The sequence below is a fragment of the Polypterus senegalus genome, chromosome 3 (genome assembly GCF_016835505.1).
Source record: "Polypterus senegalus isolate Bchr_013 chromosome 3, ASM1683550v1, whole genome shotgun sequence".
Lineage (NCBI taxonomy): Eukaryota > Metazoa > Chordata > Cladistia > Polypteriformes > Polypteridae > Polypterus > Polypterus senegalus.
The window spans coordinates 270,861,701-270,933,789 of record NC_053156.1 but is presented as its reverse complement, the minus strand read 5'-3'; the positions used below and the strand labels follow the sequence as shown (position 1 = coordinate 270,933,789).

Below are 72,089 nucleotides of genomic sequence, written 5' to 3'. Positions count from 1 at the left end.
ACCCCTCGCAAACCGTTTTACTCACTGCATATGGCGATTCACCATACGTGGCTCAGAGGTGCCAGGAGTTGGTGGGCGTGGCTCCTTCCTGCATGCACCATAGGTGTCTTACTTGTCCAATTGTATCCGGCTGCTCAGTGAAACTACGCCCCTTCCGGCATGCTTTCCATGGTTGTCTTGCCTTAGTGAATTATATATATAGATGCTGCCTCTTTTACTTATTATCTATCTGCTACTTATTATTTATATTTATCTTTATACATTGGTTTTGTCATTTGGTATGGACAGCAAAGAAACAATTTCATTGTACAGGGAAACGTGTTTCCTTTCTGTGCACATGACAAAAAACTTTGAACTGAACTGAACTGAAACTAGTCCTGTGAGAATCGGCATGTCAATAAAATTGTATTGCCTGAGTAATTTAAATGGGTCTAAAATAATGGCAGTCCTGCAGTAATAATTACTTGAAATATATGTAAGGACTCCTTGGAAGTTGTGTGCTGCCATTTTAGAGAGGCATGTTGTCACTATCAATGACATGGCAGGCAGCGGGTGTACTGCTTAAGTCTTTGGACTTCAGACACTGAGGTTGTAGGATGTGAGATCCTACTACTGGCACAGTGTGACCACAAGCAAGTCATTCCTGTGCTACATCTGGGGGAAAAAAAGGAAATATAACCTATTATATTCCAAATGTTGTGAATTACCTTGGATAAAGACATCACCCAAATTAATAAAAATGTAAAAAACAATAGGAAGAGGCGTTTTCAGTAAAAGGGTGTCTTAAAATATATATTTTAAGAAACACAATACAGAGGCATAATAAACCAAAGAACTAAAATCAGGATTCATGACAAACAGTAACAATAAGAAATAAATAATAAAACAAAAAAGGAACATTATTGGTGTAATCCTGACACTTTGTCCTCCATCACAACAGCCATATCTGCAGTTCTTGAAATTGCTGGCCGAATGTAAGCCAAGACAAAATGTTGTGAAGTCAGGAGCAGTTGAAAACTGAACAGTTCAGATGACTTGAGTTTGCCAAAACTTCCTACAACTGCACTCTTCTCTTTTTATCTCCGCTATTTGTCATGACAGAAATGACAAGGACAGGCCATTCACTAGGACATTAGAACAATCTAGATGAGAACAGGCCATTCAGCCCAACAAAGCTTGCCAGTCCTATCCACTTAATTCTTCTAGAAAGTCCCTAAAGTCCTACTGTCTACCACACTTCTTGGTAGCTTATTCCCGGTGTCTATGGCTCAGTGTGTGAAGAAAAACCTAATGTTTGTGTGAAATTTGCCCTTAACAAGTTTCCAACTTTGACCCCATTTTCTTGATGAACTCATTTTAAAGTAACACTCTTGATCCACAGGACTAATTCCCTTCATAATTTTAAAACACTTCAGTCATGTCACCTGACCCACCTGAAAGGTGTTTCATCATCTTTAATCTTTCCTCATAACTCATCCCCTGTAGCCCTGGAATCAGCCAAGTCACTGTTCTCTGGAATTTTTCCAATGCTGTAACATAATTTTTGCAGCCTGGAGACCAAACTCCAGACGAGGAGTCTGACCAGTGCCTTATAAAGCTTGAGCATAATCTCCACACAGCAGGGTGTTAAATAACCTGACATTCTGTTAGCCTACTTAATGGATTCTGAACAGTGTCTGGCAGTTGAATTCAGCCCAACATCTCCCTCAATTGATCAACCTTATTCCAAGATACTGTCCCATTCGAAGCTGGAGAACCCCAGAATAGTACTGTCATCTACACATTCGCATGGTTTTCTGTGTTGTACAAAATGTACCTTTAACCATCTGTGATCACCTGGGCTTGCTGAAAAAGTTCACTTTGAAATGTTCTCCAGAATGAGAGGTTGTCTTCTGGAAAGTCTATAAAAAGCAGCAGTTGCGTAATGAAGTGGCAAAGGATTTGAAACCTCAATTTCAATTTCAATTCTTACCAACCTGTACACCGAGAGAGCCTGACTAAAAATCTTGTTCTTGAACTTAATCTCTTTAACCTCTACATCCACAAAATGCTTTGTGATAGTGTTTCACTATAGAAAGGTGCTATATAACATATAGATTATTTGTATCCTGCGGTGGGCTGGCGCCCTGCCCGAGGTTTGTTTCCTGCCTTGCACCCTGTGTTGGCTGGGATTGGCTCCAGCAGACCCCTGTGACCCTGTAGTTAGGATATAGTGGGTTGGATAATGGATGGCTGGATTATTTGTCTCATAAAATGAACTGGAATTTCTTACTTCATCGTGTTCGCTAGTTAAATAGTTAGGTACAACTGCCAGCGCGTGACGACCACTGCAGGCTAATGACGATGAAGTCATTTTATTAATGTTGCCAAAGAAATCTAACACAGTCTGTAATCTGTAGGAGCAGCTTTGGGCTGCCTGAGATTGGATGATTATGACACTAACGCTGAAAGGAAGCATCTCTTCTACCTTGAGCTCATCATTCTGGCCTGCTGTTCCTCTCTCAGCTCAGTCAAGCAAAGAGATGAAGAAGCTCCACAAGGCCATTCCTCACAGCTAACGTGAAGGTATTACAAAACTGACATCACCTTTTGGGCACCAGCATGGGAAAAATGAACTTGAATGAGTGTACCAGATTCTCTCTTGACAATTTTTTAGTTTAAGTGCAAATGTTATAAGTTATTTACTTGAGAGTTCATTCATCATCAATTCATTTTCTGTAACATTTAATTCGGTGTAAAATGACCTTGACACCAAAAGGAGGTTTGGGGCAGCCACCAGTATACTTGAATAAGGCTACAATAACAAAGATTTAGTAACAGAGATGTGTACAGGTTGAGTCCAACAACAGAACTGAGTACAAGTGGAGGATGACTAGCTTTTAAAACAGGTTGGAGGAAGTGACATCATCTAGGGGCGGAAATGGAAGTGACGTCATTGGAATCAGGCAGAATTTCCCATCTCTGGCCTGCAGAGATAAAAGAGAAAGGTTTACTGTACCCCGTTTCCCCTTGGCCTGGCATGGAATTACCTTCTTTTGTTCCTTCTAGCTGCCCGTGTGTGACACCAGTTATAGAATTGCAGGGAGGAAACATTGGGTGTACGGCGAACCAACCCTAAACAGAATGGCTGTCCATTGCAAAGCACATTCTCAGCAAGACATGTGGGATGTAAGATGAAAGCTGGAACACCTGTAAATAAATGTGAAGAACATGGAGATTTGAACCCTGTCTCCTGCAACTGAGAAGTAGCAGCATTAACCACTGTGCTGTGTCATGCACGTGCGAATAGGAGGGCGTTGTATGGACCAAGCAAAGGTAATTCCACACCAGGCCAGGGTGCACTAAACCTTCTCCTGTTATCTCTACAGAACAGCTGTGGGAAATCCTGTCTAACTCATCATTTGAAACGTCACTTTCGCTCCCGGCTCCTAGACTGACGTCACTTCTGGATCAGGTGCCTAGACTGACATTATTTGTGGTTTCCACGTCTAGGCTGATGTCAGAAGAAGGTCACTTCCGGTTTAGTCACTTAAAATCGCCATCATTCCAAACCTTCAACAGTTCATGTTTGGACTCTCGAACAAGACACCTGTGTTGTGAAAAACCTAACACATTACAGCCAGGGATAATTTGTGGGTGGCTGCCCCAAACCTTTTTAAGTATGTCGAGTTTGATCCTTTCACAGCTGTCATTGCACATCAGTAGCAGAGCATTAAATTACAAAATTGCAAATAAGGCCACCAAGGAGTTGATGGGAAAAGTGCAGACATCTGCAGGCTATCAGTCATCATTTGTTTCTTTCCAGGGAAAAGTTGCAGGCAAATCATATTATTGAATAAAATCCTTGTTTTTCCTACAAACATCTGCCACAGGTATCTCCACACCTCACAAATACAATCCATGTTTATACTCCTGGCACACCATTGCTCTGGCTCATCCCTAATGGACAACATATCTTTGACATGGCACATTAAGTGGGAATTACACTGCCATGTCTGTATTGTCACAGACTTCATACTATTAAACATCTCAGTTCACAGATGTGCTTTATGGTGAACTGCCTTTGGTTAGTCATGAACTCGCAACGTCTGGCTCAGAAGTGGTTTCCTTGCAGCCTGAGCTAATAGGAGAACTCCTTTAGTCAGCCACTCAGAGACCATCTCTGAACATTATGAGCAGAGCACTTCCTGGTGATGTGTCAGCTAACCTCTCTCTGTCCATGAATCAAGTTCAGCTATTTACTGTAGATGATCACATCAATAGCTGAGCACTGTAGGACTGTCTGCTTTCATTGCACAGGGCAAACCTTGAAGATGATAAGAATACATCCAATTTCAAGCCAGCCTGTTCCTACTAAAGATAACAAGAGTGAAGGTGGTGCCCAAGCTCTTAACTAGAGGGTCAACGTGTCTGTCAGTCAAACTTCACATCCTGGCCTGTAACATGATGGCAAGGTATATTTTTTTATCTCTTTTTCATTCATAGTTTGTCCAATTCAAAAGGAGCAAAGAATTCCTGGGTGGTATACTGGTTAATCTCAGGACCCTCTAATTCACACTCTTAAAGAAGCCAATTTTCCTAAATGGTATGTCTTTGAGAAGAAGACACAGATGCTATAAAAAAGACCACACAGATACAAAGAGAAGGTAAAAGCTGTAGACTGTCAGGGGCCAGAATAGGCAATGAACCCAGTATCCTTGGTCCTAAGTTATAAAACATTTATAAAACTATGCAAATATTCACATGCCAAAAAAACAGGTAAACGTGTACACCAAAAAAACAGATTCCTAAAATGTGGGATACAAACATTTCAATGCAATTTACCCCATATACTGTAAATCACAATCACCTTATAAATATGTACGTGAATGTGTGACGAACACCACAATGAAACATCCATATAAGGAACATGCTAATTAGCCTCATACATATGCAATCATGATGCTGCAGAACCTCACTGGTAGAGCAGCTCAGTCCTGACCCTGAAAGAGTATCTTACCGTGCTCTTCACCTGAGAGTGCAGAGTCATCTGTGTCTCTTCTAAGGTCTGGTGGTCCAGGAAAGCGGGTAGCCACTATCACCTGGCACATGTTATGATATGATTGATGTTACAATGAGTAGTACAGGGGATATGAAACACTGAGGGTTCAGCCAGTTACCTTTGCAACAAGTCTTTCACCACATTTAGCACCATCACATCTGTCAAAGCTTGCCACAAAATAAGTGAATCATGGGTTGACCCAGGTAATCGAAACACAATATCTGCCACAAAATAAATGAATCACGGATTAATCTTGGCCATTGAGACACAATGTTTGGTACTCACATCTTGGATGACTTGTACATTAATGTACTTACGGTTAACAAAAGCAGCTTCATTCTCGCTAGGTTCCCTTATTGCAAAGTGAGTGTAGTAAACTCCTTTGATTACATTACGAGAACTGGACACTACTGCAAATTGCCTTTTTATATTGACAAAAGCATGTTATTTTTTAAGTGTGTACACCCACACAGGGCTCTTCAAAGGCCAGTTGCAGCTCTTTTAAATCCTACTTTAAAAAAATGTTTAGAAAATAAAAAAACAAAACGCTGTCAGCAGAATTCATTTCATTCTCATTCATGCACATCAATCTATTACACCCCTACCCCTCAACCACCTGAAAAACACAATCTCAATGTACCCCAGGTCTTGTGCTAGGAAAACTAGCATGAACACTGGGAAACTAGCATTTCTAGCAGCCTTTGGTTTTCTTAAATCAAAGCGCAGAGAGTCCCAGACTGAAGCTTTATCCTTATTTACTTTCAAAATGTTATATCCATTAATTAAATTAACACTGTCATGAAACACTATGAAAACTATTAACAAAAGAAAATATAAACAAACGTTTTTAACATTTTACACACACGTTTTACAGAGGAACAGAGTAAATGAAACAGCATGTAATCAAATTTATGCCAGTGTTTGTGTAGCAATTACTTAATATGTTTTCCTTAATTTTTCGCTTAAGCTGGCACTTAAGTCTTCAATCTGCTTCATGAATGATTTAAGATATGAAGAGGTAGGGGAAGTGACGGCGAAGGTGGTAGGGATGAGAATGGCGCCCATACACATGCTCCGCACGGCCACCCTGCTGGCCGCTAACGAGAGTTGTTTCTACAATAAAATAAAATGAAAATAAAAAGAGGAATAACCATGGAGGTCAATCATCTCCCCGAAAGCGGATAGTAGACATCACGTAGTATATGTGTACCAAATTTCAGGTCAATAAGTCAAATGGTTTCAGAGCTACAGGTGATGTAAAATTCCGGACAGACAAATGAACAGCCACGGTAGCGTATTATATAAGAAGATAGGTAAATGTCGCACAAACATTAGAAAGTTTTTCTTTGCACAGAGAACCATTGACACATGGAATAAGCTATGAAGTAGTGTGGTGGATAGTAGGACCTTAGGGATTTTTAAAACTAGATTTGATGTTTTTGTAGAAGAATTAAGTTTGAGAGCTGATTTGAGGTGATTTAAAATCCTGGACAGACAGACGGACAGCCATGGTAGCATTTTATATAAGAAGATTATTCAATGGTAATGAATTCCCTTTAGAAATATTAAACAATTCCTTGTACTGAATATGTATTTTTATGTTTTAACGATACACATTAATGGAGAGTGGGACATTTTTTAGTGCCACTTCCTCAAGGTTCTCTCATCCTAGGTTTGAATATCGTGCCCATTTGCTGTCTGTGTAAAGTTTGCATGTTCTCCTTGTTTTTGCACAAGTGTTTCTCCAGGTCCTCCACTTTTCTTCCCACATTCCCAAAAGACATGCTAGTTAAGTTAACTGGAAACTCTAAACTGGCCCCAGTTGAAGATTGTGTGTGTGTGTGGTGTGAACGCTGGCCCCGGCACAGACAGACGGACAGCATATTTTTGCCCAACACCCTGTTTATTTACAGACTATTTACAATATAAAAGTCCAGTGGACACTCACACGACCCCAGTGCCTCTGCACCGATTTCCCCAAAGTCCAGGCCCACAGTCTCTGTGCCTTTGTCCTGGCCGCCTCCTGTCCTCTCTCCAGCTCTGTCCACTTCCACCCGACATCCACCAATGACTGGAGGGAGGCGGCCCCTTAAATAATGCCCCGGATGAGCCCCAGGTGCTTCCTCCATCCTTGGCCACGCCCCAGCGTGGCGGAAGTGTCGGCTGCCTTCCTGGCCGCTCTCCGGGCGCCACACAATGTCTTCCCCCCGGCACTTCCTGGTGTGGCGGAAGTGTCGGGTTCCCGGGATAATCAGGCACCGGGCGCCGCCTGGCGGTGGCCACGGGTCCCTACAGGGCTGGGCTTCAAAGCCCTGTACCTGAGGCCCGTGCCTAACCAGGACGGACGCCCCCACTCTGTCTGGAGGAGGCACTCGCCCTCCTCCGGTCCTCCAAGGCGTCCCGGCCGGGCTCCTGCCCCGACCGGCAACCGCACGGGATAAACCGGCATCGGGGCGCCGCCTGGCGGTGACCACGGGCCCCTACAGGGAAGGGCTTCCGTGCCCTCAACCCGTGGCCCCAACAGAACCAGGACGGACGCCCCCTCGCGGTCTGGAGGAGGCACAAGCCGAACGGGCAGCACGCCCCCAGCGAGGGTCCTACTATGTCCCCAGGGTCCAACACGGCACCCTGGGACATCTGTCTTCGGCACCCTCGCCGGCGCAAACGTCCCCCTGTGGTCTGCGCGCGCCGCCCGCTGTTCCCCAGCGGGTCACTGTAGGCCTCCCGGCGTGGAGCACTCCAGCGGAGCGGCCCGTTCCAGGCGGGCAGGTCCCCGCCGACGCCGGCCTCAGCGCTCGTCGGGGCTTCGGGCCTGTAAAATAAAGAAAAAGAGGGCCAGAAGCACAGCCAGGACACTCATCCCGAAGCGCTCCGTCGGTCTCCGTATCGACCGTGCTTCTGCCCCCTCCGACAGCCCCAACTTGCCTGCTGAAGTCCTCCGCCGCAGGTTCCATGCCCGCCCGCCGTCCGCGGCACCGCTCGCAGGCGGCTCGCCCAGCCGCCCAGGGATCTCCTCTGCCCGCACAGCGGCCCTTCTCGGGCGCGCGCGCCCAGCGCCGCGTCCTCTCCTATCGGAGGAACCGGCATTCACCCTTCGGTTCCTCCTTCTTTCTTGACGCGCTGACGGTCTGGGTCTGAGCACAGCGAAAGCTCAAATCCAGCCCCGTCTGCGTCCAGGCAGAGCGACGGGAGACAGTTGCAGGCTTGGAGCGCAGGGCGCTAGGACCCAGGGCACTCAGCAGCCCCGATCCTACCCGCCCCTGCATATTCGAGCTCCTCGCCTCGCTAGCTGTCTGCACCCTGGCGCCTGTTGTCGGAGGTTGCTTACTTGGAGCTGATCGCCCCGTGAACGGTCACAGCCATGTTCGCAAACCTCCCGCTTGCTTTACGGGACGGTACTACTCACCACCCCGCCGTGTTCTGCCGGCCTCCGGTTCCAGCGCCGCGCCGATCCTCCGTCTCACTCGGTGTCAGTCCCGATGCGACCGCCTTCTCCATCAGCTGCTCACACTGCGCGGCGAGAACACGTAGCAGCTCCTCTAAAGACGGCTTGGCGGGCCGAAGGGACTCCTCCCACGCACGCCGAGCCGCTGGTGGAAAGAGAGACAGACGTCGGTGGGCTTACCTGTCCATCAGCTCCACGCGACGCCTGCCTCCTCTGGGCCACTCCCTCTGGCCCAATCGGGTCTCGGTTTGGCACGAGACTGGCGTTCCTTGGGCCCGCCTCTATCCAATCATCGGCGGCACGCAAGACACACCGCCAATCCCGTGCCTGTCAGCGGCGGGACTTCCAGCCCGCGGCCATCTTGTCTCCCCTGTTTTGGCTGCGGAGACGTGCCTCTTCGCCGCACCGCAGCTGCGGAGAACAAGGTACATCCAACCCCGCAGGGCAGGGTACTCACCTCCCGAATCCCGCCGTGCTGAGGCCCCTGCCTCGGTGTGGCCTTCATCGGCCACGCCGCCTGGCTGTCCGTCTCAACAACGCTGCTCGGAGCCCGCTGCGCCCAGCGAGGTCCGTTCCTCCTCCGCACCGGGATGGCCTTTCTTCGGTCCGGCGGCGGTTTCCGGGGTAAAACGCTCCCGCGGGGCCGTGCACGGGCCGCTCCTGCGGCCAGTGTGTGGGGTCCGCTGCTGCGCCGGGCCGTTCACAGAAATATTTGATTTTGAAGCAGGTCCCCGTCTTGTACCAGACGGATCATCCGCACGACTACGCCACTGTGAACGCTGGCCCCGGCACAGACAGACGGACAGCATATTTTTGCCCAACACCCTGTTTATTTACAGACTATTTACAATATAAAAGTCCAGTGGACACTCACACGACCCCAGTGCCTCTGCACCGATTTCCCCAAAGTCCAGGCCCACAGTCTCTGTGCCTTTGTCCTGGCCGCCTCCTGTCCTCTCCAGCTCTGTCCACTTCCACCCGACATCCACCAATGACTGGAGGGAGGCGTATAAATAATGCCCGGATGAGCCCCAGGTGCTTCCTCCATCCTTGGCCACGCCCAGCGTGGCGGAAGTGTCGGCTGCCTTCCTGGCCGCTCTCCGGGCGCCACACAATGTCTTCCCCCCGGCACTTCCTGGTGTGGCGGAAGTGTCGGGTTCCCGGGATAATCAGGCACCGGGGCGCCGCCTGGCGGTGGCCACGGGTCCCTACAGGGCTGGGCTTCAAAGCCCTGTACCTGAGGCCCCGTGCCTAACCAGGACGGACGCCCCCACTCTGTCTGGAGGAGGCACTAGCCCTCCTCCGGTCCTCCAAGCGCCCCGCCGGGCTCCTGCCCGACCGGCAACCGCACGGGATAAACCGGCATCGGGGCGCCGCCTGGCGGTGACCACGGGCCCCTACAGGGAAGGGCTTCCGTGCCCTCAACCCGTGGCCCCCAACAGAACCAGGACGGACGCCCCCTCGCGGTCTGGAGGAGGCACAAGCCCTCCTCACGTCCTCCTGGGCGTCCCGGCCGGGCTCCCGCCCCGGCCGGGGGCCACAGTGGCCAGGCAGTAAGATGGACTAGCAACCTCTCCTATGCCAGTTTCCTGCCTTGTGCCCAATTCTTCCAGGATAGACTCCCGCTATGCGACCGATAATTAGAATATGCAATATCGGAATATGCAATTTACAGGGTGTAATGTCATGTTGTGGTGTTTTACTTACAAACCACTGGTGCTAGAAAGAAAATGTAACAATACTATGCAAACATTAGACAGAAGGTAAGGAAAAATATTATTCCACAGGATAAGTGTAAGATAATGATAATGAGTCAAATGATTATAATATATATGGACAACTTCTGATATATTAATAGAATATAAAATTATTTTTTGGTATTTGGTACACTGTATTAGTTTGTTTGAGGGAACTGTCCTATTGCATGACCTTTGGGGTCGGAGCACAGGGTCAGCCCTTGCACAGCTCCCCAGAGCAATTTTCAGGTTAAGGGCCTTGCGGAGTAGGATCCCTTCTGGCAGTAATGGGATTTGAACTGGCAACCATCTAGACTACCAGCACAGATCATTTTAAAAGAATTACTTGAAAGTGACCTAGACTCTGAACACTGAGCACCAATTAAATGGCTCACCCAGGGTCACACGAAGAGCGGTGTGATTGGAACCCATATCCTTCCCACCCAATGCTTCAGTGTCTCGACCACACAGCATACAGAAAGGAAAACTTTTATGATTTTATTTTATGAACAAAATGCTTCTAAAACACTTGGCACAGACATCAAACCTCTGTGCCCGACTTGGGTCTGCTCTTTAGAGCCTTGTTAACTTTTTGCACCACCTGAACAGCAGGCCACCCTGCCTTTGTGTTCAGACTTTAGTGGCTGATTTATTAAGTCAGCATATGGTTCTGTTTTCACAATACGTTTCCTTGTGGGTCCCTAGGTGCCACTCTATACATTAAATTTTATAAGCGAGAGGCGTCACTTTCAGTTCTTGATTAACTAATAACTGGGCTGTGTGAGTAGCCACTCTGAGCAGATTTTAAAGTGTGGCAAGGTATCAGCATATTAGTCTTTCCACAGAACCTCTCCATGATGAGGTGTCTCCACGTCTTTCCAGTGGTGTCCCCAGAGGTGTCTTTAAAGCACATGTGGCCCTGGCTCTTTGAGGCTCCATTTGTATAACCCTACACTGGCGTCCAGGCGGGCTTCAGGCTGTAAACTTTAGTATGTTTAAGAATTTCAGAGCTCACCATGCATAGCTCACATCGTCTTTGGAACATCAAGAGAAAAGTTCCTTTTCATATCATAACCCAGTAATGACAAGGTGTAGAAAAAAGTGTTCAGAAGTCAGAGAAAGAGAATTAAACAAGCCACTTAATAAACCCAAAATAAATGACAGGCAAGCTTAGAGGACAAGTAGGGTCAACCATAGAAAGGAAACCAACTGAGTGACAGTGGTTCAAAGTTCCAGATGTGACTTGAACTGTGCAAAGGAATATAATAATGCCTCCAGGAAATGTCCAGGCGCAATTAGCAGAGCAATTATGGAAACAATTTTGACCTCAAAAAAATAAATAAGCTCTACAACTCCCAGATCAACTCATCCTGGGAACTAAATGTGGAGGCTGCAGCTTGTTTTAATGTTCCTCTCATTGTGTCACATGTCCTTTAGGGTTCCTGTGCTGTACATATGCTATGGCAACTTCCAAAATATTTTTCCATGTTATTTTATTTTTGGACAAAATGCTTTTCTTTCAGTTTGATTTTGCTGTTTGCTTGAAAGTGATGGATTGGTGTCATATCCAGAATTTGTATTTCCTTCCAAGATAAAGCCTGACCCAAACAAATGGAATAAACAGGTTGAGTTAATGGAAGGATGAATGGATGGATGGGTGTTAGAATGAAGTGAGCAGCACATCTTACCTTTTCAAATATCCATCCATTCTATGAACCTGCTTTTCAATTTTAGTGTTGTATCTCAGCAGCAACAGGCATAAACCAGAACCGTGTCCATGATGGAACACAAATCCACCATAGGACCAATGTATGCACACACAGGCTTACTCAAACAAGGCCAATGTAAAGTCGCCTACGAGTCTATCTTTGGATTGTAGGAAGAAGCCCTGAGAGCCTAGAAAACATGGACAGAAAGCAATAACCAAATACTGTCATTGATGATTAGAACATCTGAACATCAGAACAATTGTGTCGAGAACAGGCCATCCACCCAGCTAGGTTGGCAATCACAATCATCTAGAATATCCAAAATAACAACAAGCCGATCTTTGAAGGTCCCTAAAGTCCTACTCTCCACCACACTATTTGGTAGTTTATTCCATGTGTCTATGGTTCTTTGGGTGAAGACAAATGTTTTAACATATGTGCAAAATCTTCCTTTAACAAGTATGCAACTGTATTTTGCTTATTTTAACGTAACAGCCCCAATCCACTGCAATCATAATTTTAAACACTTCAATCACGTCACATCTTTATCTTGATTTACTTTGTGGTAGATAGGGGGCGCTCTCGCTCCCTTGAACCCCTGTCCACGACTCCAGACACCAGGTAAAAGTCCAATTGTTGACTTTATTTTGTTGCCACAGTGTACAAAGCACACTCTCCACCACAATACTCATATAATAACAAATACTACAATAATAAACCAATCCTCCAGCTCCCAGATGCATTACCACCCTTCCACCCAGCTCAGCTCGCCGTCTGGGAGCTCCCGCAGTCCTTTTATATTCCCTGACCCGGAAGTGTTCTCAATCCCCAGTCCATGGGATCCTCAATCACTTCCGGGTCAGGTAAAAGTTCTTTTCTTCACCCCGGAAGCCCATCGCTCTTCCTATGACGAACTTCCGGGTCATAGGGCACAAATGAGTCCTCAGTCCTCCCTGCAGCACCCTCTTGCGGCCCCTGAGGTATCCAGCAGGGCTGAGGATAAAAACTACAGCGTCCATGATTCCCTGCTGGTCTTCGGGGCACCTCCATACTGCAGGGAGGGCTCCATCAGTCGGCCTGGGGGTATTGGCCGGGATGACAAGCCGGCCACATCTCACAACTTATAATGAGAGGTTAAACAAAAGGACACATTTTATTGGCTAACTAAAAAGATTACTAGAGTGTCGTACCGTGTTAGCCATGTGAATGTAATGAGAAGTCAAGCAAAATGACACCTTTTATTTGCTAACTAGAAAGATTACAATATGCTGGCTTTCGAGGCAACTCAGGCCCCTTCTTCAGGCAGGATGTATTCAAAATTCTAACTGATTTGTCTGCCTGTTTAGGATCCCTGTTTTCACTCTCTGTCGGAAGCAGACTATATCATTGTTCAAAGTGGAGTTTCTGCCAGCTTCTGGTGTCCATGTAGATTTATTAGTGGGGTTGTTGTAACTTTTTTGTTGATTGCAGTGAGTCACAATTTTCTTTCTTGTGGAAAAATTCTTTCAGCCTGAGTTTTCTGAAGAATTCTTCCATATCACTGCAGAGTCTGATTTTGTCACTGGGCTTTGCAGGACAATTTGAGAGTCCCTTTGTGAATACTGAAATCTCTGCTTCATTTGGTGTGTATGAGGAGATTTTAATAATGCAGGTCTCTTGCTCTTTGTTTTCTGCCATTAAGTGTCCAGCTTTCTCTTGCAGTCTAGGCAGCTTTTTCTTTTTGTTGACAATACGGGGTTTCTGGAGTCTGTCGTAATATAGATATAGCTCCTTAACCAAATCCTGTCTGTCAATTCCAAGGAGCAGGATGAGGTCTTGGATCTCTCCTTGTGTGTTCTTCTTAATGTTATAGAAAATTTGGAGTAAGTGGCTTCTTATCCTCGCAGATGTCCTAGAACAAAGTTGCTCTGCAGACTGAATATTATAAGTTTGTATGGTTGGATTCCTTATCATGATGCTTTTTGGGATAAGATTTTTCTTTTTGCATTTCATTAAGAAGATGTCGCTGTCCAGGTGTGCCAGTTTCTTGCACCGGGTCTTCAATTCCATGTAGTAGCGGTATATTCTGGTGTCTTGTATGTTTGTAGTACTAGGGTGTTATACCGTGTTAGCCATCTTGCCTGAAGAAGGGGCCTGAGTTGCCTTGAAAGCTTGCATATTGTAATCTTTTTAGTTAGCCAATAAAAGGTGTCATTTTGCTTAACTTCTCACTACATTCATAATGGCTAACATAGTAGAATTCTCTATTTACTTTGTGATGGATGGCCGGCCATTTATCCCGGCCAATACCTCCAAGCCGCCAGGTGGAGCCCTCCTTGCAGCGTGGAGGTCCCCTGAAGACCAGCAGGGCATCATGGACATTGGAGTTTTTATGCAAAGCCCTGCTGGATGCCGTGGGGACCACAGGAGGGAGCTGCAGGGAGGACCGAGGGCTTCTTCGTGCCCTGTGGCCCGGAGGTTCGTCACAGGAAGAGCGACGGACTTCCGGGTTGAAGAAAGGGACTATTTACCCTGACCCGGAAGGAATAAGGACTTGTGGACTATTGGGCAGAAACACTTCCGGGTCAGGAGATATAAAAGGACTGTGGGAGCTCCCAGACGGCGAGCTGAGCTGGGTGGAAGGGTGGCAACGCGTCTGGGAGCTGGAGGATTGTGTTTATTGATTGTATTGGTGATTTATGAGTATTGTGGTGGAGAGTATGCTTTATGCACTGTGGTGACAAAATAAAGTCAACTTGAGGACTTTTACCTGGTGTCTGGAGTCGTGGACAGGGGTTCAAGGGAGCGAGAGCGCCCCCTATCGTTCACAACTTATAATAATAGGGTGTTGTACTGTATTAGTCGTTATGGATGCAATGAGAAGTCAAGCAAAATGACACCTTTTATTGGCTAACTGAACCAATTACAATATGAAGCTTTCGAGAGAATGGAGGCCCCGTCTTCAGACAACTTGTAATCAATCAACATTATCAACCTGCTTGAAGAAGGGGCCTCAGTTACCTTGAAAGTTTTCATATTGTAATTGGTTAAGTTAGCCAATAAAAGGTGTCATTTTGCTTGATGTCTTATTGCATATCTATTTACTTAAACTGAAAAGGTTTCAAGGTTTCTTTATTTTGTCCCATTTACAAAAGTAAACATGAAATTTGTCTTCTCAGTTGCATCTAACAACAGACAGAATGAAATAAAACAAACTAAAAGAGACAAGACAGGTTAAGGTAAGGCAGCTTGATAGTGCATCTTATATATAAACGTCCGAGGAAACAGAAAACTCGCTTAGCCACTAATAACACAAGCGGGGCTAACACGTCAGCAAAACGAAACCTCAGAAGAAAGACAAAGTCGCTTAGCCACTAACATCAGCAAAATGGTATCCCTTTTACTTTTCCTCCCGCTGATAATACACAAGTGATGCGAGTATGTCGGCAAAACGAATCCTCCTAGGAGAGAGATGCCTGGAGTAGTTCCTTTCAATTACCTGACTTCTCTACATTTCATTTTATTTTCTGATAATTTCAATAGTTTCTAGGACCCCGGGGGTTTTACAGTACAGGCTTACACAGCTAGTATTTATATAAAAATTACTACAGGACACATATCGAACCTCTACTATTTTCTTTGATTTTCTTTATTAAAAAGTCACATGGCACTAGGAAGAAAGGAATTTCGGGAGCGATTTCTATGGGTTTTCAAAGCGACTATCCTTCCTGATTTACTGAAGTTAAGTTCTACATGTAATGGATGCATGTCATCAGTAGAGATGATTTCCAGCTTATTTACCATTGTCCACGGACACACACTTGTGAAATCATCTACATCAGCACCAATTATTTTAACTATGTGCTTAGTGATCTGCTGGAGCATTTTTAGATTTTGGTTTGTCAGACTACTAAATCAGTCAATAAAACTGAAAGTGATAACAGACTGAATCATACTATGATTAAAAGGACAACATGAGGTCCTTGTCTACTTTAAATAGTTTGAGTTTACGGAGGAGAAATAAGCGCTGATTACATTTAGACAATTTTTTTTTTTTGTGTTTGTATTCCCCTTAAGATTGTTATCTAGGTTTGTTCCTTCAGTCACCATTTTTGCCTCCTCATCCTAAATAGCAATGGGTGAACATACAGATTTCTGTCTCTTAAAATCAAATATAATTTCTTTGGTCTTTTTTACATTTAGAATGAGAAAGTTTTTATTGCACCAGTATACCATACAGTCCACTTGATTTAGACAGTGGCTTTCACCCTTCCCAGATATGCGTCCTATGAGCATGGTGTCACCAGCATACTTGGTAATGGAACAGTGGTCATTGTTCTGTCTCAAGAGTAAATAGTAATGTTGATGAGACACACACCCCTGCGGGCTTCCTGGGATTGAATGAATGACTTTTGAAAAAGTGTCCTGTACTTTGAGTGTCTGTGAACAATTTAAAAGAAATTCCTGAATCCATAATTTGATAAATAGGTTAACATTCATACTGTTCAGTTTCCCAATCAGTATGTGAGGTGGGATGGTACCGAACACTGAAGAAAAATCCCAAACTAGTGTTCTGACATATGAGAAGGTTCAGCTCCTTTAATTTCTCCTCTCAGATCATACATCTTAGTCCCAGAATCAGTCATGATGCCTTCCTAAACTGAGCAAGGAACCCCAGGTGAGACCTCACTAGTGTGTTATACAATTTAAGCATGACCGTCCTTGACTTGTACTCCACACATCGTGATGTATAACCAAACATCCCATTAGCCTTCTTGATCATTTCTGTACCCTGTCTGGAGGTAGAGAGTGATGAACGACTAGGCTTATTCCAGGACTGAGAAGAATGAGCTACTGAGGAGATGCTCAAGGAGTTGGGCCCTTTAAGTTCAAGGGAATGGTGATAAAGAGGTGAAGCACATGATCAAAGTCTTTGCAAGTATGAAGAGGATTAGTGTAATGGATACCAGCTGCTACTTTCAAGTAAATTCTTCAACAAAAACACAGTGTCATGGTTGGAAACTTCTTAAAGATAAATATCACACAAACCTTAGAAAGTTTTTTCACGCAGAGATTTACAGACACATGGAATAAGTTACCAAGTAGTATGGTAGACAGTTGGACTTTAGGAACCTTCAAACCTTGACTTGATGTTATTTTGATGAATAGGACTGGCGAGCTTACTGAGCTGATTGGACTATTCTTATCAAAATTATTCTTATATTCCGCTCTTTTAATAGCAGTATGGGTAATGATGTATGGGTTCAACTAAAAGCGTCCCATCTCTTATGTTGATCAGAAGGGCCTGGGCAATACAAGATTAAGGAGACCAAAGCAATTTTGACTGGGCAATTCCCCTTCTAGTGTGGCACTGTTACCTCACAGCTATAAGGATGTCATGGTCATTTGCAGCTCAGGTCAAATCTGTATGGAGTCTGCTGAAATGCTGAGCAGCTCCCAAATCCCAAAGACACACATGGTTAGATGAACTGGTGAATCTCGCTAGCCAGATGTTAGGTGTGTGTGAGTGTAGCCTGTGACGAATGGATGTCTAGTTCAGCCTTTATTTCTGTTATGTGGCCAATGTTGTCAAGAATAACGTATGATTGTAACGGAAAAAGCAGTATGGATGGAAATCCATCTTGACATTTGTTTGTGTTTCCTAGCCTTGGCACAGTTTTCTACTACACTAGCAGCAGCCTTTACATACATTTGGAACAGAAACGTGACAGATGGAGTCACCTCACATAATCTTTATTTCCTTTAATTTACCATGATTATCTAACCTTACTGAAATAACCCATAACCAATGTTACATAACATGTTCAAACTTTCCTAATCCATTTGGGGAACCCAGGGTGCTGGAATCTAAGCTGGCGGCATCTAGTGTGTGGCAGGAACCAACCGTGGACTGGGTGCAAGTTCATCAGTGGGCCTATGACCAAAGTTCCCTGTCAAAAATTGTGATATGTATGGTTTAAAACCTGCTATTCCTTACAGTAGGAAAAAAAATGTCAAGTTTCCATTCATTAAATGTTATTTTTACAGGCACTAAAATGTCTTAAACAAAACCTTTTACCCAAATGCCAGAAGTGTCTAACATAAATTTCATATTATCTGCAGCAGGATGGTCGCATCAGGGCCCTCAGACCAAAGGAAAAATGTTGCCATTGATTACAGAGCTACATCAGAGTCCATCTTATCCTGAAAGGATTATTTCTGTCTTTCTGCCACTGATTTTGTGTGATTAGCTGGATGTCTACCAGTTATGCTTCAGTTCCTCTCTAACATGTCTCCTCCTAAAGAAAATGAAATAAAAATAAATAAATAAATCTGCTGTATAAATTAGATGTTTCCCCGCAGCTTGGTATGGTCTCATGCTGGAAGGAAAACAGCATCTGAAATAAAAATAAAAAAGACGGATGCCTCCAGAGACTTTGTGAAAATGCAGTGTGGGTGAGTGGTTTAAAAATTAGCCAAGGAGTTTAGTTTCCTGAGGCAGATTTATCAGAAAGGATATTCACAGAGATTTCACCACCAGATAATTTCAGTTTTAATAACATGCAAGCAGAGCACAGATGGATGAGACAGCTTAACCGTTTTAAAGTCACATGATGACTTGCTGGTGGGACAGCAGTTAACATGGCTGCCTGGGTCTGAATCCCACGCCTGGTCACTGTCTGTGTGGAGTTTGCATGTTCTTTCCCTGTCTGTGTTCGTTTTGCTATGGCTATTCCTCCAACACTCCTAGACACGTGTACAGGGCTAATCGGAATTTCTTTAATTGGCTCAGTGTTTGGAAGAAAATCTCAGGCCCTGAAGAAAAAGACAGGAGGAGAATATGTGAACTCCCTCCATATGGACAAAGGATTCAAACCCAAGCCACTGCAGTGCCACCACAATTCACCTATTCTGGCACTGTTTATTAAACTATGAGCAATAGGTCGCATTGTCTTATTTTCAGATGGGCTGCCCCTTACATATCTTTTTCACCCTCTGGGATGGATTGAGCAGACACTCTGGCAGAGTTCTTTCTCTTTGTATAAAGATGGTGTCACACACGTGTGCATGGGAGGCAGCTAGAAAGAGCAAAAGAAGGTAATCCCATGCCAGGCCAGAGGGTGGCAGGGTGCAGTAAACCTTTCTCTTTTATCTCTGCGGACCAGACACGAGAAATTCTGCCTGATTCCAACGACGTCACTTCTGGTTCTGGCCCAATGACGTCACTTCTGGCCCCGAGGACGTCACTTCCACTGACCTGCTTTAAAAGCCAGACAACCTCCACTTCTATTCAATTCTGCTGTTGGACTCAACCTGTACACTTCTGTGTTGCTAAATCTCCATTATTGCAGCCTTATTCAAGTATACGAGTGGCTGCCCGAAACCTCTTTTTGGTGTCAAAGTCTATTCATTTTTAAACAGACAACTGCCACTGATTTTGGCTTATTGCCTGTGTAATAAATACAGACAACAATGTCAAAGGTTTGGGGTTGTTAGCCCCGTATACTGTAAAGTAAGGTCAAAATAATTGAAATAAATAATTAGACACAGAAGGACGGGTAGACGGACAATTTATGGAGCTGGACTGGAAATCAAACAGTGGGGTGCTGGGGAAACCGTGGTGATGGATGGGTAGTTGATGTCATTAAACAGGGACCAGAGGGTAGAAAGGGACCTGGAAGTGCTGCATTTCTTTGAGTTGTCCAGGCACGATTATGGTGGCGGTGCTTCATCTTTTCTGAGGAAAGAGAGAAAGAAAGCTTAGTACCCCGCCATTGTCCCCTGGCATGACTTGTCGCATTGAATGTCGGGTCCTTAAGCTGCTCTCCACGCGCTCGTGCGTGACACCTGTTATATCTGTGGCAATGGACCTAATCTGGAAAGAGTGGTACCGCCATCACCTCAGTGACCTCAATCCTGGATTGCTCTGATTTCTAATTTCTCGTCCTGGTCATCTGGGGTTACAGATTTTCAGGACCTTCCTAGGATAAGACCCAGAGCAGGCAACTTGAGCTCAAAAGATACACAATGTCAGCACAAATTTATCAGGAAACGCCACTCAAGCATAGGGCTAACCCTGGACACACTGGAAGCTGTTGTGGAAAAGAGGGTGGTTGCAAAACTGAACTAAATCCTGAAAAATCGTCTCCATTGCCTCCAGGAGGCACTTTCTTAGAGTATTTTAGCCAAAGGCTCATACCTCCACCACGGTGTGCTAAGAAACGCATCTGGGGGGGTCTTTTCTGCCCACTGCTTTTAAACAATATACTGTAATTCCTTCCCCCTAACACCCCAAACTAAATGCTTATACTCCTTAAGTTTATTCTGCATTTTCTGCACAACATACATTTATTATTGATTGATTGATTGATTGATTGATTGATCGATCGATCGATTGATTCATTCATTCATTCATCGTTTCTCTGCATTATTTGTTCTGTGAGACTGTATCTGTTTTTTTACGTTTCTGCCACTGCATTCATTCAAATTCCCTTCGCTTGGGATTATTAAAGTTTATCTTACCTAATCTTATCTAATCTAATATTAAATACCTAATTGATTTTTAATTAACACTTTTGTTGGTCCATCTCCGTACAACCAAGTTAAATAATCAATTCATGTGCCACTTGTAACAGCAAAAATGTGCCAATGAATACCTGGAGTGCACAACCCAAACGTTTATGCAGGGCATACACAATATATTATTTCTCAAAGTGTCCAATCAGATCATGAAAAATACTGTAGAACCATTTGTATGGGACAGCAACCTGTTTGAGTTGAAGGGAGGGAGAAACATAAGGAGATACACACCACTCAACTGGAAGAGGTTGCCATCCTATTTCTATTCTCCACAAGCATCCAGAGTACACGCTTCTCTAACAGAATCATACCATTCAGGACCAAATAAAACAAAAGGCAGTGAAATCTAATGTTACAAGAGTAACGCCATGGTGTGTAAGTATGTCTCAGTGCCAAAACCAAATGGAAAAAATGTGGTGTTTCATAAAACTAACAGACTGCACAAGAAATCAGTTTGCAGACAAGGCTATGAGTCAGGTATTGACTGAACACTTACACGGAATGTTTTTTGCATGTGACACCACCTCATAGCTCTCATTCATTCCTTCTTTCATTCATTCATTCCTTTTACAGGTCTGATCATTTCAACATTAGGTTGTGCAGAGCAGCAACATTACATGCAAGGAATAAGCCTGCCGAAGATGGGGTGCCAGTCAATTGCTGAGCACAGTCGCTCACACATCCTCGCACTTTAAGTCATCAATCATCCTGTCCTCTGGGATATGGCAGGAAACCAAAGTACCTGAAACAGAACAATGCAGACACGGGAAAATGTGCAAACTCTAGACTCTGGCTAGGCCTGAATTGGAAAATAATTGACTAGAGCTCTAGGGCAACAATACTAACCACTTTTCCACCATACTGGACTCATTGTTATTTTGGAAGAATTACAGTAAGTGGATGGGATTAATGAGCTTTGTGGGCAGAATGGCCTGTTCTTATCAAAATAGCCAAGTTTCCATCCAGTTTTTTGCGACGTTTTGTTATCGACAAACAGAATATACGTAAAAAAAATGTGTGATATTTGCTGTCTCCAGCCTGTTTCCATCCAACTGGCTTTTTATCGATAAAATGGTGTGTGTGATGACGTCATCCCCCCCAAAATGAACTGTCGCATAAGTTTTGTTTTATCGCGAAAAAAATCTGCCCGTGAGCCGTTTCCATACATAATTTTGTGTATGTCGCAAATTATCTACCTTTTGTTTTCCACGTTACACCCCCTCCACTAAACAAAGAAAAAAAGAAATGGAGAGATTATTTAGACAGTTTTTTGAAATTTGCCAGCTTTCTGTTATTTCAGTTTCACAAATAATTGGAATTGTACATAATATCCGAAGATGACAGCAGATAGCCCTAGAGCTCGAAGAAAGTACCCCAGTGCGACGAAACCCACGGGTATGGGAGAGATGACGAAATAAGACCTTCTGGGAGGAGGTGGTGGAGAGACACTTTACAGGAAATCTCTGGCTGCAACATTTTAGAATGACACAGCCAACGTTTGAGATGTTGTGTGGATTCATCAGTCCTGATGTTGCATCAATCACAGGTTGCCATCGACCACCGGTTGCAACCCAAAAGCGGATTGCCATCGCCCTTTACAAGCTGGCAACCTGCGCCGAGTATAGAGAAGTTGGAGAAACTTTCGGGGTTGGTAAAACTACCGTCCATCGATGTGTATATGCTGTGTGCACCGCTATTAAAGAAAAATGAATGCGGCGTTATATCAGACTTCCGACTGTAGCGGAGGCCAATGAAATTGCATACCGCAATTCCTTGGTGCATCTTGTGCCAAAGATTTACGGTGCGCTGGATGGCACGCATGTGCCTATTCTTCCCCCGACGGAAGGCTACCGCAATTACATTAATCGCAAAGGGTGGCCATCTATTGTTCTCCAGGCCCTTGTTGATGACAGGTGCATGAAATGAGACATTTGTGTTGACACTCCTGGAAGTGCCCATGATGCAGCTGTGTTTGCAGCATCGGATCTGTTCAGGTGAGCCAACCTTTCAACATCCCTTCTCAGTGCGATAACAACTGAATTAGTACTGTAACCTGCCTCCCTTAAGGTTTTTAATTAAAACTGAAATTTGAATTAATACAAAACGATGTATAATAAAATATTATAATATAATAACGATGTTTAATAAAAAAAAACTAAAGTTAACATTAATGAGAGAATTTCTCATATATGCTAAAACATCTGCCATTTAATAATAAGAAAAAAATTGTTTAGATAATGAAACACACGGTTTATTAAATATTTTGACTGGTACAGTAAACTACCTTTGCGGTTTTTGTATTATTTAGACATCCTGAGAGACACCCCAGGCTACAGTTGATGTGGAGGGAGTTCAGGTACCCCTTTTAGTAACAGGAGACCCAGCCTATCCGCTACTGCATTGGCTCATCACGAGAAATAACGAGGCTCTTCATCAGACCATGCGAACCGCTCCGCCTTCTCGCTTTTGATTGCACGTGATGAAAATGTATCATGTGATACATTTATTTGCGTTAAAGCCCTTTTTTTCCGACAAAAAATATTTCCAATGTAGTTTTTGCGACATCTGAAGTATCGATATGGAATTTATGCGCTAAAGTTAAACGGAAAAATATTATGTCGACATGTACAACATTTTATCGATAATTAGCATTTCCATCAGCTAAAATTTGAAGCGCTAAATATTTTTTCGCAAAAACTCCTTGGATGGAAACCTGGCTACTGATTGTAATATTCTTCTCTTTTAATAACAATAGGGGTATTAATGTATGGGTTCAATTGAGAGTGTCTCATCTCTTATGTTGATTTAAAGTGACTTTTAACAGTGAGGGCAGCATCTTACTAATGTTCTACTACACCCCTATTTTTATTTATTTATTAGGTAGGTTTTATTGTTTGGGGACAACCGTTTCCAGTTTAGTCACTTTTGGACCTAAAAAATCAACAAATCAAGACTGATGGCAGTTTACTTATTTTTATAAAGCAAGGAAGACCTTTTCCCTTTACTTTAATTCTTTTCTTTTACATTGTAACACCATAAAGAAGAGGAATATCACTTGTCACACACGTGTGCATAGGAGACGGTTTACACACTCAAATAGTGTTTTTTCTCAGCCGGACCAGGGGATGGCACTGTCACCTAATATTTTCTCCTTTTCCCTCTGCAAACGAGCTGAAGACCCTGCCTCTCAACAACATCACCACCCCTCCGGCCCTTGTTGACGTCACTTCCGGCACCATCTGATAACTCCATATCTGGTACCCATGACCCCATCTTCCCACCAATTCAGTTCCTGCCTTATTTATAGAGCAGCTTTCAACATGTTAGTCAGTTCTGTTTTGGACTCCTGTCTGTAAAGACATGTTTATTTTTTCTCTACCTTTTTTCAGGTATACGGGGAGACTATCCACAAACCTTTTGTAACTTTTTTCATCCTTATTACATGGTGGATGAAAGTTGGCAAGAAATAAACACAGTGTTGTGAACTAGGAGCCCAAGGCCTGTAGTTTCAAACACTTCCAATAATGGCCACCAGAGAGGGATATCACCATCAAACCCTGGCTAGTAACAAGGACAAGCACTGGACCTTTATAAAATAAAAGACTTATTCTTTACAAAAAAAGTATTCCAAGCACAATGAAGCTTCCTAGAGCACAACGATAAATTGGAATTGCCTGTAACAAAGGCAATCCAAGACAAATGTCCCAATATTCAAATATCAAAGTCCCAATACTGACGTTCAAAGAATAGTCAAAAAAACCCCAGCTCTTGTGGGACCACTAACAAAACACATTGTTAAGTGCCCAAGAAGAAGGACAGGCATCCTGGCCATGATGGAGAATGATTTCTTGCCCGGATGGGAAGCTTTAGTGGAATGACGGACAAGAGTTGAGACTCGACCTTGCCAGAATACCTTTTATTCATCATACTGGCATAGAGGGAAAGGTGATAAGTGGACTGGGTGAACGTAAGTGCTGGGAGCAGTTCATTCTCCCACACGGCAGGTTACAGTGTTCCTCCAGGCTAAACCCACAGGGTGACATGGGAATTGGAATCCAGAAGTACCACCCTTTTGGGATCTTTGGGTGCCATAAGTGGGTACTACTGGGGAAAGAATTCCCCTGTTTCCATCTGACCTGGAAGTCCTCTGAGTGACCAATCCCGGGATACCAGAAGCAATCCTGGGTCCAGATAAAAAAGCCTCATGCCAAAGAGTCAGAGTCAGGAGACGGTGGGTGACACTCAGCTGGAGGCAGGAGGAAGATGAGAACCTGTTTATTTGGAAGTATTTTGGCAGGCTGTTGTTTGAAAAATGTTGGTGGCAAATAAAAATATTTTATTTGAACGCAGAATCGTGTTGGATAATATTGTGTCTGGAGTTTGGGGCATTGTGGCATCCGCTTTTGGTCACAACATACATCCTTAATCAAAATTACAAACAAAGAATAATGCACATGATCAACAAAAGTGACATTAACATAAATAAAAGAATCAAGAATGAACAAAACAGGCTTCACACAAGAATGGGAACCCCAGCAGGTGGAGCATTCCTGGCTGAGACAAGACACACAGGCTCTCTGCAGCTTCTACTTTTTCGTAATATGCAAAACATACAGTGCATCCAGAAAGTATTCACAGCGCATCACTTTTTCCACATTTTGTTATGTTACAGCCTTATTCCAAAATGGATTAAATTAATTTGTTTTCCTCAGAATTCTACACACAACAACCCATAATAACAACGTGAAAAAAGTTTACTTGAGGTTTTTGTAAATTTATTAAAAATAAAAAAACTGAGAAAGCACATGTACATAAGTATTCATAGCCTTTGCTCAATACTTTGTCGATGCACCTTTGGCAGCAATTACAGCCTCAAGTCTTTTTGAATATGATGCCACAAGCTTGGCACACCTATCCTTGGCCAGTTTCGCCCATTCCTCTTTGCAACACCTCTCAAGCTCCATCAGGTTGGATGGGAAGCGTCGGTGCACAGCAATTTTAAGATCTCTCCAGAGATGTTCAATCGGATTCAAGTCTGGGCTCTGGCTTGGCCACTCAAGGACATTCACAGAGTTGTCCTGAAGCCATCCTTTGATATCTTGGCTGTGTGCTTAGGGTTGTTGTCCTGCTGAAAGATGAACTGTCGCCCGAGTCTGAGGTCAAGAGCGCTCTGGAGCAGGTTTTCATCCAGGATGTCAGGTGCCTTTTGACAAACTCCAGGCGGGCTGCCATGTGCCTTTTACAAAGGAGTGGCTTTCGTCTGGCCACTCTACCATACTGGCCTGATTGGTGGATTCCGGCAGAGATGGTTGACCTTCTGGAAGGTTCTCCTCTCTCCACAGAGGACCTCTGGAGCTCTGACAGAGTGACCATCGGGTTCTTGGTCACCTCCCTGACTAAGGCCCTTCTCCCCCGATCACTCAGTTTAGACGGCCGAACAGCTCTAGAAGAGTCCTGGTGGTTTTGAACTTCTACCACTTACGGATGATGGAGGCCACTGTTGTCATTGGGACCTTCAAAGCAGCAGAACTTTTTCTGTAACCTTCCCCAAATTTGTGCCTCGAGACAATCCTGTCTCGAAGGTCTACAGACAATTTCTTTGACTTCATGCTTGGTTTGTGCTCTGATATGAACTGTCAACTGTGGGACCTTCGATAGACAGGTGTGTGCCTTTCCAAATCATGTCCAATCAACTGAATTTACTACAGGTGGACTCCAATGAAGCTGCAGAAACATCTCAAGGATGATCATTGAAAACAGGATGCACCTGAGCTCAATTTTGAGCTTCATGGCAAAGGCTGTGAATACTTAAGTACATGTGCTTTGTCAATTTTTTTTATTTTTAATAAATTTGCAAAAATCTCAAGTAAACTTTTCTCATCTCATTCTCTCGTTGTCATTATGGGGTGTTGTGTGTAGAAATGAATTTAATCCATTTTGGAATAAGGCTGTAACATAACAAAATGTGGAAAAAGTGATGCGCTGTGAATACTTTCCGGATGCATTGTAACTTATATTGGTGCTTGGAGGTTCACCCAGAGGCATTGTTCATTTCCACTTGATGTCGGTAGATGTTACTCTATGAATGCTGACTTTGCTAAATTCCTGTAAGATGCAGGGCATCAGGGGAACTTTATGGATGATTCAAAAAGGTGACATGCTGTGAGAGTAAAGGAACCATTGAAAACAAAGCATTGAGCACTTCAGCACCTCCGTATTAGGTTTTTTGTTTTTTATATACACACAGTGTTTTTATTTTCTGAGACATTTGGCTTTATTCATGCTGGCATGTGATTTCAATAAAGGTTTACTGTTTATTTAGTATTATGCAAATCCAAACACATTAAGTTACATTAGCCTTTCATTATGCAGTCTTTTGTTCTGTCTGCATTTCTAATTTGATTCCTACAAAGCGGGGAGAGGGCACATTTTGATCCCAGTAAAAATAGAACACTCAACATCAACTACATGGCACTGTATTTTAATAAGTAATATTTTGGTTAATGCCAAAAATGTACACAAAATATTCTCAAACCCTCATACTCTAATACTAGGTAACGGGTGCAAGAGCCTATCCCAGCAGCAAAGCTCCAACAAAAACTTGGATGGGATGCCACTATGGCACAAGGCCTACTTACTCACACACTGAGCCAGTTTTAGACTGACGAGTTAACCTAACACAGGTGTTTTTGAAATGTAGGAGATGACCAGAAGTTCAAACCCAGAACACTAGTTCCACACGGAAGCGGTACTAACCATTTTTCCAACACACCACTCTACCAAAAACATGTCATCTACCTTAATAAAATGATAAGTGCCTGTGTGTTTGCTTGTGTGCCCATCTGGTTGCTGTGTCACCATCATTCCAAAAGATGACACGTCTCTAGCATTAACACTGTTTTTACAAATCCCATACCAAATGGCACATAACAGAGACATAAACTTTGCATGGTGCACTGCAGACATTAACTCTGAGGTTTATGTTGATTACTTAGATTTTAACACGTCTTATACGGGTAACACAGCTAGTAGTGGCAGCACAGAATTGATGTTATGGCAGATTTGTGTCTGCTTTGAAATTGAAAGCCACATCATATCTTTCACCAGCCCATAACTACTTTATCATTACCTTCAATGCAAAAATATTTGGGACCAATGCAAAGAATTTGCCTTTTGTGACATAAAAATGTACTATTATTTGATCAGTCCTTTATTAAAAATATAAATTAAACATCATTACAGTCAAATCTATTATTTTTAAATACAGTCTAGATGCCATAATGAATATACAGGCATCTCTCCTGAGATCTCTCCAGGGAGCCATAATGAATGGACTGCATAAATGGAGGTTCAACTGGGCCAGGTTGGTTCAAGGTTCCTATCCCAGTTGGGGTGATCATTTAATGGATAGGCTCGGGAAGACTGGTTATTGTGTATAGTTTATCCCCCAGGGTTAAAGGTGGCAGTGCTACTCTGGTAAAGTTTGGATTTGTACTCCCACAGGGTTCCAAGGGACCTGTAGTTCCGAAGGAAAACCCTGTTGGTATACTAGTGTGCCACCAGAGGGTGCTACCAGGAGAAGATCTCCCTGTTTTTGGGAGCTTTTGCATGACTTGCAAATGCTTCGGCCATTCTATGTCATGATGTTGAAAGTACTCCTTGGTCCAACATAAAAGGAGCCATCTTGATCACTTAGGTTAGTCAGAGTTGGGTAGAAGAGGACAACATTTACAGTGGAGGTGAAAGGAGACAGAAAGACACTTGATTTGCTAGGTTATACTGTGTGGACTCCTCCTTGAACCGTCACCTTATCGTGGTGGAGGGGTTTGCGTGTCCCAATGATCCTAGGAGCTATGTTGTCCGGGGCTTTATGCCCCTGGTAGGGCCACCCAAGGCAAACTGGTCCTGGGTGAGGGATGAGACAAAGAGCGGTTCAATAAACCTCCAATGAAAATAAAACTTGGACAACGTTTTCCCTTGCCGGACGCTGGTCACCGGGCCCCCTCTGGAGCCAGGCCTGGAGGTGGGGCTCGATGGCGGCGCCTGGTGGCGGGCCTGCACCCATGGGGCTCGGCGGGCACAGCCCAAGAGGTAACGTGGGTCCTCCTCCCCATGGGCTCACCACCTATGGGAGGGGCCAAGGAGGTTGGGTGCAATGTGAGTTGGGTGGTGGCCGAGGGCGGGGACCTTGGCGGTCTGATCCTCGGCTACAGAAACTGGCTCTTGGGACGTGGAATGTCACCTCTCTGAAGGGGAAGGAGCCTGAGCTAGTGCGCGAGGTGAGAGGTTCCGCTAGATATAGTGGACTCACCTCGCACAGCTTGGACTCTGGAACCAATCTCCTTGAGAGGGGCTGGACTCTCTACCACTCTGGAGTTGCCCCCGGTGAGAGGCGCCGAGCAGGTGTGGGCATACTTATTGCCCCCACTGGAGCCTGTGCATTGGGGTTTACCCCGTGGGCGAGAGGGTGGCCTCCCTCCGCCGGGTGGGGAAGGGTCCTGACTGTTGTTTGTGCGTATGCCAACAGCAGTTTGGAGTATCCACCCTTTTGGAGTCTCTGGAGGGTTGCTAGAGGGCATACCTTCTGGGATTCCCTCGTTTTGCTGGGAGACTTCAATGCTCACGTGGGCAATGACAGTGAGACCTGGAAGGGCGTGATTGGGAGGAATGGCCCCGATCTGAACCCAGCGGTGTTTTGTTATTGGACTTCTGTGCTCGCCACGGATTGTCCATAACGAACACCATGGTCAAGCATAAGGGTGTTCATATGTGCACTTGGCACCAGGACACCCTAGGCCTCAGGTCGATGATCGACTTTGTGGTCGTGTCGCCGGACTTGCGCCATATGTCTTGGACACTCGGGTGAAGAGAGGGGCGGAGCTGTCAACTGATCACCACCTGGTGGTGAGTTGGCTTCGATGGTGGGGAAGATGCGGTCAGACCTGGTAGGCCCAAGCGTGTTGTGAGGGTCTGCTGGGAACGGCTGGCAGAGTCCCCTGTCAGAAGTAGCTTCAACTCCCACCTCCGCAGAACTTCAACCACGCCCCGAGGGAGGTGGGGACATTGAGTCCGAATGGGCCATGTTCCGTGCCTCTATTGTTGAGGCGGCTGACCGGAGCTGTGGCCGCAAGGTGGTCGGTGCCTGTCGTGGCGGCAATCCCGAACCCGTTGGTGGACACCGCGTGAGGGATGCCGTCAAGCTGAAGAAGGAGTCCTATAGGACTTTTTGTCCTGTGGGTCTCTGGAGGCAGCTGATAGGTACCGCAGGCCAAGCGAACGCGGCCGGTTGTTGCTGAGGCAAAACTCGGGCATGGGAGGAGTTTGGAGAGGCCATGGAGAACGACTTTGGACGGCTTCGAGGAGATTCTGGTCCACCGTCCGCGTCTCAGGAGGGGAAGCAGTGCAGTGTCAACACCGTATATGGTGGGGATGGTGCGCTGCTGACCTCGACTCCGGGCGTTGTGGGTCGGTGGGAGGAGTACTTCGAAGACCTCCTCAATCCCACTAACATGCCTTCCAATGAGGAAGCAGAGCCTGGGGACTCTGAGGTGGGCTCTCCCATCTCTGGGACTGAAGTCACCGAGGTGGTCAAAAAACTCCTTGGTGGCAGGGCCCGGGGTGGATGAGATACCGAGTTCCTTAAGGCTCTGGATGTTGTAGGACTGTCTTGGTTGACACGCCTCTGCAACATCGCATGGACATCGGGACAGTGCCTCTGGATTGGCAGACCGGGGTGGTGGTCCCCTCTTTAAAAGGGGACGGAGGGTGTGTTCCAACTATAGAGGGATCACACTCCTCAGCCTCCCTGGAAAAGTCTATTCGGGGTTCTGGAGAGGAGGGTCCGTCGGATAGTGAACCTCGGATTCAGGAGGAACAGTGTGGTTTTAGTCCTGGTGCAGAACAGTGGACCAGCTCTTCACCCTTAGCAGAGTCCTGGAGGGTGCATGGGAGTTTGCCCGACCGGTCTACATGTGTTTTGTGGACTTGGAAAAGGAATTCGACCGTGTCCCTCGGGAATCCTGTGGGGGTGCTCGGGAGTATGGGGTACGGACCCCTGATAAGAGCTGTTCGGTCTCTGTACAACCGGTGTCAGAGCTTGGTCCGCATTGCGCAGTAAGTCGAGCCCGTTTCCAGTGAGAGTTGGACTCCGCCAGGGCTGCCCTTTGTCACCGATTCTGTTCATAACTTTTATGGACAGAATTTCTAGGCGCAGCCAGGGTGTTGAAGGGGTCGGTTTGGTGGACTCAGGATTGGGTCACTGCTTTTGCAGATGATGTTGTCCTGTTTGCTTCATCAGGCCGTGATCTTCAGCTCTCTCTGGATCGGTTCGCAGCTGAGTGTGAAGCGGCTGGGATGAGAATCAGCACCTCCAAATCCGAGAGCATGGTCCTCAGCCGGAAAAGGGTGGAGTGCCCTCTCAGGGTTGGGGGAGAGATCCTGCCCCAAGTGGAGGAGTTCAAGTATCTCGGGGTCTTGTTCACGAGTGAGGGAAGAATGGAGCGTGAGATCGACAGGCGGATCGGGGCGGCATCCGCAGTGATGCGGGCTCTGCATCGGTCTGTCGTGGTGAAAAGGAGCTGAGCCGTAAGGCAAAGCTCTCAATTTACCAGTCGATCTACCTTCCTACCCTCACCTATGGTCATGAGCTATGGGTAGTGACCGAAAGAACGAGATCGCGAATACAAGCGGCTGAAATGAGTTTCCTCCGCAGGGTGTCTGGGCTTTCCCTTAAAGATAGGGTGAGAAGCTCAGTCATCCGGGAGGGGCTCAGAGTAGAGCCGCTGCTCCTCCACATCGAGAGGAGTCAGATGAGGTGGCTCGGGCATCTGATCAGGATGCCTCCTGGACGCCTCCCTGGTGAGGTGTTCCGGGCACGTCCAACCGGGAGGAGGCCCCGGGGAAGACCCAGGACACGCTGGAGGGACTATGTCTCCGGCTGGCCTGGGAACGCATTGGGATTCTCCGGAAGAGCTGGAAGAAGTGGCGGGGAGAGGGAAGTCTGGGCCTCTCTGCTTAAGCTGCTGTCCCCGCGACCCGACCTCGGATAAGCGGAAGAGAATGGATGGATGGATGGATACTGTGTGGACTGACTGAATAGCATATCAAGGTATTATTGTAAAATAAAACCGCTTTGTTTTAACTTGAAACTGTGTCTGTGGTAGTTGTGGCTGGTGTTTGGGGTTCACTGGTGCCCCCTAAAGTCCATAAACGTTCTAATGGGCATTTGTAATCTATACTAATAAAAGGCAAAGCCCTCACTGACTCACTCACTCACTCACTCACTGACTCATCACTAACTCTCCAACTTCCCGCGTAGGTAGAAGGCTGAAATTTGGCAGGCTCATTCCTTACAGCTTCCTTACAAAAGCTGGGCAGATTTCATTTTGAAATTCTACGCCTAATGGTCATAACTGAAAGCTATTTTTTTCCATTTACTGTAATGGAGTTGAGCTCGAAAGCCGTGGGGGGCAGAGTTTCGTGTGACATCATCACGCCTCCCACGTAATCACGTGAACTGACTGTCAACGCAGTACGTAGAAAACAAGGAAGAGCTCCAAAAAGCGCTGAAGAAAACATACATTATATAATTGAGAAGGCAGCGAAACAATAAGAAGCGAGCGAGTGACACATACAACCATATTCATGAGTGCTGCTACTTCGGAAACAAAGCACGATGTAAACCTAAAGTTTAAATTAAGTTCATCGACAGGCTGCCGCTGGCGTTTGTCATGCCCATGGGTAATGCGGGATACAAGTTTAATGAGAGGACGCAGGATATATATGAGAGTTTTGATCACTTTGTAACTAAGTTAAAATTGTAGGTGAGGGGCTGTGCTTATGCAAATTCCGAGAGACTCTGTTTGTGGGGGATTGACAGTTAAGGCGGGTGGGGGAGTCACGTCATCATCTCCCCTCCCATTCACCTCATTTTGCTCTGAGCTGAGCTCCGCAGCTAACGCACGCAGTATTACGAAAGCAACTTTGTGACGCTGCCACCAAATATTCATAGAAAAATCCAAAAGTTAATACACACGTCTGTTTCTACAGTTTCTCCACACTGAATCCTCCAGGCACTACTTACAAAAGGTTACATTGACAATCGTGTTATGTTATTTTTAAAATGTTTCCTTTTCTAAGCACAAGCACAGCTGAGAAGCTTCGATGCATGTGCTCCATAACATGTTAAAAAATAATGCATTTAATCACACTTTGCATTCCAAACAAAGGGGAACTTCTGTCAATGCATGATTTCCTGGTACACGATTACATTGATCAGCTTCCCGATTCATTTTAGCCTCGCACCCCCTTGGTTTGAGAAGAAGTATGAAAAAATATGAGGTTAACACAGAAAAACAGATCACCAATTGAAGCTTTATGAATAATCGATACTTTATTCGCCATCAATAATTGTTTTGGTAAAGCCATACTCGGTGTATTTATTAGATGAACGGTAAAAAAGTAAGAGCGACGGGAGGGTGACTTATTGAGGCATGCAGGCAAAACCACAATAGCACGTGGGCTCGATGTAGTGCGCGTCAACTCGATCTGAATTGCGCGATCACATTTGAAAAAATATATCTTTTCAAGTTCTATTTAGTCCATATGTGTCAAACTCTCGCTTTGGTGACTTTGAAGAACAAAAAAAGAATTTTGAGTTGTTTCGCGACCCATTTGCCGTTGATGTGGAAACTGCACCTGTGCACATTCAGATGGAGGTGATTGAGCTGTAGTGTAATGGCACACTGAAGGCAAAGTACGATACTGCAGGGCCCGCACAGTTTATTCACTCCATTCCCGCAGAAATGCTCCAGCTCTGTCTACATGCGGCTCGAACCTTGTGCATGTTTGGTAGCACATATCTGTGTGAGAAGCTCTTCTCAGTGATAAAGACTAACAAAACAGCACACAGGAGTCGCTTCACTGATGAGCACCTCCATTCCATCCTGAGAATCTCCACAACACAGAACCTCACACCAAACAGAAACGAATTTGTTGCCAAAGAAAGATGCCAGGCGTCCAGCTCTAAAATGACATATGAGCAAAGACAACTGAATGATTTGATTTTTTATTGCTGAAAGGAACACGTTTTATTTATATTTCTAGGTTTTGTTATGCAGCATGTTCATATTTGAATTTGTATAATTTTGACAGGATATATTTTTATGGAGAGAAAAATCTTTTGGGATATTTAAAATTTAAGTTTATTTTTTATATAAAATTACATAAGAGTAAAGAAATTTGAATGTTTGTTCTTTTAACGTTTACTTTATTTCTAACTTGTATAATTTAGACAGGATATATTTTTATGGAGAGCAAAATATTATAAGTTATTTAAGGTTTGAGTTGATTTATTCCAAAATAATATTCCTGTCTGTTTTTATTCATATTTATGTTCAAAAAAGTTAAGTTTTAAAAGTTTTAAAGTTTTAAAAGTTTAGTTTTAGTGTGTTCAATAAATATTTATCCTATTCAGCCTGCGACCTAAAGTGTGTTTTGGATTTTGGCCCCCTGTGCAATTGAGTTTGACACCCCTGATTTAGTCGACACAAATTTACTCTTTACATTTGTATGGTGAAGAAAAATTTATGCACTGATGCCTACATTTAACTTACATTCCTACCAAAGATATTTCTGTCGACTAAATAAAAATTACTTCTGTTTAAAATTTAAATAGAACTTGAAGAGATTCAAGTTCATAATATCCACGCAGACTTGCACGTAAGAGCGGGAGTCATTCATTTTAACAAACAGCGTATTGCACTGATACGAAATAGCCTGCCCATTTAATTATTTAGGAATGGATAAATAAATTAAGATTTTGTACAAATAATGTTTTTCATTTTTCTTCTTGATGGTTTCTGCCACCCCCAGCAACAGTTGCTCGCACCCCAAAGAGTGTATATATATATATATATATATATATATATATATATATATATATATATATATATATATATATATATATATATATATATATATGTGTGTGTGTGTATGTCTATATATATATATGTGTGTGTATATATGTGTATGTATGTATGTATGTGTGTATAAGTAGATATGTATATATATATATGTATATATATGAGGATGTGTATATATATATATATATATATATATACTGCTCAAAAGAATTAAAGGAACACTTTTTAATCAGAGTATAGCATAAAGTCAATGAAACTTATGGGATATTAATCTGGTCAGTTAAGTAGCAGAGGGGGTTGTTAATCAGTTTCAGCTGCTGTGGTGTTAATGAAATTAACAACAGATGCACTAGAGGGGCAACAATGAGATGACCCCCAAAACAGGAATGGTTTAACAGGTGGAGGCCACTGACATTTTTCCCTCCTCATCTTTTCTGACTGTTTCTTCACTAGTTTTGCATTTGGCTACAGTCAGTGTCACTACTGGTAGCATTAGGCGATACATGGACCCCACAGAGGTTGCACAGGTAGTCCAACTTCTCCAGGATGGCACATCAATACGTGTCATTGCCAGAAGGTTTGCTGTGTCTCCCTGCACAGTCTCAAGGGCATGGAGGAGATTCTAGGAGACAAGCAGTTACTCTAGGAGAGCTGGAGAAGGCCATAGAAGGTCCATAACCCATCAGCAGGACCAGTATCTGCTCCTTTGGGCAAGGAGGAACAGGATGAGCACTGCTAGAGCAGTACAAAATGACCTCCAGCAGGCCACTGGTGTGAATGTCTCTGACCAAACAACCAGAAAGACTTCATGAGGGTGACCCAAGGGCCCCATGTCCTCTAATGGGCCCTGAGCTCACTGCCCAGCAGCATGCAGCTAGATTGCCATTCGCCATAGAATACCAGAATTGGCAGATGCACTACTGGTGCCCTGTGCTTTTTACAGATGAGAGCAGGTTCACCCTGAGCACGTGACAGAAGTGAAAGGGTCTGGAGAAGCCATGGAGAACATTATGCTGCCTGTAACATCATTCAGCATGAGCAGTTTGGTGGTGGGTTAACGATTGTCTGGGGAGGCATATCCATGGAGGGTCACACAGACCGCTACAGGCTTGACAAAGGCACCTTGGCTGCCATTAGGTATCAGGATGAAATCCTTGGACCCATTGTCAGACCCTATGCTGGTACAGTGGCTCCTGGTGCACGACAATTCCTGGCCTCATGTGGTGAAAGTATGCAGGCAGTTCCTGGAGGATGAAGGAATTGATACCATTGACTGGCCACCACACTTTCCTGACCTAAATCCAATAGAACACCTCTGGGACATTATGTTTTGGTCCATCCAATGCCACCAGGTTGCACCTCAGACTGTCCAGGAGCTCAGTGATGCCCTGGTCCAGATCTGGAGGAGATCCTCCACAACACCATCTGTCATCTCATTAGAAGCATGCACCGATGTTGTCAGGCATGTATACAAGAACACAGGGGCCATACAAAGTGCTGCGTACACTTTTGAGTTGCTGCAATTAAATTTTGGCAAAATGGACTAGCCTGCCACATAATTTTTTCACTCTGATATTTGGGGCATCTTTGAATTCAGGGCTCTGTAGGTTGATCATTTTCATTTCCATCAAACGATGTGGTATCCTTTCGTTCCTAACACATTACCCAGTCTATATCAGTATAGATATCCAGGAGGATTTCTTTTCCAATTGAGATCTGATGTGTTTTCAAAGTGTTCCTTTAATTTTTTTGAGCAGTTTATATATGTATGTATATATGTGTGTGTGTATATATATGTGTATATGTATATATGTATGGATATGTATATATATATATGTATGTATATATGTGTGTGTGTATATATATATATATATATATATATATATATATATATATATATATATATATGTATATATATGACAGCAACACCCATCACTCACAACAGTGACAAAACAATTACATTGACAATCATGTTACGTTATTTTCAGAATGTTTCCTTTTCTTTTTCATTACTTCTTTAACACAATACTTCTCCGCTGTGAAGCACAGGTATTTTGCTAGTTATAATAATAAATAATAACTTTATTTATATAGCACCTTATACAATTACATGCAACTCAAGGTGCTTTCCACAGATAAATCAAAACAAAATAATAAAGATATAACATAGTTACTTGGATATTATTATTAATTAAAATTACAATAATTCCTAACAGATATAAGTGTACCAAACAGGAAAACAACTTGGGCAACCTTTAGGAAAATTTATGTAAAACAAATTTTAAACACTAAAGTGCAAAACAAACTTTCACTCTGATCAGAAACAGGTTCATATTGCTTTCTAAATGAGAGCATGGAGTTTGATCTTATTTCCCATGTTCTTCTGGGTCTTTGTAATGTTACTCTGGTTTTTCTTACAAATTCCAAAAACACGTGCATGTTCAATTAATTAGTGACACAAATTTGGCTTTGTATAAGTGTACATGAGAGTGTGTCATTCAAGGGCCTCGTACCTCGTCCAGATTTGATTTTCTTCTTCAAGCCTAAAGCTACTAGGATACGGTTGGTCCCCCGATCTCCTGTGACCATGAACTTGAATAAGTTGGGTTGAAACATTTGTTTTACCAAATAATATTGTAGCGACTAAGGAGAGTGATGCACAAAACTGGTTATTGAAAAGTAGTGCTCAACAGACACTAGAAAACAACTGCGATTAACATCTCCCAGCCTACTGTTTAGGGTCACAAGGTACACCTGTAAAATAAAAAAAAAATATCACTCGTTTTTACCCCTTTAACACAGACTTCTGAATTGCTTTCTCTCTTCCTTACAGTCTCTTCCTCTCCTGTGTGCGGACTTCTTGTCCCTCTGTGCAGTCATTAAGCAACCCAGAGCCCCTTCAAAGTGGTGTGTGCTCCTCTAACATACAGCGGATAGATAACATCCTAAACTTTAATTACAAGCAGGGCTGGTGCCATCATTAAGGCGAATTAGGCGTTTACCTATAGAGCAGATCGTAAAGGGGAAAAACCCAGATGTACAGGTTAGCTATCGGTTGGCGCACTAATAAGCTTGGCCTAGGATACAAAATAAACTAGCTCTGGAACTGATTACAAGATGTTACAATATGGATTACTCTTTTCATCACCTGTTTCATTAAGACATCATAAAGTTTGGTGTTTGTAGTGCCAGGTTTACTGATGACTTCATAGTGAATTATTTTGGAAGCGCAAAGACTAAGTTAGCACATGCTAAAATGTTAACTCAGCGCTAATGTTAACTAGGTGCTAGAAAGCCTCTGTCTTAAAACAAAATGGAGACAAACCAAAGTCATAAAAACTTTTGGAATGGAAGTAATCTCTCTATTATAAAAAAAAATTGGGAAATCTTGGGATGGAGACGAGATGTGATCTTCTTGGAAGACAATATGACGTCCTGTGAAAGACACTTTAACATCAAGCAAGACAAGGCAGTGGGACAAAAGGACAGCTGCTGTACGGGTTTTTAAATGATTGGCGCGCAGTGCGACAAGCAGAGCATGCACCTTGGCAGCAACAGCACAAAGCCAGCAGCTGATCCATCTGTATCCCCTTAGCGAGTGTTCAGCTCCCCCCCCTTCGCAACGCAAGCGGGAGAGACATGAAGTGGCAGGAGCGTAGCACACCTCTGGTGGGGTTGAGAGAAGCACTCGAGACATGATCATCTTGGAGAGACACTTTGACATCATATGAGACTGGACATTACAACCTTAGGAAGCAAAATCCGTGAGACGGTGACTTTTGCACGTCATGATCTACTTACAAACAATTTTAAAAGTTCATGGACATCTAACCTTGCAGTTGTTGGAATGCTTTTGGCAGACAAACTTCATATGCTCCCAGCTCTTAAAACAACGACAAGCGACAAGCAGAACACGCAGCTTGCCAGCAACAGCAGCAAGCCAGCAGATGATCTGACCGCATCTCCTTAGCGTGCGTTCAGCTCCCCCCCTTCACAATGCAAGTAGCGTTATATGTCCCGTGAGATAGAGATCTAACCACGCCCGGAGCCAGAAATAATGGACAAATATTGTTTTTACAAAAGTTTTAAAGTAAAAGTGAAAATAATGCAAATGTAACTATTCCCATGAAAATAACAATCTCTTTAAATTGTATATCCGGTAAACCAAACCCAGGGATGGGCGAGCGAAGCGAGCAGGGGGCGGTGCCAACTAGTTGTATGAAAAAAAAGATGTGGTGACAATGGAGAAAGAAAGACCTGAAAATTGTTATGATGTGGATGGGTCTTTATTTGTTTTGCCTGCCTAAGTCATCTCTGATGGAGGATCACAAGAATCATCAGGTCAAGGGGTCCTGTCATCGGATTGGCTGGCCCAGCATTGACTCAGCTGTGGAATGGCCCATAGGGGGAGGCAGCTTGATTGCCGAGATCTCCAGGACTCCGAACCAATCCAAATCATATTTTGTGATATCATCTACTGCTGAATTCTGCTCTGTACTTGTAATATTTTTTATTTTTATACTGAGGATTACTTTTGTTCTGGTCTGTGTATTGTATTGTATTGACCCCCATTTTTGGCACCCATTGCATGCCCAACCTACCTGGAAAGGGGTCTCTCTTTGTACTGCCTTTCCCAAGGTTTCTTCCATTCTTTTTTTCCTACAAGGGTTTTTTGGGAGTTTTTCCTTTTCTTCTTGGCTCCAGCAGCCCCCGTGACCCTGTATTTGGATTCAGCGGGTTAGAAAATGGTTGGTTGGTTGGTTGGTTATATTGTTATATTTTGATAAACTCTGCTTGTTATCTTGTAAAAATTTAGCTGAATAATGTAACGAGAAAATCCAATGTATGTTAGCATTATTTTTATTAAATTTGTGCGCCAAGTTTATATAGTCCACACAGACCGGTAATAGCGCTTGACGTAACCTGCCCCGCATGAGGTTATTCAGCTGTAGACCCCCGCACACCCCTAAGGTCGCCCCAGTAACTTCAGCAGCAAGCTTAGTAATCTGCTGGAGCTTTTTTTAAGTTCAGTTTGTTAAACCACCAAACCAGGCAATGAAAGTGAAAGTGATAACAGACTGGATCAAACTACGCTAAAAGGACAACATGAGGTCCTTGTCTGCTTTAAATAGTTTGAGTTTGCAGAGGAGGAAAAAACGCTGATTGCATTTAGAGAATTTTATTTTTGTATTTGCATTCCAGTTAAGTTTGTTATCTAAGTTAGTTCCTGAGTATTAATATTCATTCACTATTTCTACCTCTTCCACCAAAACAACAATGGGTGAACATACAGATTTCGGTGTCTTAAAATCAATAATCATTTGTTTGGTCTTTTTTACATTCAGAGTGAGAAAGTTTTTATTACACCAGTTTACCATACGGTCCACTTCATTTAGATAGTGGCCTTCATCCTCCCCTGGGTTGTGTGGTCCCTCGTTGAAGTATTGATTGATAAAGCACCATTTCATTCTGGGAAGGTTTATTTGCATAGGAAGTTGGTCCTTAGAGCTTTGAAAAATCAGAAATCTTTAATGTGTGGTAGGAGGCTATCTATCAGGGCACCATCAGTTTAAGAAAACCTGAACCCTGCACCTTTACTGCATGCAGAGAGAGTCCTTATCAAATCATGACTCAGAGATATTTCACAAATCTGTTGTCATCTATTTATGGTTATTTACTGCATGGAGTCTGTTAATGCATAAAGGTTCTTTCTGGAACCTTCATCTGGAGGGGTCTTTTGGAACCCTATGGCATTGCTCTGAAGGACCACTCTGGCACCTTTATTTTTACGAGTGCATCTCCAGCTGTACTAAAAGAAAGCTTATTCTGTATTATTATTATTATTAAAACATATATTCCAGACTCTGTAATCTGGTATCATTCTTTCATTCCTCATTGCATACAACATTGCTGGAGTTTTCCGGGACCACTGAGCCAAATTCAAGCCATCATTTCCAATACTGCTCTCTTTTAAAAGGGGATTTGAAAACCACAAAACCAGTCTCATTGGAAGAAAAAAAACCCAACAATTTTCAGACTCAGCAATAAAAAATGTACGCCTTTCTAGAGCCTTCCCTCGGGTGCCGTAGGTATCAGTGATCCCAACCCAATTTGAAGAAGTGCTCCGTGGCTCGTCGCGCAGTCCGTCAAGACGAGGAGAGACGAGGGCTATGTGAGCCCTTCATTCACCTCCTTTTTATTTATTTTTATATCTCACTCAGAAGCGCAGGGCTGGAGAGCGGATTTAAAGGTCTTTAAGACTCTGAACCTGCACACAAAGACGGCATTGTGCAGCCCCGAGACGCGCCATCGAGGATACAAGAGCGAGTGACCGGCGGACAACGCGGCTTCACCTCACACTGCAGGCAGGTGGGCGGCACGCAGGTAACGGTCTCACCCTCAGCCTCACCCCCTCCCAGTTTTTCGGTACTCGCCTTTTACATAGATTTCCGTTTAACTTTCGAAAGTTTTCGAGGCGAATGCACATCTCTTCGCAATATAACGTGTCGTTAATAATGGCATTTGTATCTTTAGTTCCGTTTCAAATTTTTTTTTATTTGGAAATGTGAAGTCGTCTATTCAATGGGAGTCGTTTTTTCTTTTTTAAAAACAGATTGGTGTTTTTTACTGGTATTTCCGGAAAATGTCATATTCGAACACAATCGTTTCATAAGTTTTTAAAGGATAAAGTGTTGCTTAGAGCGAAATTCCCGACAATCTGATTAGAACTTTTTGCTTAGGAGAAAATTACACGGCTTTCGGCTGTACGTGTTGTTTATTTTTTTATTATTCCTGAACAAAAGACTGTCTTTGTTTCACATATTGCACCAATGATCGATTCTTCAGAAATGCATATGTTGAAATCTTGTCTGCTCTACACACTATGCATTATATTTGAGGGGCTATAATTGATTGATTGATTGATTGATTGATTGATTGATTGATTGATTTATTGATTGATTGCAATAAACGGGGACTTCTCTCTCGCTAAGTAAATGCCTGTGTTGGAGCGGTTGAAGACTTGGACCTCACACTCTGTGGAGTTGAGTCCCACTGACACTGTGTGACCCTGAGCAGGTCACTTCATCTTGCTGTGCTCCAATTGGGAAAAATAAATAAACGGAACCAGTTGTGATAAAGCCGAATAATGAAATACAGCATTTAAGGCGCTGTTACTGAACAATTGAATGACTGTAGTAAACGGGGGATTTTCTCCGTTTATTTATATATCCACCTTTTTTAACGCGTTTTTCTAAGGGCAGGGTCGCGGGTGTTCATATTTTTAATCATTTGTTTGTTTGAATCTGCGGCACATCTTTGGATGGACAGATCTATGGCTGGCGGTAAATTCCTTTTAATCGAGAACACCAGTCGACGGCACCTTTCATCCTGAAACAGCTGCGGCAATAAATCATCCGCTCATCTTCTGAACACGCTTTATCCGTTATTCAATCACGGTGAAAGTCCAGCAAGAACATACCCTGGACGGGACGCTAGACCATGAAGATACACACCTACATACATTTAGGGGACATTTTAAATATAGTCATCGGAAAGGTAGCCTCCTCTTGTTAATGAAGGCACCGAGCTAACAGAAATCAGCTTTCATACATGACATCAGTCACCTCTAGTTTCATTGTTAACACCCTTTGGTGGTCGTTGAAGCCACGTTTAGGCGATGAAAGCAAGTTTGCTGCAACTTGCTTTATAAAATATCCCCACAGTGAAATGAGAACAACTTAATAAGTTTGGGCTCCAGGTTTCATTTAATATTTGCGCAAGGAGGGGTGGGGTCCTGATCAAAGTGTTTCTATTTTGCTAAGATTATAATAAATGACTTGCTTTGAATGTAACAGGTGACAGACTGCTTTAGAGCAAGGCGGCGCAGAGCAGCCTCAAACAGTACTTTGCTGCAGCCCTTCATTCCTACAACCAAGGTGTCACTATTGTCAACAAGCTGTGGTACCCATGAAACTAAAAATCTTATTGCACATACGCGTGAAGATGATCTTAAACTTGAATGTGATATGAGAATATTGACACCCTTCCATTAGAAATTAAAAAGCAATGTGCATATTAGGATAACTTGGCAGAACGGTACAATGGATTCCCCACTTGGAGCTCTCTTTGTGGAGTCTGTGAATTCTCTTCATGCACAAGTGTGCCGGGCTGATTGGCAAGTCAGATGAAGGACTAACGTCCTGCAGGGTTAGTTTCGGCATTGATTTCAAAACCGCTGCTATAAGCTCATGTTGACTACGCTGTTAAAAACGTGGCCGTTATATTAACGACCGGCGGCTGAGCCGTCAATCAATCATTTAACTGTCAAAAAATCTGCCAGAAGTATAGAGCAGCAAATAGTTTGTATTTGTGCAATGGACGCAGACAGCAATTACACTTCTATCATTGTAAACATTAAATTGAACTGGTTAATTCTGTATTACTATACATATTACAATGATCTCAGATCAAAACAAGTAAAGCTGACTACTTGTATTTATGATAAACAATTTGCATACCAATATAAAACTAACAAGATGTAATCATAGTAATGAAAGTAACTGCTTTAAGACACTCAATTTTACGGACTGAAAATGAAGGCAATGTTTTTCAAACTCACTTTATGTTGTTTGGTGGAGAAGGAAAGGGTGCTTTTATTAGGTAGGGCAGGGGTCTTCAACTCCAGTTCTGAATGTAGGTCAGGAGTCTCCAACTCTGGTTCTGAATGTATGGCAGGGGTCTCCAACTCCGGTTCTGAATGCAGGTCAGGCGTCTACAGCTCTGGTCCTGAATGTATGGCAGGGGTCTCCAAATCTAGTTCTGAATGTAGGTCAGGGGTCTCCAACTCCAGTTCTGGAGAGTTATTGTGGCTGCAGGTTTTCATTCTAACCATTTTCCTAATTAGTGACCTGTTTTTGCTGCTAATGAACTTCTTTTGCCTTCATTTTTATTTGACTTGCTATTTAAGACTCAGACCTTTTATTTGTTCCTTTTTTCTAAATTAGCAGCCAAACAATGATAAGATATAAAACGAGTCAACACAAGTCCAGCTGACCTGTGTCTATCATACAATATATGAAAATAAAGAAAGTTGAAGGTTTCAATAATGTTGATCTGGTCAGGTCACCAGCACATGTTAATGGTGGTCTTAGAAAACAGAAAATCAACAATTTTGCTGTGGCAGAGTGAGAGCAACAGCAAGCCATGGGATGAAATAATGGATTTAATTAACAACACAAATTGGTCTCTAAAAAAGAAACTGTTTTGGGAGTGTGAAGCCCCAGCTTAGCTGGTCATCTGTTGGCTCACATCATACTTCATTTCTGTTTGGGAGCCGTTTACCAAAAAACAAAAACAAAAAAAAATGAAGCAATTCGGAGGACTGAATCTTAAAAAAATAAAAAAGTTTTATTAAAGGAGTAAAATTAGTAGCAAAAAGTGGTCACTAATAAAGAAAAGGGTTAGAATGAAAACCTGCTGCCACAGTAGCGCCCCAGGACTGGAGTTGGAGACCCCCAATGTAGGGAGAGCTACAGTCAGTTTAAAGCAGTGGTTTCCAAACTCGGTTCCTGGGGACCCTCTGTGGCTGCAGATTTTTGTTCCAAGCAGCTTCCATTTTTCATTGGACTCCTAGCCGAATTAAGTGAGTCATAATTTCACTGTTTCTGTGTTTTGGAGTCAATGTAGAAATTACAAAGCGAAGTTTGGTAGATCTTTAGTAAAATGTACTAAGCAGTTATATGGGGAATATGTAGGGTTTTTTATGTTGTTAACAGTATTTTATCCTGATTTTCCAGGTGTTCTGGTTATTTAATTGATTATTTACTAATTAGCAAGTCTGACACTGAAGTCATTGTAGCTTGCATCATCCTGAGTGTCTGCTCTGCTTGTTTTTAGCTGTGATTGTTAGGGTTAAATGAAGGCAGCAAAAATAAAATAATACAATAAAATAAAATAATAAGAAAACAATGTAAGAGTCAAACATTTGTAGCTTTAGAAAAAAAACTGAAATAGTTCTAAATGTAAAAAACATACTGTTGTGCTTTTCTGAATGAAGAATACGAGAAGAGGAAAAAAAAAGATGAGATCAGTTCTTATTGATTTTTATCACAGATTGTGAATCTGGTCAGAACAAAAACCTGCAGCCATGGACGGGGTCCCCAGGATCGAGTTTGGGAACCACTGGTTTAAAATCACAAGAAAAGCCTCCAGTATACACAGAAACATTATTCCATCTACCATCTTTAAATGTTTGCAGAGGTGTGGAGGTCATTGGAGCGATTTGTAGCGTTGCTCTAAAGGAGGCGTTCCTTATGCAAATATACAAACTTTATGCAAATTTAGACGTCTGTTCCGCTGTAACTTCACGCAATACTTATTCATGGAATACATTTGCGCATTGAAGCACTTGAATCCTTTCATTATCCAACCTGAGATATCCTAATTACCAGTTAAAATTAAATTTACGTGTATTCATCTGTTTAAAAGAGTTCTATTAACTGTTTTTATTTTTTACCGTGAAAATATACATTTAATGTAAGGTATTTTTACAGAATGTTTTTACAGCTATAATGTTGTAAATGAAAGGATGCATTACACATGCCGTGTTTCACAACCCTAACTCCTTATTATCTAATCAAACATTATTCTTTACAGAACCATTAACAACATGCACAAATCACGTTAGAATATTATAAGACAGTGCCAAACGGAAAAACTTGATTAGCTGAACAAAAAAAAAAAAACGCAGTGTAAATTAAAAGGAGAACGTAGTGTTGGTGGGCATAAAGAGGAGCTTGAAATGGCAACAGAGAACAATGAATCGTGAAAACAGGCAAATCAACTGAAGTGGGAGTTGCGGTGGCTCAGTGAATTCCTGCCTGACTGCGATTATTTCAGAGAGGCGATGCAGGAAGAGCAAGCCTTGAAAGAAAAAAAGAAAGAAAGAAAGAAACAAAGACCATTTATTTTTTCATTTTCCTGTTCTTTTTCCGCACTTGTCATTTTGTATTAAGCTCTTACAAATACTTCTTTCTACTTGGCAACCTCATTGAAAATAATGATTTCCAACCCAGGATCACGGTGATTCCTTTCTTTGTTGTGGTATAAATTCTAATCAAGTTCCTAATCAGAAGCAGTCATTGTCATTCAGTGCAGTACTTTTAACTTTTTTTTTGTTAATTTTTGCATGCATGCAAAAAAATTTGTTTACAAAAATGTAAAGTGAGTGTTTGATTTTGCTTAGGCTATGGAGGAATTGTTTGGTTAAAATTAAACAAATAAATATGCAAGCAAATAGATGTATTATGAAACATGACAATAAATAGATATATGAGCACAAATAATTGAATGTTTCATGAGATATGTTGTTTGTTACTTATTTATGTTTTAATCAAGTATTTCTTAATTTATTTTAGTGACAACCCAAAACAAGAAATATAAAAAAGAAATGAAAATTGTTATTTTTACCCATCAAAGTTGAGAGAGTGGTGTCATAAACTTGAGAATGCTTCATCGTAAAATCCCGAAATCAGTGGCCAAGACCCCGACAAGGGCTTCGGGTTGTGAACATAAAGAGGCAGACAAAGATAATTTATAAATAAAAAATATTTATTGCACAAGAAAAACTCTTCATAACAAAAGCTCCAGGGAGTGTAAAAGGCACAGAAGGATTTGCTTGAAACAGGCAAACTCAAAACAAACAAAGTCCCAATGCACAGTCCAGTAAAGAAGTCAAAAAGCAGAGCAGAATGGTAAAAAAAAAAAATTCAAGGCATCAGCAAGAATGAATAATCCACAGGAGAAGTCACCAAAGCCACCAAGTACATTCAAATGAACCGCAAGGGACTGCTTGTTGAGGGCAGCCCCTTTGACAGTGATAGGCAGGAGGCCCCGCCCCTTGTGATCCACCCACAAGACACACCAAACATAGCAGAAGATACATAGACTGGCCAGCAATATTAACATACATTGATAGGTTCTATTATATAGATTGGTTAGCATCATTAACATAAACAAAATAATCAAAAATTTCAAAAAAGACATAAAAAGGAATTTGAACAGCTGCCTACGTGAGAAATACTGAAACATAACAGTTGGGCTTTTTGTAAATCCTGTGATTTGGGTGGCGAACCATCATTGAAGCTTTTTGCTCAGAGTTGTGACTGTGCATGTCTGTGATGGGTAAGCGCAAGAAAACATTTTCCACCATTTTACCTCAAGAAGCAATGAATTTATCATCCAGGGTCTTCTCCCCTTTGCCCTTGTTGGCTGAAGATTAATGTCCACTGAACCCACAATTCACCAGTCACAATACTCACTAGAGCCCACTGTATCGACTCTGATGGGTCAAAATGAGTTTAATGTTGTGTGTGGTATCACTAAAATAAATAAAGAAAGAATTGATTAAATAAACATATAAAGAAATAAGCAGCAAAAATGTATGATACATTTCCTCATTTATGCTCACATATTATTGCATTTTTATTTCATTGTTTTCGTTTTTCACAATACATTTATATATTTGTGTATTTATTTTGGGCAAAATATTCCTTGATATTTGACCAAACAGTTGATATTAATAACATAGGGAGATATTTGGTTAATTTTGCCTCCATTTTTTCCGTCAAGTTCCCAGCTCACTGAATGACGCACAGACATAATCATACAATGCAACAGGGGTCTTCATGTTCAGTCCTGGGCCTCCTCCTACAGCTGATGGTCTTCATTCCAACCGAGGTCACAATCAGCAAGTCTTTAACCCTCAAATTGATCTCATTGTTAAATTAACCAAGCCTTTTTTCTGTTTATATTTTGCATTTATTAAATTGTGGTTGAGTGAGACCTGCAGTGGGTTGGTGCCCTTCCCGGGGTTTCTTTCTGCCGTGCGCCCTGTGTTGGCTGGGATTGGCTCCAGCAGACCCACGTGACCCTGTGTTAGGATATAGCAGGTTGGACAATGACTGACTGACAAGTTGAGTGAGAATTACATTTATAAGAAATTAGCATTTAATTAGCTTTAAATGCTCACCTGTGTTTTGTTATATTTTACCTAATTCACTTTTTTGGTGGTAGGTTGCTAGTTTTCCTGTATCTAAATACTTCCAATTAATGATGAGTGAAGCTGACACCGGTGCAAATGACCCTAAACATTAAAGGACAACACCTTTTTCAGTGCGATCTACTTCAGTGGCGTAGCATAGTGGGGGCGGCCCGCCCTGGGCAGCACTTTTAAGGGGTGGCAAAGAATTACTGTATATTTTAGTCTTTTAAATTGAAATACCTAAATAAGGGGGCGGCTGACACCCACACTACACCCCTGATCCACTTGTGTATTTATTAGCAAATAAGAACTGAAAATTCTGAACAAGGTGAAGAACAAAATGTTAAACAACAAGATAAAAAGAATGAATTCATAAGGACTTATTAGCTTTGATAAATGAGAGGATACCACTCAGTTCATCAAGCTTGACCCCTTATCTCATCCAGATACTTCTTACATGTTGTGAAAGGTTTCTCCTACAGCTCCACGTCTCACATTTTGTTTCAGATTACAACAACTCTTTGTGTACAGAAGTGCTTCCTGACTTCAGTCCTAATTGCACTTGCCCTTAATTTCCAAAATTCATCCCAGTCTAAAACACTTAAATTCTTGCTTCATCCAGCAATGATTTTGAAGTACCAGTCCGTAATTTGTGGACTAACACAAGAAAACATAAAAGATGGGAAATAACAACTTGCTTAATTAACAGGGGGATTAAAATTAAAACTAGAAATTAGTTGGAAGGAAAATCATCAGCAAAAGTGTGGGGGTCCGGGATTGCTCCTGGATTTAGTGTGCAATATACCAAGGGTTCTCATCCCAGACCTGGGATTGTCATGGTTAATATTGGTCATTAAATCATTCACAAACCTGACCCTTAGCAACTTTAAGGATGCCCTGTGGTATTTATGATGCTCTTCATAAGAGTTTTATTTTCTAGTGGTCAACATGAGGAGGCACTGAAGTAGAATAAGACATTGCATTTTTAAACAGTAGTGCTATTCAAGACAGCCAACATGCTTTACATAGGGAGTGGGGGGGCATTTCAATCACCACCAGAGTTCAGCATCCACCTGGATGATGTGACAGCAGCCATTCATGCACCAGTAAGCTCACCACACATTAGTTCTTAGGTGATGAAGGGGAGAGAAAAATAATTGGCCAGTTAGAAATGGGGGATGCTTAGGAGGCCAGAATGACCAGGTCGTGATCGGACATCGGGAAACACTCTACTCTTTATGAACAATGCCCAGAGATCTTTAATGACCATAGAGAGTCAGTTCCTTGGTTTTACATCTCATCTGAAGAATGGCACCATTTCTACAACACAGTGTCTCTGTCACTGCACTGGAGTACTGGGATCCACACACAGACCACAGGGTAAGTGCCCCCTGCTGGCCTCACCAACACATCTTTTAAGAATGGAAGTGGAGCCACAATGTCATGCATTGACATTCATTTCTGCATCCAGATCACCTTCAGATTAACTAATTAAGAGCTAGACTGTTCAAGAGCATCTGTGTACTAAAAGCTACTACAGCAGAACATACAAGTGCCAGACTGTGCAGTGAAGACCGATCTGAAACTTGGATAGGAAGGCAGACAGTCTGATTAGAGCAAGATATTTGTTTAGAAGCAGGAATTAATGTGTGGTAGCCATGAAACTGTGCTCTTATGGTAACGTCAAAAGGCTTGAGTTACCTAACTTTGAAGTTCTATTTGCCATCTATAATAAAGTGAGCTAAATTTTCTATCTATCTATCTATCTATCTATCTATCTATCTATCTATCTATCTATCTATCTATCTATCTATCTATCTATCTATCTATCTATTATATAGTGTGTTATCTATCTACTGTATCTATCTATCTATCTATCTATCTATCTATCTATCTATCTATCTATCTATCTATCTATCTATCTATCTATCTATCTATCTATCTGTACTTAAATCCAAGATTGAAGTCTCTCCTTTGCATAAGTATTCAGATCGTTTACAATTTGATCAGCCTGCTCCACCTCATTCAGACATCACAAGGATTAGACGGCCATGCTAACTGGTGGCCGTTTCAACCCAGTACACAAAATACATGGCCAGAAATGGCCTCATCTAAGACTGGATCTTGTCTTGTGCCCCATGCTGGTGGGCCTCTTCCCACTCTGTAATGGGTAAACCAAATACCAAAGTGAGTGAAATGTGTGAGCACTTACAGATAGTTAAATTCAAAATGACCAGATGTTACAGTAGTTTGTCGGCCTGTGTCTTTTATAATGAGAGGACGACACATATTCATAGTAGGCAATACAACTCTTAAAAACAATTTGTATATCACTGACATATTTATTAGAAAATGAAATACATACACGTGCAAAAAACGTGATGGTGAAGTATTGTGAAGGTCAGTCCTAGGAGACTTCATTGTTTTATTTCAACAAATTTAGCAGTCATTGCATCATTTTTACTTTTAATTGATCTTATTTTTAAGTAAGTTGTTCTTTTCATTCTCTAATTCTAAGAAATGTGGAAGTGTTTTTGCCAAAACTTTAAAAAGTTTAATTTGCCATTTTCTATTTAATCACAGTTCACCATTGCTCCCTTAATTGTATCCAAATGCTAATAAAACCCAACACTATACATCACTGTCACATGTCTGCTCATTTGTAACAAATATTTGTTAGCGATCAGATAAGTCACAATGGCACTAAAGTAATTGCTCCCCATCAGCATTCTGTGTTTGGATACATTTAAGTTGAGGAAATTCTGCGAAAAGGGGTAAATTAAAAAAAAGAATGTGGCAAATGAATTGTCTTAGGAAGAACAAACACATTCTGCTCTACAAATAGCCAGACTGGTAATTGAACCCGGGTGCACAGAGCAATGAAACAGCAGGATTAAGCACTCTCCTGCCATGCTGTTTGTTTTTCAAAAAGCAAATAAGAAGGGAACTTTAGCTTGGATTCACACCATCTCATAAATTTGTTTCTGACTAAAGGCTCACTTAGAATGAAAATGCAAAACCTAATCAAGTTAGTTGGTCATCAAAAGCAAAGCCAGGGTCTTCTTATTTAGCTGATCTTGATTTCAGTTACAGGCCCCTCTGTATACAGTATGAAATGGCAGCTCTGTCTGTCTGTCTGTCTGTCTGTCTGTCTTTGTTTCTAGTTATGTGTCATGCCCTCTACATGGATATTACATCATGTTATCTGTCTTATGAGTCTGGCATCCCATCCTGAGGTGACTCCTGCTGTCCAGCCAGTACTTTCTGTTTCTCTAAACAGGATTGAGTAGTTTAAAAGAATAAATGTAATTTAACTGTTTGTGTTGAACATTTGGCCTTGTAATGAACTAGCAACCAATCTGGGGTGGTTTCCTGCCTTGAGCCCAATGCTGCCAGGGTAGTCACTTGTTTAAGTTGGTTAAGATGTTATATTCTACCATTTGGCAATAGGCTTAATCTGAAATTTACACCTACAGTGGATTCATGAAGTATTTATACCTCTTCACTTTCTGCACAATGTATTGGGTTGTAGATTTTCTTTAAAATTGATACATTTACCATGTTTGCCCATCAATCTATACTTAATAATCCATAATAAGTGTAAAAATGTTTTCAGAATGGTTTGCAAATTTAATAAAAATCAAAAATTGAAATGTCTCACTTATAGACATATTCAGTCTCTTTGCTGTGGCTCCCCAGATTGCCATCAGGTTCATCCTGTTTACTTTAACTCTCCTTGAGATGCATCTAGATCTTGACTAAAGTCCACCTGTAGCAAACTGAATTGACTGGACATCATGTAGAAAGGCACACAACAGTGTATAGAAGATCCACAATTCACACTCCATATCAGGACAAGAACCAAGACACAAAGTCCAAGGAACGCACTGTACTGTCAAACTGTAGTGAGGCATAGATCAGGACAAGAGAATGAGGCCATTTGTAAAACTTGTAAAACACCGTGACCTCAATAATTCTGAAATGGAAGAAGTCCCACCAGGAATCTTCCTAGAGTTGGCTATCTGGCCAAACAGAGTAATCAGGAAAGAAGGGCCTTGGTCAGGGAGGTGACTAGGAACCCAATGATTACTCCTAACAGAGTGCTTAGATGAGAGAAGCAGTCAGAAGATTGACCATCTCAGTAGCAAGCACTCCATCAATCAGGCATTTATGGTAGAGTGGCAACACAGAAGCCAGTCTTGAGTTAAAGGCCTATGACAGTTTAAAGGACTCAGAGCAGAAGGGAAAAGATCCTTTAGGCTGATGAGACAAAAATTCAGCTCTTTGGACAGAAACCCAAACACAATGTCTAGCAAAGATCAGGCATTGCTCATTACTTACCTAATGCCAACCCTATGATGAAGCATGGCGATGGCAGATGAATACAGTCAAATACAGAGAGGACCTTGAAGAAAACCTGTTCCAGAGTACACATGACCTCAGACTGGGGTGACGTTTCACCTTTCAGTACAACAATAATCCTGAAGCATACAGCCAAGACCACGCTGGAGTGATTTTGATACATGACTCTGAGCGTCCATTGAGTTGTCCAACCAAAGCTCAAACTTAAACTTCAGATACCATCTTTGGAGAGACCTGAAGATGGAAGTGTAGAGAGGCTTCCCTTCCAATCTAACAGAGCTTGAGAGGATCTGCCAGGAAGAATGTAATAAACTGCCCAAATCCAGGCAGGCAGAGCTTGAAGAATCTTAACCAAGAAAACTCGAAGCTGTAATTCCTGTCAAAGGGGTTTCTACAAGTGCTGAATTAAGGGTCTGAATGCTTATATGAATGAGAGATTTAAGTTTTTTATTTTGTTTTAGAAATTTTCAGTCCTTTCTGAAAACAGATTAACATTTTGTCATTATGGGTTATTGAGGTGGGCAAAAATGTCAAATTTATTCATTTAAAAATAAACTATAAAGAAAGTGAAGGGGGCTGAATCCATCATGACCGTTTGTAATGATGAAAGGCACTGAAGTAAGATTGATATCTTGAAGCACACTAATAATAAAAATAATAATACATTTTATTTATATAGTGCCTTTCCCATATTCAACTGGTTGTTACTGGCCTGTATGGTGGAGGCATAGTGTTTATATCTGCTGTTTTCTTGTTCATGTGTTTGAGTCCAAGCCCCATCAGTGTTGTGTTTACTTGGCACTTTCTCTCTGTGCTCATTTTGCCTTGCGTTTAGTGCTTGTGATAGTTAATCAGTGACTCTAAAGTAGCCTGGTATGAATGAATTATGGCCTACAAAGGAGTGGCACCCCATCCTGGGTTGGTTGCTGCCTTGCTCTCAGTGTTGCTAGAATATGTTTCTCTTTGCAGCCTTAAAAATGGAACTGACCAGTTTCAGAAGATAACTGTATGATCTGATCACAAAAGACGATATCCAAATATGGTTCTAAATTGTAACAAAGCATAGCATGCTTCAGTCTAATTCAGGATCACGTGGGGCCTAGAAAGTCTGCTGACCCGTTTCACAGCCCCCCATTATACACGCACTTACACAATTTCATTTTATGATAGAAGTGAACAAGTATGGGTAAGGTAAGGGCTTTAAGAAAAAATAACTGCATTTGTTTTTCTTTAAAAAACGTCGAAGTTGTGGGATACTTCTGTTTGGAGGTAAGATCAGAGTGCTGGGGTAGTTAGGTGATAATTACTTGAGTAGACAATAATGTGGAACGTGTAAAGGAAAGAAAATCTGTGAAAGTTGCAAGAGATGAAAAGAGAAGATTTCTCTAGGGAGCCAATGAGTAATATTAGAAAAACTGGTTATAGAGAAGGATTATGGGTAATTGTAAAGAATACCTCCCGATGGGACTATGTGGTTAAAAATCCTAATTAACAGTGTTCAGTGCAAGAGAGACAGAAGGTTAAGTGCAGCTACTGGCATTTGGACTCCATCATGTTTTAAGACTGCAGCTCTGGAGAGGCACTGATTCATGAGCTGCACTCCAACTTTGCTTTCCCAAAGGTGTTGCTTTTCATTACTTACACAGGACCTTCCCAGTGGGCATCTACTCCCTGCATCTTATTACATTTTCTTAATTCGCCATCAAAGTGCAAAATTAGTGTACCGATGCGCCACTTGGTCTGGGATGTGTCCTCTAGCAGGGGATGCACTAGACCAGGAGTGTCAAACTCCAGTCCTGGAGGGTCGCTATGGCTGCAGGTTTTCATTCTAACCATCTTCTTAATTAGTGACCAGTTTTTGCTGCTAATTACTTCTTTTAATTAACTTGACTCAGGCCCTTTAGTTGTTTCTTTTTCCTTAATTAGCAGCCAAACAATAATGAGACACAAAACAAGCCGCCACATCACACAATATCTGAAAATAAAGAAAGGTGAAGGTCTCAGTAAGGTTTATCGCTCAGCTCACCAAAACACTTTGACGATGTTCTTATGAAAAACAGAAAATCAACAGTTCTGGAAATGTCAGCTGTGGCAGAACGAGAGCAACAACAAGCCGTGGAATTAAATAACGAGTTTAATTAACAGCAACAATTGGGTTCTCATTAAGAAACTGGTTGGAGTTTGAAGCCCCAGTTTAGCTGGTCATCTGTTGGCTCATTTCACGTCTCATTTCTGTTTGGCTGCATTTTAATGAGGAAACAAATCAATTCAGAGGACTGAATCCTTCTAACAGGGCTATTAAAATGTGAATTAGCAGTGAAAACAGGTCACTGATTAGGAAAAGGGTTAGAATGAAAATCTGTAGCCGTTGCGGCCCTCCAGGCCTGGAGTTCGACACCCGTGCACTAGACTGTGAAGAACAAGGTGCACAGCAAAACATGCTTATATAAAAACTAGACAATAAATTTGAAATGTGAGTTGTTGTCCTTGTATTTAACAAAGGGGTAAGCAAAATTTACTTGAGAAGATTTCTTAAAGTAAGCTAAATAATCATACATATACATCTTTAGATAAGTCAATAATTCTTACAATACGGAAAACAAGATTTAATGTGATGATTCAAATACTCTTCACTTGGCTTAGATTTCATGTTTTGCAGTGTGGAGGTCTCATGTCACACCTACTGTATCTTGTCACATGGACTTAAGTGACTACATTGTCCTACCTGTGGTCCAGGTTTATACCGGTAAAGCAACCCAGGACGGTCTTCATCTGGAAATGGTGTCATAACCTTTTTTGGCCATTCTTTTCAAGCAAAAAGTTATGTGCCTTCACCTCACTTTGCAACCATGTCTCTTCAAAGAATGATTTGCTGTCAGGAAGCAGCGTGGTGCACTCAGAATTCTACAGATTTGAACCCAGATGCTGCCACAGGGACTGCCACTGCCGTGAATAAAAGCAACAAAAGAAATTAGTTGCACTAAAGTTAGATTTATCTGGCGACGTGGCTGCCAATGCTGACACAGGGGGGCTGCACGTTGCTGAGCTGTGCGTGTCTACTTCGAGCTGTGCGTGTTTGCTAGCTGCCTATCTCAACAGATCAGAATTCATTTTGTTTTCAAAATTACATTCTATCTTAAGTTCAGGAATTGTACAGCAAGGAGCGGAGAAAAAGAAAGCCAGCAGCTTGTCTCATTCCCTCATCCTAATTATGTCAAGGTCTGTGCGTGAAGTGATGCAATCCTGGAGCAGGCGGCTCAGACTCATTTGGGTTGGATTCCGCAGATGTCTGCTGCTGTGTTCCACTATTTATTTCCATCATGTTTCCAGACATTACTCAGAAATGGCGAGTGAACGTTTTATTAATGACTATAAAAAGGTTGAGGCAGTGACCATTTGTCTCCCCATCAGAGCTTTACCACAGACAGGGGCTCTCAGGCTCGAGGGTCACCACACCTGTCCTAAATTTCTAACCACCTGGTTTCCTTGTTTCTTCATTTGCCAAGTAGATGTAATCCCCCTGAAACACACGTGTTACTTCCCGTGTAAAAGTTGTAAACCAAGTTAAAAGTGTTTATTGATGGAACATTATTCAGAATAATGACTTGCTAAGGATTTTTCAATTTTTTGGAATCTTTTCCTGACAAGTCTTACACAGGTGCAAATCCCAGTGTGTTCCGTAGGGTAACTGCCAGTCACTCACGTGTGCCATATGCAAACTTCTTGTATTGTAAAAGCCATTTTGGGGCAGCTTGAGTTGTAATCCTGACACTGTCAGTGTGGTATTTGCACTTTCCTTCCATGTCTACCTTGTCTTTCTCCTACTGTACACCTTAAAGACATGTTGTGGTGGTCCGGGTTGGCTTTGGCTGCCACGTGAATCTGGAACTGTTGGTAACGTAATCGAGATAAGCCATGCAGTGAGCACACGCACAGTCAAGAGTAAAGTGGAAAAAGTGCAAGCGCTTTTATTTTACAACCATTCAATTCCCTAAAGTGCACATGTGCAGTGCTCCATTAATAATAATAATTAATTACATTTATACGAGATCTGACAATTAAGTTTGCAAACTCATCCTAGAACATGTGCTACATACCTCATTGCTGAATAGCACTGTGGTCACCTTCAAAGTACTCCCCTTTGGAAGCTATGCACCAACGCCAGTGCCTAGTCCACCCTTCAAAGCAATTTTGGAACTCTTTTTCTCGAATGGTCATCAGAGCTTTCGTCGTATTATACCTCAAGTCCTGAATGTCATCAAAATGTCTTTCTTTGGGGGCCAGGTCAGGTGAGATGGGAAATTGTTCCAATACAGTTATTTATTTACTGGCTAAAAATCCCTCACAGACAGTGCCGTGTGAGATGGTGTTTGTTTGTTGCTGTGTAAGCTCCGACATTCTCGTGACGGCACACAAAAACACGCAACAACAATGATGAACGGCACTCAGCAACCAAGACACTGCCACATGTCGACACGAACACAGCTGTGAGACACTGATATACCAAGGTTATGAAACCTTACTGAGCTGTTTAAACAATACTGCCAATGTAAGCGCATGGTGACAACTTCATATAATGCTTTTCTTACTACTCAAAGTGCCTTACATAGACAGAGGTGAACCACTTCAACCTCCACCAATGTGCAGCAGCCACCTGTGCACCAGTAAACTCCCCACACATTAGCTATTGGGTGGTGAAGGGGTGAGGGGGATGATTGTTGTTGCTAGGTGTTGTTGAGTCGGTTCCGACTCATTGCGACCCTGGGTACAACAGAGCAAAACATTATCCGATCTTGAGCCATCCTCGCCATTTCATCCACGTTTCAACAAATTGTTCAAGCGACTGTGTCAGGGCCTTCCTCTCTTCCGCTTCCTTCTACTTTACCGAACATGAGATCTTTTTCCAGTGATTGCTCCCTCCTGACAACTTGTCCAAAGTGGGTGATAAAGGGGCCAATGTGGGCCTAGACATAGGAAAACACCCTACTCTTTTTGAAAGAGGCCCAGGGATCTTTAATGACCTCAGAGAGTTTTACGTCTCATTTGAAGGACAGCACCATAGTCACTGCACTGGAGCATTGGGATCCACACACAGACCACAGTGTAGGCGCCCCCTGCTGGCCTCACCAACACCTCTTCCAGCAGCAACTCTAACTTTCCTAGGTGGTCTACCATCTAAGTACTAGCCTGGCCCGAACATGCTTACCTTTGGGTGAGTTATGTGTTCTGAACTGCTTCTTTATAAGTAAATAAATAAAAGTCATCCATAAATAATCCAATAAGTGAGTCCATAAAAACAAGGTTAAAACAATCAAGATCTTTTTATCTTGAAAACCAAAGCTATTTCTCTAAACTGATGACTCCTCAGCTCACCGTTAAGGTCTCTTGAGCGTGAGGAGCCATCGTTCAGCAAGTGCAGTGAACCATCTTTCTCATGGGCCTTCACCCCAGCCACCTTATTCTGTCACCACTGGGGTGCCCAATTCATACCCCTGTCCCCACAGGCCTTGATCCATCTCCCATCTACCACCACTAGCACCGTATAGCCTTAAGGTGGGAGCTCACTTGGAACTTCTACTCCTCGGTTTCTCAGTAGGAGTGATCCTGCCTCTTGAGCGGCAGCCACATGCTCCTTTTGGGGCCAAACCCGACTGCCCGTCTTCCACTGTAGCACTGCGTCTGCTGCGATCTCATCACTTTCCTTTCCTTTCCCATTCATCTTTTCTTCATGTCAGGCTCTTTTTTTAAACTATTAGGGATGCATGTGTGCTGACACTGATTACAATCCCCAAAACTGTAACAAGGCAGTCAACCGAGCTGCACACGTCTACACGTGAATATACGATCAGTCGATTACCTCCTCAACACTCCGGAGCTGCTCAACCATGCCACAACACACACTTGCACCACAACTGAGGCCTGAGTGCTCCTTTATTTATTTATTTTTAAAATACAAAATTGAGAACTATCCATCCATCCATTATCCAACCCGCTATAGCCTAACTACAGGGTCACAGGGGTCTGCTGGAGCCAAACCCAGCCAACACAGGGCGCAAGGCAGGAAACAAACCCCGGGCAGGGTGCCGGCCCACCACAGAAAATTGAGAACTAGTGATGAGTAAAACAGGAAACATTCATTTGCATACTGTTTTATGAAACTGACACTAAAAATCATGCCACTGACAATTTTACAAGTGCAAAACATGAAAATCTCAATAAAGAGTTTTGGGAAGTTTTAAAGCATTTTAAAGGTGCAGAAAAGGAGCATTGCTTTCTAAAGCCTCATTCACACTTCCATGTTTACCTCTTTGCTTTTCTGTAGTTGCGTAATGAATGTTATCCGTCACACACGTCAAAGCAAATCATCGTTCACATCACCATGGAGGTGCAGTGTTCTGTTTTTGTTTTTTGTTTTTTTGTCTTTTGGTTTGTTTTTTAGCGTGACATCCTATTTATGTTCCACACATCAAAACGCTTCATTGTGCACATGGCTGGTTTGTCTTCACTACACTGGAAACAAACCCCGCTACCCAATCCATTACCTAGTAAGCGCCATTTCCCGTTTCTTGATTCCTGCAGAAGAGGTTGAGGATACGCACCCATGGAGTTTTAAGCTGCTTTTCTGTATCGGGTGCATCTTTAGGATTACTGTCAGTCAGTCATTGTCTAACCCGCTATATCCTAACACAGGGTCATGGGGGTCTGCTGGAGCCAATCCCAGCCAACACAGGGTGCAAGGCAGGAACAAATCCCGGGCAGGGACACACACAACATGCACACACTAGGGACTATTTAGGATCGCCAATGCACCTAACCTGCATGTCTTTGGACTGTGGGAGGAAACCCACGCAGACACGAAGAGGACACGCAAACTCCATGCAGGGAAGACCCGGGAAGTGAACCCAGGCCTCCTTACTGCGAGGCAACAGTGCTACCACTGCGTCACTGTGCTGCCACTAGGATTACTATTATTAGGTTATTTGTTCAGGGTTCTCTTGTAATATTCTGTATTTTTTCTATTTTATTCTGGTTCATTGTCTCTTGCTTTGTATATTACCTGTTTATCTTTACTCTGTATTTTATGCCTCTACTGTATTATTTATATCCAATGTTATATAGGCCTTGTTGTTTTTCTGAATTTCTGTGAAGTGCTTCGAACATGGGAAAGGTGCAATATAAATAAAATGCATTATTATTATCATTATTTCTATTAGAATTACGATCGGCAAGACTGTCCACATTATTGGTAAATGGGATCATACTACAGTAACAGAAAAAGTGACAGAAAATAAGTAATATACTAGAGATCTTTATTTAAATAATAAATGGCAGACAGACATCGATGAAATTAATGCATGAAAACGCCTCCAGTGAGGAACTAACGGTCTTATTTCTTGGAGACTGGAAGTGAGATGCACTTGGGAGTTGCTTTAATGCCAGTTTCTCCTAATAGTTCTGTCCTCCTCCTCAGACAGGTCTCAACAACCCGAGCAGGTTGTCTATCTCAGGTCCAGACCCAGAGCTCTTACAGCACATTACTCTGCTGCGGCACACTGGTTGAAAAACACTGCTTTGTTAGATCCACCCCTGGCTGGCACATTGTCTTCTCTGGACATAGTGGCCTTTACCTCTAGTGATGGGATTGTTAGAATTTTGGTACCCACACTGAGTTTCCTTAGGGTTAAACCTAAAAAACGTAGGCTGTCATGGGCTTATTTTCACAAAAAAAATCTCTAGTAGCCTTTTATTTAAAAAAGTGAGTAATTTAATTCTTCTGTCTTTTGGCAAATAAAGTTTTTCTTTTTTTTTTTTTTTTTTTTTTTTTAGCTTACTGCTGCTTTGAGCACATGCCTTGAGGCTTGACATGGAGAGCCAGTCACTCAAAACCGCCCCCTAGAGTCAAGGGTTTTAGGAATTACAGATTGGGCCAAGGTGGTTGGAATAATAGACAGCATTCTGTCTCTCTGTCTCTGGAAAATAAATTAGTAAAATGAATCTTGGTAACAAGAGGAGAGCTACTGGGCAAAACTATGCGATCGTCTCAGAGTGCTAGACTGGAAAATATTCATGAAACTCACATTCCAGTGAGAGAACAAAGCTATTTTTGTGAGCAGTGTAGACTGGAAATTTTCAAAAGTAATTTCTGTCTTCCTTTGGGTTTCGTTGTTTTCGTCAGTACAGCTCTGCAGGTTAATGTAATCCAGCTCTTACAATGAGCTGTGAAAACAGAAATTCATAACATTCATGAACCTGCTTAATCCAATGGGTCACGGGAGCCCATCCTGGCTGAATTGACCAGAGCACCAGGCCATTGCAGGATAGACTCACACACACATACATTCAAATAGTGGCGAAACTCACAAAGTGGAAGGTCTAGAGCTGCTAAATGCCCAAATGATACCAGCAGAACCTGAAGGAAAACTCACACAGGCACAGAGAGAACTTACAAACTGATTGGAAATTCAGTAGGGGGATAATTGTGCTAATGAGGGCACGCTTCTCCCCTAGAGCTGTAGTGTTGTTTGAGAGTAACATGACTTTGTTCTCTCCTTTACTTACTCAAGCTATGTGTTATATTGTGCTCTTCATTACTCTTTCTATTACAGGGAGCATAAACAGACTTTTGGCCCCAAGCTTCAATCTCCAGTCCCACTTGACACTGTGAAACTCTATTAAATTGCCAATTACTAATCACTATCACTTACATAAATAGTTAATGGCCAAGCCGCCAGCCAAGTTGAGAGACACTTAGAGAAATATTGTTTCCGTATGGAGACACAGCCTGGAAATAAACACATGCAGAAATGAATGTCTCTGTGATGAGATGAGCAGGAAACAAGTGCTTTCTCATGTAATGCATGCTGACATCTGCCTCCCTCTGCCGACCGGCCAAGATCAACAAGACAAGTGAAGGGAAGATTGCGGGATAATTAGAGAAAGTGTCCACAGCCATATAAAAGTCATTGTCATTTCATGGGTGGAATGCAGCAGCTATTAGGACACAGCACTTGCTTTTCTCTGCTTCTGTTCTGCCAGTGTGTTTAAACAGAGCGCTTTTAAAGTGTCTAATAAAAGTGTTCACCCCCTTGGAAGTTTTTACTTTTTATTGTTATACAACATTGAATCACAGTGAGCGGATTTATTTCTGTTCAATGGAAACATAGACCATTTAATGCCAAAGAGAAGAAAGAGCTCTGCAAAGTGGGCAAAACTAATGATCACGGAAGTGTTCACCCACTATGAATATGACACCCCTAAAGCATCACTGGTGGTGCCAACTGGTTTTTGAGGTCAATGGAGATCATCGGTCTGAGGTTTCAGTTGATTGTAATATAAATGCCCCTGCATGTGGGAGGTTCAGCATGTGAGGAGTCAGTATGGTAGTCAAAACTACACAATGAAGATAAAAGAACATAACATGCAACTCATTGAAAAGGTGACCGAAAAGCACAAGTCAAGGGATGGAGACAAGAAAATGTCCAAGTCACTGAATATCCTGTGCAGTACAATTAAATCAGTCATTAAGAACTGGACAGAGTATGGCAAAGCTGTAGATCTGCCAAGAGCAGGCCATCCACAAAAAGTGAGTGACCCTGAAAGAAGAAGACAAGTGAAAGAGGCTGCCAAGAGTCTTCCGAGAACTCTGAAGGAGTTACAAGCTCCAGATTGGAGAGACTGTGCAGACAGTAACTGTTTCCAGGGTGCTTCCCAGTCGTAGCTTTATGGGAGAGTAGCAGAGAGAAAGCCACTGATACAAAAATGCATCTCAGTGGAGGTTTGCCAGAAGATACATGAGAGACTCTGAAGTGAGTTGGAAGAAGGTTCTATGGTTTAATGAGACTAAAAGGTAGTTTGTTATCACAAACACCCTATCCCCACCATGGAGCATGGGGCAGTGGCAGCATCATGCTGTGAAGATGCCTTTCAGCAGCAGGACATGGAAGGCACATGAGGTGAATATTAATACAGTAAGCAACTATAGAGGGAAATCCAGAAGAAAACCCTATACCTTGGGAAAAGATTTGTTTTCCAGCAACACGACAACCCCAAGTATATAGCCAAAGCTCCACAGGAATGGCTTCAAAACAGCAATGTTAATGTCCTGGAACGGCCTAGTCAGAGTCCAAGTGTCAGTCTAATTGAGAATTTGTGGCTGGACTTGGAAAGGGCCGCTCACTTACAATCTTCATGCAACCTGGCAAAGCGTGAGAAGATCTGTATAGAAAAATGGGGATATAGTAAATGGCAGTGCCCAGATGACTGCTGCAGATGCCATATTTGCTGTGTGTTTAAGGAAGAAGCCAACTGAGGACCTGTAAGGTGTTTCTCTCTCACACTACAGACTCTGATGTCCTTCTCCTCTTGTTCAGTTGTCCATCTGACTTTCCCATTCTTTTTCTACCCTCGTCAAATCCAGTTTGCCCTTCTCTCTCAAGACAGTGATAGACACCTTTGTGTGAAATCTTCAGTTTCTTGGCAATCGGTCACATGGGATGACCTTCATTCTGCAATTAAACAATGGATTGTTATATTTCTTCAGAAAGCTGTTCAATTTTGGTCATTTTTGAGCCCAGAACTGAACTTTAGGAACACCAGTACCTTGCAACCCAAGAGAGCAGAATAACCTGTGTCATCAACCGAGAGGAATGCACAAGTCCAACTGAAATGTTGGGATGGTGACTGTAAAAGAGGGGTATCAAGGACCTCTGGAAAGGAGTTAATTCATTGGATTTCGCTAACAGAAAGCCAAGAGAAGGAGTCACTGGAGATAAGAGACTGGTGAATTTTAGTATTTTATATTTTATTTAACATAACAAACAATTGATTGTGTCACAAAAACCAGACACAAGAGTCGTAAAAAGGTTTGGGGCAGCCACCCGTATAATATTTCCTGGCTACAAATGGATAAAGTGTTCACACTTATGTGCTCAGAACAGAGTCCAAAACAGAACTGATGAGTTAGGTAAAATGTGACGGCTTTAAAGGCCAAAAAGGGCCAGAACTGGAAGGTTCTTCGTTCATAGGTTCTGCACTGGAAGTGACATCATCAGAAGATCTGTAACCGGAAGTGACTTCATCAGAAGGCCCAGAACTGGAAGTGATGTCATCAGGGCCAGGTGGAATTTCCTGTGAACGGTCTGCAGGGAAGCAAGAAAAAAGGTCAGCCCACTTCGCTTCCCGGGTCCTCCCTGCGTGGAGTTTGCATGTTCTCCCCGTGCCTGCGTGGATTTCCTCCGGGCGCTCCGGTTTCCTCCCACAATCCAAAGACATGCAGGTTAGGTGGACTGGCGATTCAAAATTGACCCTAGTGTGTGCTTGGTGTGTGGGTGTGTTTGTGTGTGTCCTGAGGTGGGTTGGCACCCTGCCCAGGATTGGTTTCTGCCTTGTGCCCTGTGTTGGCTGGGATTGGCTCCAGCAGACCCCCGTGACCCTGTATTCGGATTCAGCGGGTTAGCAAATGGATGGATGGATGGAAGGAGGTACAGGTCTGTTGCAACCCGAACTACATGCCATCTCCATAGCTTCTTTCCTCAGACTATTCATTAAAAATGTTACAACCTCTGTGGAGTATCCAATTTATCAACAGCTTTCCCTGTCCTCAACAAATTGTATTTATGCAATACAGTGTGCGAAATATTCTCTCACGTATGTTGGTGAGGCAAAGAATGAGCTTGAGTTGAGATGTGTGCAACATTTGAGACTTATAGAAAATCAAAATAGGGTTACTGCTGTTTACGTCCATTTTAAACAATCGCGTCACACCCCGGTCTTTTTTCCGCTTGAACAGGACCCTATGTGGAGTAAGAAAGGTAGACTATGAAAGGAGGCTGAGTGGATTTCCAAATTGGGGACGATTTTTTTTGAAGAGCTTACTGAGATAGGGGAGTAATTGAAGGATGAGTTCATGTGAGAATGTGGGATGTATTTATTGTTTTAATTAGAGGAACACTATAGGGCACTGAATAAACTTAAAAATAATAAGAATTTATGCTACGATTGGTGAACCCGTGCACCTTGGCGTATCAGTAATGCTAATATCCCCTACCCTAAATCCTAACTGTTTTTACAACATATAACTGGTAACTGTGTTGTCTGTCTATTCGCAAATACTTCATAGTTGCTCAACTTGTACTATGTGATATCTATATTATTTTGTATAGTTTTTCTAGTTATATTATTGAAGTTTGCAACTGTTTTTGTTCGGGGAACTGTTGTATTTGTATAGTTTTTGCACAATGTCAGATTAAAGGTGGGTTGAAATGGTGTTGGCTTGAGTTGGTGATGTCTTGTATTCCATGTTTTTGCACCTAACCAAAGTCAATTCTAGTATGTTTCACATGCTAGCAATAAAGTGATTCTGATTCTGATTACAACAACATTTATTTATATAGCAAATTTTCATATAAATAATGTAGCTCAAAGTGCTTTACATGATGATAAAAGGGAAAAAAAGACAAAGTAAGAATTAAAATAAAAGAACACTAATTAACATAGAATAAAAGTAAGGTTCGATGGCCAGGGAGGACAGAAAAAACAAAAAAAAAAAAACTCCAGACACCTGAGAAAAAATAAAATCTGCAGGGGGTCCAGGCCATGAGACCACCCAGCCCCCTCTAGGCATTCTACTTAACATAAATGAACAGTCCTCACTGTATTCAGGGTTCTCATGGAAGGACTTGATGATGATGGTCACGTGGACTTCTGGCCTTTAATCCATCAATGTAGGGACATCACGGTGCTTTGATTAGGTGGTGGTGGTGCAGATCACCACCACAGCAAACCAGAAAAAGGACAGAAGAGAGAGTAGGTGTTAGTACGGATTTGGGAACCACCATGAATAGCAATGATAATGAATTGAATATACAGAGCATCAGGATTAAACTAAAATGAAGTTATGAGAAAGCCATATTAAAGTAATGTGTTTTTAGCAGTTTTTTAAAGTGCTCCACTGGTGAATTCCTATTCCAGATTTTAGGTGCATAACAGCAGAAGGCCGCCTCACCACTTCTTTCAAGTTTAGCTCTTGGAATTCTAAGCAGACACTCATTTGAAGATCTAAGGTTACGATTTGGAGTGTAAGGTGAAAGACATTCTGAAATATAGAATGGAGCGAGATTATTTAAGGCTTTGTAAACCATAAGCAGTATTTTAAAGTCAATTTTGAATGACACGGGTTACCAGTGTAGTGACATCAAAACTGGCGTGATGTGCTCGGATTTTCTTTTCAGGGTTAGGATTCTAGCAGCTGCATTCTGCACTCGTTGCAAACGATTTATGTCTTTTTTGGGTAGTCCTGAGAGGATTGCGTTATAGTAATCTAGTCGACTGAAAACAAACGCGTGAATTAATTTCTCAGCATCTTTCAATGATATAAGAGGTCTAACTTTACTTATATTTCTTAAGTGAAAAAATGCTGTCCTAATGATCTGATTAATATGCGATTTAAAATTCAGGTCAGAGTCAATAGTTACCCCTAAATTCTTAACCACGTGAGTGGAGTTAAGATCCAAGCCTTATTAGTGCCTGTGTTTAGTTTGCTTATACTGCACTGCCAATGTTTGCGTGAGTTCAAATCTCACTATGGACATACAGGTCTTGCATGTCTGTGTCTACAGTACATGTGTGTTTTGTATAATATGGTTGCATAGTGAGTAATGCTCTTTTCCCACAAATCCAAGGACTGGGATTGGAAACCCAGCCTTGTCACTCTCTCTGTAGAGTTTGCATGTTCTCTCCATGTCTGTTGCTGGTCTTTCTCCCATATTCCATAAAATGCATGTTGAATTTGCTGAAAAACTCTTAAACTGGCCCTGTATATGAGACAAAAAATCAGAATACCCACAGAGAAGGGAGGTGAACATGCAGACACCACCCAGACATTGACTAGACAGGACAGGTATGGGTTCTTCGGGGAAATGATGGCATAATGCAGTTCCACAGATCGAGAAATCTCAGGTTGGTTACTGTTTGTGTGGAGTTTGCATGTTTTTTATGGGTCAGACTGATTTTTTTATCCTTATGCTACGTAAAGTGATCTGGATTCTCATCCCAGCCTGGCCACTCTCTGTGTTTAGTTTGCTTGTCTGGGTGAGTTATTTGGGGATTATGGTGGCTTTGTGATTAGTGCCACTACCTTAGAGATTCAGTGACTTTGGTTCAAATCCTAGTTCAGTCATAAACAAATTGAGTTTGCATGTGTTTTTGATTTTTGAGCAGCACACTGATTAGGTTTGCCACATCACAAAGTAATTAAAGCAGAGTTCAGATCCTGGCCAGGTGTCTGTCTGTGTTGTGCTGGCATGTTTCTGTGTGTGTGTGGATTTTTTTTTTTGGCAGAGCATGCTGCCCCAATGATTAGTGATCCCACCTCACCTTCAAATCCAAGCCCAGTTACAGTATGGTCTGCATGCAGTTTGTTTTCTCCGGATTACCACGATTCTTCTCACATCCCAAAATTGTGATGTTTAGGTCAACTTGCCCCACTAAACTGGCCCAGCATAAGCCAGTGTGTCCTATGATGGACTGGCTCTCTATTAACATTTGGTTTTCGCTTAAGACTTAATTCTTATAGATTACTCTCTTGTCCCCATAATGCAATTCTATGTTTTGAAAAAAGGGCCTTAGGAAATGAGAAAGCTGCTCAGACAGTGATGAAGATACAATGAAGTGCTGCCTTATAGCCTGCTTGTCTTAGGAATTATGGGAGTGAGTGAATTGTCTTACACCATGATAATGTACGATTGAAAGAAATCTTGTCACATGCTGTCCAAACCAAGTATAGTGTCTGACTTGCTTCTTTGGATTACTGTCTGCTTATTAATTAAGAGGTTATTGATTTCCCAAGTATCAACATGTCAAAGAAGCAGTGCATTCAGGTTGAGTTTATACTCCTCTGTAAGTTGTTTTGGGACCCATCTTCCACAGACTTTATGAAAGTCAAGTCTGTTGTAGATGTCATAATATGCAGAACCATGACTGATTTTCAAATTATTCAATGAAAGTCATTGATCAATTTGTCAGAATTATACTATGGACTTACTCAATGTTATCGTTGGTAGTGGAGGTGGATGGGTGTCCTACTCCTTCTTCGTGCTTAACACTTGTCTGACCATTTGTTAACTTTTCGATTCATTCATAAATATTCCATTGTTTTAAAACACTATCTCCATATTGTGCAGAACGCCTTCTGTAGATTCCAGCTCCTGGTACACCTTCAACCATAAAAAGCAGATCACTGCTTGCTGCTCTTGTTTGGTGCCGATGGAGAGCAGAGCGGCCATGTTTACTCATAGAAAACAACAAGAGAATCTGACTACTCAAGACTGAGTGTGCCACCACACCCTGTTTCTACAAGCGCACTTTAAAAGCTGTACGACCAACCCAAAGAAAATTATAATAAAAGTGTGAATAATTAATGACTTCCCCTCATATCTTAAAATGGTTTGTAATATAAATCTACAATGTGAAGTTAATCTCATTTACATTACCCCATTTAAAACTTGCAATAGGCAACATGGATTAACTGGTATCTCAGCCAGTATGGATGGTTCCTTACCTGGCTGGGAAGTTCTTTTAATGGAAGGATGTGGGTGGACGGGCATCCTGGCCAGGTTGGCTAGTGGTACCTTATTTGGCTAGGGGGCCGTTATAATGAATAGTTAATGATAGTTAATAATGCTCCCCAGTGCTGTTATGTTTGGTGGGCTGGCGCCCTGCCCAGGGTTTGTTTCCTGCCTTGTGCCCTGTGTTTGCTAGGATAGTCTCCAGCAGACTCCCGTGACCCCGTAGTTAGGATATAGTGGGTTGGATAATGGATGGATGAATGTTATGTTTGGGGTGCTGCAATGCCCTCTAGTGGTTCACAAACTTCAAAAGTACGAAAAAGTACACCAGTACCATTAACGATACCTAAAAGACAGAAAACATTGCTTTTTTATGTTTTTTTTTTTCTTATCATAATTGCAACAAATGTATCACTTTCTTAATTTTTAAAGAAGCTGGATGGAGTATCCATAGTGTAACATTCAAGATTCTGGGTTAACTGTTTAAAAAGTTGAAGCATTTTTAAATTCTTTATTTACTTTATCAAAGAGACAGATATCTCTTCTTTGTTTATTAAACATTTTGTAATAGGGTGTGTACGTGATTGTGTGACATGCAGTCGAGATTTCCTCAGACTGGGGTACTACCGTTTGCACAGACAGCCCATTATGGTACAAGCTGCTGCCTGTGCACATCTCTGCTGACATTCCAGTAGTTCCAGTACTGTTTACTGAGGATCTTTTTGCTGACAGTGGCTGTTGGACATGTAAAGATGAAAATACCACATACAAAATATTCAAGTTCAAAGAATCTGAGAACTATTTAAATAAAGCACTGATGTCAAAATTATTTAAATTAAGTGAATGGCTGCATCATTAACACTTTAATCAATGAATTACTATTGTAAAGAAATGATTCATAATAAGAAATCAGTGCCAGTATGGATGGACATCTAATGCTACAGCAGACAAGCTAACATCAGCAGAATGGATCTTTTACACAAATATAACCTGATAAAAACACACTATAAGCTTTTGAACACATAGCAGATAATGTGGGCATAAAATAAAAAAATGTATTAATCAAATATTATATTAATCGATTTCCACATGCTATAATAATCACACAGTCACCACAACAATAGAGCATCACCAAGGCAGATATAACACTTCTCTATGCCGGGACCCCCTTCCTTGGTCTTCAACACTATGAGGTGCCATTTTGGTAAGTCAAGGGAATGCTCTTTGGACAATAAGGGAGTCTAACCCCACCAGCAATATTTAGAATTGCCTCTGCCACATCATCCAGAGTGAACAAACTTGGCACTTGTGATTTAGTCTTACTCAGCTTGGAGCCCCCTTTGCGACAGATACTAGTGCAAGCCGAGTTCCTACAACTTGTTAACTGCATTCCTTTCCAGTTGCCAGCAATGTGTGGGGGTCTTTTGCTATCTTGTCTGAAATAAAAGTTGCTAAATTGATTTTATGCACTTTTTCTCAGAAAAGTGGCACTCTCTGATAGGTCCACAGCTTCCTAAGGCCCATCCAGAATGACGGTTCTGCTCAGACAGGTGATGAGCAAGAGAGAGATGTGTAGTTGAGAGTATTGTATTTGTTGAATATTATTATTTATTCCATTAGCCGTTGCTGTCTTAAAAATTTGAAAAAGTGTAAGACTTGTTTTTGTAACATAGTGCATCTGTTAGGGTAGGCCAGGCCCTGACCACCCCTTTAACTAAAAAAAAAAAATGTTTCTTTCATTTTCTGTTTCTTTCTATTCAGCACAAGACGCCAGACCATGAGGACCTGTGTTAGATATTTTCTTCTTCTAAGTCTTGCCATTGCTGTGGTGCAGTGTCAGAGGAGAAGACCTACTAAACCAACTCCACCACAGAGAAAGCCACATATCCCAAAGCCAGAGCCTAAAGAGCCAACCGACTTTCCACCAGTGATTTTTGGGCCTCCTTCCATCTTCCCAGACTGTCCAAAAGAGTGCTTCTGTCCTCCAGATTTTCCCACTGCCATCCACTGTGAAAATCGCAACTTAAGGAAGATCCCTGTAATCCCAGCCAGGACACAACATCTTTACCTTCAGAACAACTTCATAGATGAGGTCACCGAAGACTCCTTTAAGAATGCCTCGGAGCTCCGATGGCTCAATCTGGACAACAATCGGATCAAAAAAGTGGAACGATCAGTCCTAGAGAAGTTGAGCAGTCTGCTTTTCTTGTACTTGGGGAAGAACAACCTCCAGGAAGTGCCTGGCTTCTTGCCTCCAAACCTGGAGCAGTTGCGCTTATGCAAGAACCAAATCTCTAAAATTCCTTCTGGGGTTTTCAACAAGTTGGAACACCTGTCCATGCTAGATCTCAACCATAATAAGCTGACTGATGGAGATGTAGGAAAGAACATCTTTAAAGGTCTCAAGAACTTGGTTCAGTTAAATCTGGCACACAATAGCCTGAAGAAGATGCCCACCAACGTTCCACTGAATATCAATCAGCTCTTCTTGGACCGCAATAACATTGAGGATATTCCCGGTGATTACTTCAAGAGCTTTTCTAAATTGGCCTTCCTTAGACTAAATAACAATCTACTGACAGACAAGGGTGTTCCTAAAAACATTTTCAACATTTCCAGTCTTCTGGACCTTCATCTGGCCCATAACAAACTACACAACGTTCCCATTTTCAGTCACAAGCTGGAGCACTTGTACATCAACCACAACAGCATTCAAAGTAAGTCTACTGCATTCTCTTCTTGAAGTTCTGGAGGATGGAAGTGGGATGTTTCTTATATTTATCATTGAGTATGATGTCACTAAACGGACTCTCCGCTCACCCTCATATTTGCTCATCTCAAATAATGCTTGTTATATTACAACAACTGTTTCCAGATGTAGACACTGGTTGATGCAGTGCCTCATTTAGGGTCACACAGTAGGGACTGGACTGGCAGTCTTGCATTTTACAGTTCAGTTCGGGGGTCACAACGTAATGGGACATGAAGCTTAACCCCAAAGTATCAGCTGCAAGGTGGTAATCAACCCTGGATGGGATGGGTGCCGTTCACAGTCATGTTTAGAAAAATATGGAATTACCAATTAACCTAAAGTGCATATGTCTAGGATTTGGGAACAAAAGTGGGGTACTGGGAAAAAGAACCCATGCAGACTTAGAGGGACCCCTCACAGTCAGTAACCAGGCTAGGATTCAACCGAAGATCTATGGAGCTATGAGGCAGCAGCACTAACCATTGTGCCACTATATTTAAATATACAAGGGCTTGTTTTTATTGGGGGACCTTATCTAAGGCACCTTAGACATAACACCATCTTTCTTTTTCTTTAACTTTTCTGCTTTTGTTCACAGAGATCAATGGCACAGAAATCTGCCCGTTCCCTATAATGGCCATCGACTGGGAAAAGGAGGATGAACAGCCCCACCTGAGATTCCTGAGAATGGATGGAAATGCAATTTCACCCCCAATTCCTTTGGACCTTATCATGTGCTTTCGAAACCTCAAATCAATTGTTATCTAAATCCCCCCTTTTGCTATATATTCTCCACTTTAGTTATGGGAATGTATCTTTTATATGTAAAAGTCTTATTTTAAAGTTCAAGATGTCAAAATGAAGGAGGTAATGGATTAAACAAACCATTATTTATTACAAAAAGTCCGCCTGCAGTGTCTCTCTGGCACTCCTGTACATGAAATGACTATGGTATCCTGTATGTACTGTACATGTTTTTCTGCTCTTTTGTGTTAGTAGGCAGGTGCCAGCCATAACATAGTGTTTGGGCACCTTTAGTACACTTGTAGTGTCTGCTTAGACTAGAGGAGCGAAAGGAAAAAGAAAGCAAAATGATTATTTCTGTGAATATATCACTTGACATTCGCCTTAAATACACTGTTAAAACGAACACGAAATTTTATAAGGTTTGGAAAAAAATGCCTATTGAGCTGTCATTTGTTATGTTTTAAATTAACAAGGCTTACAATCAAAAGAACATGTTGTACTTTAATTCTTTGGCAAGCAGCATGTTGTGTGTCTTTCTTTTTTATATTTAAAGATCACGTTACTATAAGTACAATCAGTACAACATTCCAAAAAATTAAGATGTATTAAATCATCAACCAAAAACCCTTGCCTTCTTATTTTGGAGAATTGTGTGAATAAGAAAAAAAAAAATAAAACATGTTTAATAAAAGATCAAAAGTAAAAAAAGCAGAAGCCTGGCAGGCTGTTAGAACAATTTTTGCCAAATTCTGAAAGAGCTCTGCGGCATCCTTTATAAGGAAATTTTGAATTTTTAGTGTTTAGATAATATAAGACATGGCTTTCTCATTATGTTTTAAGGAGAGTGGGTAAGGATTCTTAAAGATGAGCAGGATACATGACACATGACAATAGATTCATCATTGAATAATCTCACGCCATCTGGTGTTTCTCTACAAAATTGCATTGCTTGTATAAGTAGCAATAATGGTGAATTCCAAACTAACAAATAAGTAAATTTTTTTTCCCTAAAATATATGAACTGATGAGGCCGGTACTTCAAATGCAGTTAGAATCTTGTCCCTGTCAGATTTTAGATCTTAATCTTGAAAGGTGTGTGTGATCTTCAGTTTTAAGTGGAATTATGAGATACAATACTGCATGTTATGAATAACTGAATTCCATTTTTTGTCTGAGATATCCCATGAGAGGTCCCTTTCTCATCATAGTTA

The 72,089-nt window shown here is 42.2% G+C and overlaps 1 protein-coding gene across 2 annotated transcripts; it reads left to right on the top strand.

Moving 5' to 3' along the window:
• Window positions 1-40,498: 40,498 nt before the first annotated feature.
• Window positions 40,499-71,586, top strand: LOC120526160 (proline/arginine-rich end leucine-rich repeat protein). Of its 2 annotated transcripts, none has more exons than XM_039749177.1 (3): window positions 40,499-40,781; window positions 69,141-70,096; window positions 70,730-71,586. In XM_039749177.1, exons 2-3 carry the CDS (start codon window positions 69,157-69,159, stop codon window positions 70,897-70,899), a joined length of 1,110 nt encoding a protein of 369 aa, XP_039605111.1. In that variant the 5' UTR covers window positions 40,499-40,781; window positions 69,141-69,156; the 3' UTR covers window positions 70,900-71,586. The 2 variants fall into 2 exon arrangements, with proteins under 2 accessions (XP_039605111.1, XP_039605110.1); XM_039749176.1 differs by having other exon boundaries at window positions 40,499-40,796.
• Window positions 71,587-72,089: the final 503 nt, after the last annotated feature.

Coding starts and splice junctions, on each gene's coding strand:
- LOC120526160 (XM_039749177.1), top strand. CDS start 69,157: ATGAGGACCTGTGTTAGATATTTTCTTCTTCTAAGTCTTGCCATTGCT. Junction 70,097..70,729: donor CAACCACAACAGCATTCAAA/GTAAGTCTACTG, acceptor TTTTGTTCACAG/AGATCAATGGCACAGAAATC.